Below are 72,089 nucleotides of genomic sequence, written 5' to 3'. Positions count from 1 at the left end.
TGTGTGTGCTCTATCATTGTGTGTGTGACACCGAGCCAATACATGACTTTTCTTGCACCCTAGTTCCAATCCTTGGATGCCTTTATATTTGTTACTAGAGTGGCATTCTCTTTAGATAACTCTAGAGGCTTATCATTATCTCCTTTGACATAGTCCCAAAATCTTTTATCCATAAGGAAATTGGTTATTATGAACTTCCAACTATGGAAGTTGTTATTGTCTAGCTTCTCACTGCTGATAATTTGATTATTAACCCATTTCTAAGGTTAATAAGAGCTACTGCCATTATCTTACATCAAGGACTCAAGGTAGACACACCAAAAGGTCATCCATTCAAGATATAAAGCAATGGTGTCCAAATCTACAACTTAGAGGGGCGCCATAATGGTCCGATGGAATACTTATGGCGATTTCTACTTCAAGAGTGTGTGGTAGCAAGTTAGAATAAAGTCCCAAGTGATGTACTTCATGGATATATTATGAGAGCAGTTATTGTAATAGCATTAGGCCTCTTATGAGCCTAAAGTGCTCGGTCGGCCACATTTTAAGTGAGTGTGAACACTTATGGCCGTGTATATAAGTGAATATCTCTCATAATGCAAAGAACTCTCCCATTGTGCAATAGAGTCTTGCTCTTACTAATCCTCTTGCTAATCTCTCTCTAATCCATGCTAGTGAGTGTGTGTGAGTGAAGTGTGGTGAGAGGAGGGACGAGTACATATAGAGTGCACTGTGCGGCAGTGTGACAACACTCATGGGAGGCACGGTGGAATTGCTTCTCAAGGAGTTTTGGAGCTTGGAGACCTCAAGGGTTATCAACTCGGCCAATGGAAACATCTCCACGATAGTTATGGTTCGCCAGGTAATCTTCTTGTTGGATGTGTTTCGGTGAGCCATAACATTTTTGGCGCCATTTGTCGAGGAGCCATACCTTGGCTTTTTTTTATGTTTACTCTCTAATCTACACAAACCCATTACCCATTGTCTTAATTAACAATTTACTTTTAAAAAAAAGTGGTTAGTATGGAGATTTGTGTGGGATTTTGCTCTCTTTATTATCTTTTAATGGAAAGAATGATTTTTTCACTTAAATGTGTTGTTTTATTAGTTTTAATGTAGTTTTTAGTGTTTGTTAAGTGTGCTCATAGAGTGTGTGAGGTTTAGTTTGCATCCATTACATCAAACAATGCAATTTGTGATTTTTAGCTCTCTTTAGAGTTAAACATAGAGCTAGAATCATTAATTTTTGCTTGATTTGTGTGTTTTTTGTTTGATTTGTATACATTAGTGTTAACCTTTTGGGAGTCATTTATGAAGGGTGTAAGGTGTTATAAAAGTGTTGACTTTCTTAATCCCACTTACCTTTTTTGGAAAAATGTCCATATCTCCCCAATTTAAAATTCAAAAAATATTCCCTTCACACAAGGAAACTCGAAATTCCCTCTAGACTCAAAAAAACAATCCATGAAATATCCATTTCACGACATGAAACCGTGAACTTTCAGGTGAAAGTTCCCCATCGTGCACAAAAAAAAAATCCGTGAAATACCCATTTCACAGCGCTTTCACGTGAAAGCTCCCCACACGTTTTTAAAAAAATTCATAAAATATCCATTTCACAGCATGAGACCCTCTACTTTCACATCATAAAAGTTCCTTGTGCATTAAAAAAAATCTGTGAAATACCTATTCCATGGCGTGAGACCTTGCAATTTCATGTCATGAAAGCTCCCCGCACGCATATAAAAAAAGAGTTTGGAAAACAGTCCTGTTTAGAGGCCCATATCTCCTAAATGGCGGTGAGTCCGATGAACGTGTTCTAGCGCTCATCGAAAATCCTGCATTGAGCTCTTCAAATTTGGTATGAGCGCTCAAGGGCAAAATCCATTATTTTGGCCTTCAACCATTAGCCTCAAAATTCGACCCAAAAATTGAGGCAAAAAATGGGCCTAAGCACAAAATCCCCCAAAATAGCCTAAAAAAGACTGCACACCATATTCAAGCTACTTTTTGAGTGTCTAAATGACAAAATCATGAAAAGTCAAAGATAAAGTTGTAGTACTCCAAAAATACTACAACTCTCTCATACAGCTTTTTTCTAAATTCCTTTTGGAACACACTAAAAAACGGATTGCAAAATAGGAAAAATCTTTCTGGGAAAAATTTCATCTTGAGATAGTGATGGAAAATAGTTTTTGAGACCTCTTCCATCTAGGATACTACTAGTATGCACTTTTTTCGAAAAAGTTATCCTAAGAGGGCATTCACATGCGCTATTAAGACCTCGTCTTCCATCTAGGACACCAATGGCATGCACTTTTTTTCAAAAAAATATCTCTAAGAGGTCATTCACGTATGCTTAGCGCCTAAGTAAGTTAAGACAAACAAACCCTTCTTTGATCCAGAGAAGGGTGCACCAGGCTTGCTGAGGCTGTAAATGGGCTGTAACAAAACCTAAAAGCAAAAAAAAAAAAGCGCTTGCTCATTAAGGAGAAATTGGCAATGTAAAGATATAGTAACAATAGAGGGATTATGTGGGTCCACACTCAGACTGAACCCAATGGCTGAAATATTCGAGCCATTGAGATCCATGCCCCAAATGCACCTCCCAATACCATTTTCCATGCCAACAACAACAACAAGCGTGCCATTAGGTTTTACATCCCTTGTCACTCTTCAATCCCTCCATGATTTGGTCCCTCCGTGATTTTTCCCTTGCCTAGCACTACCATAAAGTCCTAAAGCTTTAGAAATTCTAGGTACCAACCCTTTGCAACCCCTAAATGCCCAAACCTTAGACATATTGACTAATCTAGGAAGGGGGGTTGCCTAAGGACTAAATGAGGTCCTAATCACATTAGCACCCACACACAGCCTCAGTAACTCATCCAAAAACACGACCGTATAGATTTCCAAAATCGTTGGTGAATTCGATGGAACGACTGATCCTATTCAATTCATGCAAATGTTTGAACAGAGATGTCAAACCTTTGGAAATCCAAATTATCCCACCAAAGTACATGCGTAAAACCTTTGCTTAGTAGGAAAGGCTAGTCAATGGTTCATCACATTGATGCTTGTGGTGGTTAAGGCAAATTTTAGGTTCTTGAAAATAGCCTTTATCCAACGGCTTTTCTAGACAAGGTGATCAGTGGAGTACAGCAAGAGAACTCTATTGGATTGAGCGAAAACAAAGCAAAACCATTAGAGATTTTATCCTTCGGATAAAAATCTTGGACTCATGATGTGATCCATGGGACAAACTAAACGATGCTCAATTGAAGAGATGTTTCATGAGATGGGCATAAAGAAAAATAGCTTACATAACTTGATCATTATATCCAATCCGAAAACATTCGATCAATGTTGTAAAGAAGCAATACATACAACATGATGGAGGATGATCACGATATGAGATGTTCCTCATCTAAACCCATTGAAGCAATGGCTAAAGAAAAATTCATCTTGGAATTGTCATTTCCTGAATTCTATACAGCCTTGCTTAAAAGCTTTGAACCAAATCTCCAAGAGAGGATAAGCTCCCTCAAAACCAAACATCCTTAATGCCTTTCAAAGTGATGGGCGAAATGCCTTGTGTTCATTGCCATCACTATGTCTATCCCAATCCCCACCAATGTGTGTACCCTAGGCCTATCTTTCTGTACTACATACATTGCAAAACCTTGGGTCATGATACAGCTCAATGTCCTAATTCACCTATAGTTACATCAATACTACAACAGTCCTTGCCCCAAATAAACATAGTCCAAAGGGTTGAAACTGCTAAAGAAACAATTCAACGAACACTGCAGTGCTTCTATTGTCAACGGACTGCATAGTTTAGAATACTTCCATGCCCACAGTCACTCACACTTTATAACCCATATGTGAACAATGTGGTATCAATCACATATTTTAAGATTGCCCAAAGTGGGTTGTTTCAATGCAACCTGTCTCATAGAATACAACTCTTAACATCTTGAGAGTGTAAAACGGGAAATTGTCCACGGTATCCTTGAATGTGCTTACACACTTGCAAGCTAAGGCACGAGAAACAATAAAGAAGAATGCAAAAGTACACACTTCAAAATGGGTAGAAGAGAATGTTTTAAAATAAAAACCAAAAGAGGGTGCAAAACCTTTTAAACCCAAGAAAAACAAGGGCTAACAGACTGTCGAAAGCAGGGTTGAACTAAAGGACATGGGAAAGGAGCCTATGGAGGAACTAACCCCAAAAGTGCCAAAAGCTACACATGATGCAACTGCATCCACCTCAAAGGCTACCCCTAAAGCCACAAAACCCACATGTGCAACACATGATACAAAAGCCCAAAAGAAAGTTTGTTCTCATTGCATGGGAAAACATAATGAAAACCTGACGATCCAAGAAAAGTCAGAAGATGAAACAAGCTCTGGTATGTCACTTAGTGAGGATGAAACAAGTTGTGACATGTCACTCAGTGCACCTCACAGTCCAATCAAGAAACTAGAAGTCGCCCAACCACCCCAAATTGAAAATCATGATCACATGACAAATGAGGAACACAAAAAGGAAGCTCAGGAGAGCATACTTTACATTGTTGAGTGTCATATAGCATCACCGATTGTGATTGAACCTCATAATCTCAAACCTAAAACAATAACTAGGATACAAAACTGGAGGAGTATCGCTTTCCCTTTCAAGGAAGACGTTCTCTTTATATAAATGAACTCATCAAGCCAAGAAGAGTTATCCAAGGAAGATTGCAAGAATGATGTAGTTGAAAAAGCACGTGGGGAATTCGATGAATCCCTTACGAAATTTAAGCAGTCTCTCAAATCCTCATTTGGAGGAGTGCTCTTCTGTTGTGGTGGTGAAGCTAGCATAGCTTCAGCCCTTGCACCTTTAAAGGCTAACCATGAATTATACCAAGATCTCCAGAGCTACATAGAACAAGACTGTAAGGATTCACAAATTTCCAAATAGACCTCAATTAAAGTGGTTAGTAGATCCACAACACCATTGTACACATTGGCCACTTTTGAAAAAGCTGAGAGTCAAGAAGAGGATGAAAGTGAATGGAAAAATAAAACCGAAATGGGAATTGAAATTGCATTAGATACGGAAACATCTATGGTTCATGGTTCCACTTGAAAATTGTATCATGGTATGGTTAGATTTCCCTGTGGGAAATAAGGTTAAGCGCAAATGCACATTGATTAGCCCTTAAGCTAGTCATAACATGATGACAATAGACACTTGGGTGTCATTAGGACAACCTAGAATCATCCCTAAAGATAACAATCTTACAAGAGGTGCCAATGGATAAAACTTTGAAGTTCTCGGTTTCTTTCGACACTTTACTCAAGCAATTGGTGGAAATGTGGAATTTAGATTCCATGTTATCCCAGATCCCCTTGAGTATGATATCATTCTTAGTGGAACTTGGGTGCATGACTCAAAGTATTCAATTGATGAATCCATGCAAACAGTCACCTTAACCACTCCTACAGGTATTTTTGCATTATTCTTTAGGAAGAAGAAACCTTGGAAGAGTTGGACCTCCCTATATATCTTACTCGGAATATCCCAAGAATTATGGTTGGATTTGAATTGTTCAATAAAATTACCACAATCCATCTCATGACCCTCGAGTTATGGGATTTTTTGGGTCAACCAACACTCCCGAAAAGAATTCCATTCACACAAGACATGAACATACCATGTTTGGGGTACTTTGAACAAACAATATATCTAGAATCGAAATCCCTCACGTGTAAGTTTTTTGTAGTTGAGTATGTGTTGGAAGCAGATTTGATCTTAGGGTGGTGTGAATGGACTATTGCTTCCCAAGCACCACTGTGCTTTGCTACTAGCGATAGGGTCATCATAATCGTCAATGACACAAGGTTGATGATACTATACTATAAGGAAGTGGATCCAACCCTAAGGTTGACGATACTATACTATAGGGTCATCATGATGGTCAATGACAAGGTTGATGATACTATACTATAAGGAAGTGGATCCAACCCTAAGGGATTTCTATGATGCTGAATGCAAAAAGCTACAAGCCTCTTCCTTGGAAGCCCCTCTACACAAAGACCTACCATCTGCATCAATGACCAACTCCCACAAAGCATCTACCTCTTCAACTCCATCCTCACCAACAAAGTCCAATGCCAAAACCTTGCAATCAATAGCTATTCTTGTACTACGTGTGCCAATCCAATTTGGATGCCTTGACAATCAAAGCCTCTCCCTCAACACAAAATTCAAAGGCCAAGAAGAATAAAAGTACTCCACAACATCGATGGTCCACAAAAGCCTATGCAAGTTCCTCAAAGAACTCTAGCCACTCAATAAGCGTAGGTACCAAAGAATTACTGTAAGCTCAAGGGTACTACTACCAAGGTAATACACACGCTTGGATTCCCAAGCACATCAAGAAGTTTCCCAAGCCTGCTCAAAGAAAGAAGCCTCAAAGGCATCAACCATTAACTCCTCGTGTTCATCAAAGATGGGTGCCTGTGCACGTGCTTTAAGAACAAGGATATTATGATGAAAATCCCATTATATGGTTGCCAAGATTGAACAAGAGAATAAAGCCTCACCACCAACTTCAATTCTAAAAAATTCACCTAAAGTTCAACAAGAATGGAGGCCCAAGCAACACCAAGCAAGCCACTCAACCCTCTCGTGCATACGACACATACATAAGACCTTGCATGTTCAGTCGACACCAATGGCAACCAACCAGAAGCTATACGTACCAGCTCGACAACACTTTAATCAATCCCCACATATGCAATGGTGGAGACTTATGAGCGCATCGAGGACAAACTCACAATGCTCTTTTTACCCCTCTTGATGAGAAGCATGAGTGAAGCTACACGACAGATATAAGAACCTATTCTCTCAAAAAGGAGGGTAGCCACAAGAACTTGTTGCTTGTAAGGTGGTAACCAAAAAAAAGACAAAAACACAAGGGAGTCACACAAATGGCCTGTTAAAAAATGGTAGAATATCACAACAAACTCCCAACGATCTTCAAATAGCCAATACATTTTTGTTAAGCTTATAGCTTACTATTCTTCTAGCTAAGTTAATATAGCAGCTATTCCATGAGTACATATCCATACTCATCACTGGAGGACATTTGCACCAGAGCCTCACCATCGACAACTTTCCAAGTACATCTCTAGATGGGGGGCCCATGGTAGGCAAAAGCCTGGTCAATGGTACAACCCATCGCCTAGAATTTTCCTTCAAATTGCAAACCTCTCTAAACAACAACTAGAGTCTTCACAACACATTGATCTCTAATCCTTAGTGAAGATGTCTATATTAGCCTCGTAAGTTAACGTAATTCTTTCATGCCTCGCCCAATAAGTGGCTACTTCAACAAGTAGCAACTTAATAAGAGTCTATTTGACTCATTTAATATACTTTATGTTTATCTTCTTCATAGAATACTCAATATACATAAAAGCATAAAATGCACATGTGCAAGAACACGTCCTACCTCAACAACATTTGACAAGAATCGTGCCACAAAAAAGGACATCATCAAAGACTAAATTCTTCAAGTGATGAATGTCACTTCAATGAATCAGATGAGGAACTGAGAATCATAATCTCGTTCTAATGATTTTGTCTACATTCCTCCAAATCTTTCCTTCTCTTCTCTCCCATTATTAACATCTCTTAATTTTTCCACTAACACTAATAACATGTAACTCTAATACACTAATCCTTTGATTGATGCCATTTTTGTTGGTCACCAAACATTGGAATGCAACATCAGAATGTGCCACATCCAATGGTCTTTAACTCACATTCCTATCATGCAAAAATGCATGACAAGAAATGTATGCTTAAGATTGTTTCACATACTTTGTGCATTTCATCCACTTTGAACTTTGGCAAACCTATAAACAATGCTTTAGGCTTGAATATTTTCCGCCCCGTTGAATATTGACATAACCAATATCCTAGTATGTCACCCATATCCGTACTAGTTAAGCTCATTATCTCAACACTAATCATGGTGTCATGCAGAGTATTTATATCAATGATGTGACAAATTTTATATTTAATTAATGTCATGTTTTGGCTTTGGTCAGGTGTTGTATTTGTAATGATATTTTAAATTCCATGGTTTAGCTATCTTAAATGTGTAAAAAATCACTTTATTCATTGTAAAGGTAGTACACAAGGAACGAAGGTTATTTTTGTAAAAGCAAAGACGCAACTTTGGATGTTCAAGCTATTGTTAGCTCCAAGAGTCAAATTTGGAAATACAATATTTAAATACCCACGTGAGGGAGATGGAAACACTCACTTTTTTTTGGGGGGGGGAGGAGGGGAGATTATACCCAATGCTCTTGTCTTGTTCTTTATTTTGTATTTTTTAAATAAATCTTTGGATTTGTATATTTTTATGAATAATAATAATTTCTTCCAACCATTTATTCGTTCAGTTAGATGATTCAATGAAATTGAGTAAGATTTGCTTCCAAAAACTATTTAAATTTTTTCGATGGTTTGTCGCCTATAGACCTCTTTCATGGTAGTTCACCTATATGTAAAATTCCTTAGAGGCTAAATAAGGTAGAGAAAGAAAAGGTGGAGAGATAATAGTATTAAGGAAAGGACAAATTTAGCATAACAATTGTTGTCCATAGGATTTGCCAATTTTAGTCTCAAAGAATAAGGATGATTCTATGCGTTTATGCATAGACTAGTGAGCTTTAAATAAGATCACAATAAAGAACAAGTATCCACCCCAATGCCTTGCAATGATGAGCTCTTTAATTAGCTTCATGGAGCTAGATCTAATATTTGGGTTTCATCAAGTACACGTCTAAGGAAGTTGTTTCAAAAGATCTTTTCATGCTCTCATATAAAACACAAACACCTGCCAAGTATTTTTTTGGGCTGACTAAGGAGAGAGGGACAGAGAATTCCAAGGATAAATCGGGGATAAAAATGGATAGGAAGTAGGGGACATAAAATAGACTGCCCTAAGATGGGTTGACTTCCTGGGTACCACTCTGAGCCTCAAGGAAGATACATAGAGAGGTTTCAAGCAAAATCCAAACTCCTTGAGTTACTTGGTCAACACAAGCATTCAAGTAGATAGAGCAGATGGTTGGATAGAGACATTGAGATAAATGAATGATGGGAGGCCCTTAGAAAATTAGGCAAGGAAGAATCTCCAAGATGGGATGGGCTATCATTTGGATTCTTCTTAGCATTTTGGGATTCTTTGAAAAACTGGGCATGCTTGATAATTACTTGAGAGAAGAATTAATTAAGTTAATCCCTAAACAACCTGCCTGTACCCACTTTAATCATTAAAGGCATATCACTCTTCACACTGTGATATACAAGATTTTGGCAAAGGTTATGGCTCTAAGAATTCCAAGAGCTGATCTCCACTAAACAATATGGGTTTATTAAAGGAGATTCATATATGACATTATTTTTGCAGCAATGCTGGGAATGGATATAGCTCAGAGAACTGGACAGGAATGTGTAATATTCCAATTGGATTTAGAGAAGGCATATGACAGAATTCACTGGTCATTTATAGCTAGAGTAATGGAGAAGATGAGCTTTGGCTACAAGATTGCTGCATGCATCTACACTTTAACAATTGGAGCTCATTCTATGCTTCTAGTAAATGGGAGGCTAGTTGGGGGATTTGAAATTAGAAGGTCTATAAGGCAAGGCTATCCCCTAGCTCCCTTATTGTTTGATGTGGCATCTCACCCTCTAATATAGCCTTAGAGAACTAGTGAAAAAGAATCAATCATTGGACTGAAGCTTAGGAATGGGGAACAATAAATCATTCAATGCTTTGCTGATGATTCTCTGTTATTTTTGAGAACTGACAATGAAAATGTGAGGAATGCTCTTCAGTTAATGCAAGTATTTGCATTGAACAATAAATCATTCAATGCTTTGCTGATGATTCTCTGTTATTTTTGAGAGCTGACAATGAAAATGTGAGGAATGCTCTTCAGTTAATGCAAGTATTTGCCAAAGCCTCAGGATCTAAATGTGATAACCATAAATCCAGAATTTTAAGCCTGACAAAAGAGGACATCTTTGACATGGAAAGATGGGGCTATGATGTCATCAAAAGAGGAAGGATCATTAGACATTTAGGGGTTCCCATGGGAGTGGGAGTGAGTAACAAGGACCTGACATATTGGGCTATTGAGAGATTCTGAATTAAACTCAAGAAATGGGAAGGGGTAAGGGTACCCTTTCATGAACAGAGTTGCTATAGTGAATATAGTACTCAATGCTTACATCCTATTTATTTGACCTATGATAAAGTTCAAGAAAGGACATTGGAAAAAAATTATTGCTCCTATCAGGGACTTTTTATGGGGGAATGGCTACAATGGAAAAAATTCCCTCTCTTGATTGGCTTAGGTTAAGGTTGCTCTCCCCAAAAATCAGGGAGCTTTGGCAATTCTTCATCTACCCTCCCATACTAAATCTAGAGTGTTGGTTAGCCTCCCTAAATTTCTTAGACAAGAAAGGATCTAGGCCTAGATGTTGAGAGAAGAGATAGAGGGGGCATAAGTATTGCTTAGGGGAAAATGGCTTGGTCTCAACTAGAAAGAGAAACTACTATCCTTTTCCCCTTTAAAAGTAAGAAGCTCTTCCTTCTGCAAGTTCCTTTGCTACAATTGGAAAGAATAAATGGGTCTGCTTAACTGGAATGGGTGCACCAGAATCTATCGTAATTCTTTATTGAACCTAGATATTTGGTGGACTTATAGGTTTAAGCCTCCTTTAGCCCTATTGGACACCAAGGCTTCCAGAAGATTGAATAATAAGGGAATTAGGAGATTAGAGGACATATGGGACTTCTCTCAAAGCAGGATGGAAAGAGCTCCAGTAGATTATGAGAGAGTTCACATTGCAACAAAGTGAGATTCAGGTTCTAAGCTCGGTCCTTGTGCTGAAGTGGAAAAAAGTTGGTATTCTACAGCATCATACAATGAAGACTCCTGGTTCTAGGACTAGAGCTGGTTTAATGGGGCTAAACTTGATAGAATCAATTCAAAGACTTTGTATGAAGAAATATGTAAAGGGGAAATGAATGTCAAATATTGCAATAAAGTATGAAGAATTAGCTAGGATATGAACATTTGGAAGAGAAGGTCAAACCTGATATGGGAAGCTTTGATCCCAGTGAAAGACCAAGTGTTCTTGTGGAGAGTATGCCTACTGGCTTTACCTCTTAGGTTTAAGCTCCAAAGGAACTTTAGTGCTGGGACATGCTCGAGATGTAAACAACTATTGAGGAAGGGAAGCATGCTTTCTGCCTGCTGGCAGTGCCCTGCTTTAAAGGGGTTTTGGGGGAAAATAGGTAGATGGGTAGAAGACAATTTAGGACTGAGAGATCCTTGTTGGGATTGATTACTATGAAGATTATACAAGATGACTGATGAGATGATCTGATCTTCTACATCATTAGATATCACTGTTTGTGGGTGATTTGGGTCTTTAGAAATGAGCTAATATTTTGCAAGGGGGACAAACAAGGAATAGAGGCCACTGAAGTTATGTTTAGATGTGTGCATTTTTTCTGGTCTCTATACTATATTAATAGGATGAATAATAATATATATACAATATGGGATTAGGTAATATAGATCAGGGAAGGTGAAATGCTAATGCACACTAGGTTATCCTAATGTGTTTGAATATTGACAAGTGTATACATGGGATGATGTTAGAGCTAAGTTTCCCAAATTTAAACCAAGATCCAGAAGGGGGTATCTCAAAGATAAGCAGCCAAGAGAGATCTTCATGGCCTTGGTGGAAAACCCCTTGGGAAGGAGGCCAACAATGAAAACATGGATTAAAGGAGAGGAGTTTGAACAACAGTCTCCTAAGGGATACGCCTCTGATGTGCTTCTAATTGCCTGTATGCAGTTGGGATTCCAATTCTCACGGGGAAACTCTTCCTTTGTTTGGGAGGATGAAATGTGGGACCTATTATGTAATCTGTTGAATAGAAAATGGGGATAAGTCTTTGATGTAAATTTGATATGCACAATAGGTGTCTCTGTTAAGTCTTTGATGTAGAAGGACTTTTTATAAAGGGCTGTTAATATTAATATATATAATTATTGTTCCCAAAAAAATAAAAATAAAACACTTGCATTTTGTTCATGATGTTAATTTGGTTGAATGCAAGATAAACACCATAAAGCAAGTGTTGTTTTTGCTTAGCCTTACTTTGTCCTTTACCACCAAAAATATAGCACCTTGAGATTGGTGGCTTTACATGTATCATATGAATTAAAAAAAGTTGTAACTAGGTAGCTTGGGGGGTTCAAATATATCACATGGATTGGATATTTTTTTAAATGGCATCTTGGTCGCAAAAAGAAAGCTTCCCATGTACACCCACTAGTGTAAGGTCTTGCACACAAGTAGCATGAAACTTGCACATGTACCCACTCAATGGTTCCATTTGTATGAGGCAGTTAGAGGCCGCGTCCGGGCTCCGGGAGGGATGTCAAAGGAGATCACCAGCACTATTGGGGTGAAGCAGGGTTGCCCACTATCACCCACACTCTTCGGGCTATACATTGATGAGATATATGACTACATTGACAGATTAGGAGGACCTAGAGCTGGCTTGGGAGGAGTCTTGATCCCTCTATTGCTCTATGCCGATGACATTGTACTTATCTAAGATACACCAGAGGGGCTGCAGAGACACCTGGATGCATTATAGATCTTCTGCCTAGGATAGGGACCTTACAGTGAACCTTGGAAAGACCAAGGTAATGGTGTTTAACACCTCTCAACAGTGGGCCGACTGGTTACCACTTGAGTTCACCTATGGTGAGGAGACAGTACAGAGAGTCAGGAGATATGTCTACCTGGGGGTCACTTTTGTTGGACCATGCTTTACCATGAGGAGGGCAACGAAGGACAGATTGACTAGAGGATATGTTACACTCGGAGCCCTGGAGAGTCAGTGTGCACACATCCAGTTTCATGAGCCTCGAAAAAAGCTCTGGTTATTTGACACACTGGTTACACTAGCACTTTTATACGTTGCTCCCATCTGTGGGGACCGAGTCTCTATCATAGGTAGAGGAATGGATCCACAGTAGAGCAGCTAGCCTCGAGTGGAGGGGAGTTTTATGGATGATGGGTGGGAGCAGATGGAGAGACCACTAGTGATGATGATCTCCTGCATGATTAGGAGTAAATCATCACATGATGGGTGGGAGCAGGTGATGATGATCTCCTGCATGATTAGGAGTAAATCATCAGTACCACTAGTTTTATGATGGGTGGGAGCAGATGGAGAGACCACTAGTGATGATGATCTCCTGCATGATTAGGAGTAAATCATCAGTACCACATGAGATAGTCCGAGCAGAGATGAGAGCCCCACCGATCGTAGCCGAGGCCCTCTTCCAAACGATCACTTTCATACATAGGCTATGGAGCCTCTCCAGGCATAGATACTCTAGACTCGCACTAGAGTCATCCAGACAGCTCGCAGGGCGACACATAGTGCTGGTATGCCCAGACTAGCACATGGTTACAAGTACATGGTATGCATATGGACCGCCTTCCACCTTTACAGTACAGCTTGGAGCCCTCCTTCCTGGAGTTGAGCTAGAGTGAGCTCAACAAGATCATTAGGATGGATATCGTTCAGCTACACATAGAACGCACATGGATCACACCGGCCGTGCCATTAGGGACGAAGATGGCTTTCTATCGAGAGCATCTTCTCCACTTATCCCCTAATGGTTTTGTTGTCCACCTGAGGTACATGGACATTCACCTCTCTCATGGAGTCAGACGTGCTGTTGGCCAAATTCGCACATCTTCACATCAGCTGAGGATAGAGACTTGTCTATATGGACCCGTCTCCCTTCCCCCCTGAGGATCGGATTTGCTAGCTCTGTCAGTTGGAGCTGAGGATAGAGACTTGTCTATATGGACCCGTCTCCCTTCCCCCCTGAGGATCGGATTTGCTAGCTCTGTCAGTTGGAGCTAGAGACTGAGGAGAACTACATATGAGGAGAACTACATTTGTCGGTGCCCAGTGTACTATGAGATCCGAGGGTGTTTTCATTGGCTCTTCCGAGATGGATTTGGGCCATTGTCTAGAGTCATGGACTACTTAGACTAGTGTTGCCTTGGGCCTTTTCTCCTCGAGCTACGCAAACACCGAGACCACATCCTACGCTCCAGACAGGGGGACATGTCCAAGACACAGGCTAGCGCACCCTTACCGACTTCTTCACCGACTTCTTCAAAGCAGTAGTGACCCCACACACCATTGCCATGAGTCGATTGGGCCCACACAACCACCTCGAGGAGTCACCCTGGACAGAGTTGGAGAGCTATGTAGAGCGTGGCGTCCACGGCCCGCTCTAGGCGATGCGGCCCCAGCGCCGAGACATTATTAGAGGATACAAGTGATATTGGCACGACATCGTGCGACACGACCTCAGCGCTTCAGCTTGTCTATGCTGGATCGACCTATGCGAGACATTATGGGATGAGTCTATCTCAGTTGCTTCCCATAACCTACCATTTTTCCAGTTCCACACTTTTATCGAATATGCCTTTTTCTGGCAGTTGTATCAGGCCACTAGTTCCTCTTTGGCCACATGTAGCTAATTGTTTTTCAGTTTATGCTTTTCATTTTCTACTTAGGACATTTAGTTTCCTTGAGTTTTAGATGCATTGGTACTTTAGTCTCATAGGCCACTTTGGCCTCTTGTAGACGTTAATATATCTTTCTTTCTTTTCTTTCTCTCTCTCTCTCTCTTTCACACACACACACACACACACACACACACACCCCACCTCCCCTAAAATTATTTATTTTCACTCATCTAACCCTTGGGCATCTCTTCTTTCTAATTATTTATTTTCACCTATTTAAGCTATTTATTTTCACCTATTTAAGCTAACCGAGGGGAAGGGCTGTAAGGAGGTGATGGTTAGGATACTGGATGAGAATGGGCAAGAGATTGAGGGCATAGGTTTGATTGCTGAGAAGTGGGTGAAATTCTTGGGAGCTACTCTTAGTTTAAAAGAGGATTGGTCAGCCAAAAGGTATCAAGCTGAGAATAAGTTGCTTGAATTAGTTAGCAATAGAATAGATCCTGATAAGGCTAAATGGCTAGAAAGGGACATAGAGGTGGATGAATGTTGGGATGCCCTTCATAAATTGGGAAGGGAAAAATCACCAGGGTGGGATGGTTTATCTGTAGAAGTTTTTATAGCCTTTTGGCCTTCTCTAAAGGATGTAGTTTGGAAAATACGCAAAGAAGCTTTCAAGACAGGAAACTTGGATAAAGACCTAAAAAAGGGGCTGGTAAAGCTTATCCCTAACCAAGTTGCTTGTGAAAGGTTCAACTGAAGGCCCATTACATTGCTGACTACCATCTACAAAGTTCTGGCCAAAGTTATTGCTATTAGGATTACTCCTGTTTTGCAGGGGGTTATCTCCAAGAGATAATATGGTTTTATTAAGGATGGCACTATTGCTCCCTAAGTGTCTTCATCAGGAGGAGGTCTAGACAAAGATGTTGAGAGAATTGGTTGAAGGTGCCCCCCTTAAGGTTACATGGTCATCTCTTGCCAGAATGCTGTGTAGTAATTGGAAAGAGGCTTTGGGGCTGATGTTATGGGAGGGTTGCTCTAGAGTCTTAGGGAACTCTTTACTGTGTTTGGGAATTTGGTGGTCACATAAATTTAATCTCCCCTCGGCTCTTGAGGACCCCAAAATTGCTAAAAATTTGAATAATAAAGGTTTTAAGAAACTAGCTGACTGTTGGGACAGGGATTTGGTGGGGTGAAAAGATCATGAACAACTTGATGAGGACTTCAATCTGAACTTTAGGGAGGGGAAACTGGCTAGGGTTGTGTTGGAGGAGGTGCAAAAAGGTTGATTTTCTACTGTATATGATGAATCCTGTTGGGTAAAAGATTGGGTTTGGTATAATGGGGCCAAATTGGATAGAGGGACCACTAAAGATTTGTACAGGGAATTAAGAAGGACTGAGGAGAATTGCAACAGGCTTTGGAGGACTAGTTGGGGGTCCAATAGTTGGAGGAAGAGATGGAAGACCATCTGGAAACTGGAAATCCCTACCAAGTCTCACGTCTTTCTTTGGAAAGTATGTATGGGTGCTCTTCCTTTAGGGAGCAAATTGGTATAGAGGAAATTTACTAATGGGTGTTGCCCCAGATGTAGAACAGCTCTAGAAGATGGGAAACATGCTTTTTGGGATTGCCCAGTTATCAGAAACACTTGGACCAGAATTAGCAGATGGATATATAGTTATACTAGTGTGCAGAGACATTGGGAGGACTGGTTGCTAGGGAAATGGACAACTAGTGTGAGGAGAATGCTGACTCTATTTTCAACATAATTAGATTTGGAACATTAGATTTTGTTGTCTTTGGGAAATTTGGAACACCAGAAACTGTATTTTATTCCAAAAATCAGTTGATATAGGGCTGGATGCTACAAGATTGATGTATAAATGTGTGCATATGTGTTGGTCTATACATTTGGTTAATAAATTGAATAAACATGGGATGATGTAGATGATTCTGATGATTCTGGCATTGTAGGAAGCCATCTCTTGACTTTTGCTTTGGAAGGGGATACTTTTAGGCATACTAGGTTGAGCCTAACTAACTTTCTGTTGTGTATTCAGGTATTATTAGAGCTTAAGCCAAGGAGCAGACTTGTAACGTTTGGTCCAAGGACCAAAAGATGGTATAAAAAAGTTAAGCAAGTGGATCATACTTTTGTGGCCTTTATTGAGAACCCAGTTGGCACTAGACCAGTGTGGTTAAAGTGTGGTAAAAAAAGGGGGATGTCTTGGAACAGCAGTCACCTAAAGGGTGCATATCTAAGGTCTTGATTGAAGCTTATCATTATTTGAAGACGAGAGATGGACTTTGATATGTAACTTGTTGAATGGGGTTTGATAACTTTGATGGATGTTAAGCTAGGGTTTGGGATGTAATTGCTTTTTGGTACATAAATATATATTTATTTTCACAATATGCCCCTCCCTCTTCCTCGGATCAGTCACTTGAAGACGCAGACACGATTAGGCAGTAAGGATCTCGTGGGCGATACTTGGACCTCTATACGCAGAGAAATCTTTGCTTGTGCTGGCGATGGCAGACCAGGGACATGTGATCAATTTAATTTGTTGACACGTGAAATTGGGCACTCAAAAGTCAGTACCAGAGATGGCAGAAGCTTCCAGAGGCGATGCTGCTTCTTCTTCTTTATACATGTCCTCTGACAATGTCAAAGGGCTCATCCTGGCCCTCTCTTCAAGCCTCTTCATTGGCGCCAGTTTCATTGTCAAGAAGAAGGGACTCAAGAAAGCTGGCTCCTCAAATCTCAGGGCAGGTGAGTCTTTAAAAGCCTAACCTTCACATAATCTACAATTTGCTCACTTTCCCTGTGTAAAGCTTTGATCTTGATTACGATCTTGGCCTCAATAATTATATAATCAGTAGAAAGATTGGGCTTGTTGATTACCTAGCTAAAACTCAAATAAGCTTAAACAAAGCGTTTAGTGTCACACCTACCATCTGCGAGGTTAGAATACAGATTCACACGCACGGTTCACGAGAGGGTGACTGTGTCCGTAAACTAAACACACAGAGCTTGCATGCAATAAAACATTTCATGCGAAAACAATTCCACGCATGCAAGTATGCCATGCATAAGAATGTATTGGACAATCTCCCTTTCATTAGCTTGCAACAAGTAGTCATTCTGGGCATAGACATTTCGTCCCCAAGCTAACCAGAATACCATATCGAGGCTCTTGAGAGTGTTGTTGTGAGCATTGCCTAGGTCGGTGAAGTACCCAAATGGAATTGTCACCTAGCCTTGAGCTACTGATAACTACTTTTCTACCCATCTTTTAATACTATGAAGATATCTTGACATTGAAGATATACCTTCTTTTGTGGAACTGAAGGTTTGGTACCTTTCTTGGCATTTACTTGTAATGGTATAGTGACAATTGTTGGTTTTGGCACCATCGATGATGAGGCTTGGATCTTCATGAGAGGGGCTGCCAATAGCAAGGTCACTTGGATGGATTTACCTTTGTCAATTGTAGTGATGGCAATTCACTTGGATGGATTTATCTTTGTCAATTGTAGTGATGACCTTTGGTGTCATCCTCATTGATGATTTAGGATTCTTTTCAAGAGGGCCATTGATGATGAGGTTTTTGTGATAGAAGTCTTTGACTCCTTTGGCGAGGTTGATCGAAGAGGGGATCTTGGAGTAGAAGCTTCATCATGAGGTACTATTGATGTAGAGGGTAGGTCCTTCTTAGCATTGGAGAGGCTATTTTCTTAGACAAAGGGTATATTGATGTTGAAAGTTGTAGATTATTATCCTTGTTGCTAGAGTAAGATTCAATCTACATTGTTGGTATGGACAGGGTGTAAGAAGGGACAAATTCGAGAGTGCCAGGTTGTGAAGCTACAGGTAGAAGCCTATTCTTTTGATGGTGAGGATGGAGTTGAAGGGATAGAAGCCCCTTGAAGAAGGTAAGTTTTCAAGTTGAGGAGGCTAGGAGTAACCTTGTAGCCTTTTGTGCTTAGCATCATATGGATCCTTTAGTGTCTGATCCTCTCTATCATAAAAAAGGGTATCACCATCTCTGTGTTGTGGACCTTCAAGGTGATGCTAATGAAGCATGGTTTAGCATTGGTAGCAATAATCTATTCCCATCCTAGAACTAAGTCTATTTCCGACACAAACTCAATCACAAAGGGCTTGCAATGAAGGGGTTTAATTTGCATGCAGATCATATGTTCAAAGTGCCCAAAACATGGCATATTCATGTCTTGCGTGAAAGAAATCCACTCCAGAATAGGCTTTAGAGCCTTATCTTTTGACACACTCCACTCATGGGGCAATGACACATGGCTAAACTGATGACATCATTGCTTAGTAAAACGTGGCTTAAAGCCCTTGTAGCCATGCACATAACACAAAACACATTGGTGGCTATAAGCCCTTGTTCTCTCTCTCTCTCTCTCACACACACACACACACACACACACACACACACACACACATTAACCTTTAAGAGGTGTTCACACACATGGATGACGATTCCCCAACAAGCCAGCGGGGCATCCCGTTATAAATAATGAGACCATGTGCAGCTCCAAGCTCAAGGGGGGTTCTTGAAATGCTGTCACCTTCTTGTCTTGTGATGATCTCATGAGGTCCAACTCTTGTAGTCAGATGGAGTCATCCGAATCAAATAGAGGAATGTGGCAGCTCTTGGTCTTGGTGTTGAAGTCTCCCAATAGGAGGATGTTACATGCACTGAGGTTGATCGTGGTAACGCACAACAGGGCCTTCTTTATACCTTTATGTGGTGATATCTTTAGCATCCAATTCACAGAGTCGAAATGAAATGATATATTAACATCTCTAAGAGGCCATAATGGCCTATGAAACCAAAACTGAGAGTACATCTGAAGTTGGTGTCTCATCAAAGAGAACGACCAAATGAAACTGAAAAGTACAATAAACTGACTGCCTTATAGTTATAAGAACTGTATAGATGATACTGAGTAGAAAATACTAGAAAATGTATATCAAGTAGATCCATGTATGCTGATCAATTGAAGTGCTGTCCTCTCCTCAGATCAAATATCTTCGCCATGGGGTTGTCTAGAATGGAGAGGTTGTAGAAGCGAGGTAGGCACCTCCGATGCCGAGCAATAATGGCTTTGATCTGGCGATGCTGGGGATGCCGTGGTCAGAATCCTGGTGGGTGTGGCCGACGAGCACGACAGAAGACGACTGCTCTATCAGTGGTGACTCCTTGGGAGTGTGGCTGGTGCCCTGATGGCCCGATGGAGGAGGTATCAGGAGGGGTGTGGGCTGCTGGTGTTGAAGAAATCTGTCAGGATCCTTGTGTAGGTACATCATGGCTCGGTCTCCTATCTGCCAAGAGGGTCTCTCTGTGTCTCCTGAGCTGAAGTAGAAACAATCCCAGGCATCTTTGATCCTCAAATTCCATGACCATGTAACGGCCCAAAACCCTCTCGGAAAAGGCAGTGATATCTGTCAGAATATGCAGCGGAAATGATAACCAAACTTGGGTAGACAAGAGCAAGTAGACTGCAAAAAATAAACAGCACAAGAAACACAGAGAGAGAGGTGTGTAAACTCTCCTCGATACACAAGATCCCGAGAAAACTGAATGAGGAAGTGGTGGGGTCAAGGGGCCTATATATACATCCCTGGGAGGGCAGTCGGCCAGCAGATAAAGTGCCCACGACTGCTGAAAAAGGTCCCACGATTGCATAAATGCAGTCAGCCAGCAGATGAATGCCCACGACTGAGGAAATCCAGTCGGCCAGCAGTCCAGTAGCCCACGACTGATAAACATGCAGTCGGCCACTAGGAAAAATGGGAAAAATACGGGGAGAGTGGAAAAATGATAAAACACCTTATACAGGGCGGGCACACCCACAACAGAGGCCCTGGTGTATGAATATAGACAGGAGATGACTTCTAACACCCCCTCTCAGCTCTTGGCTGTGAAACCAACCCAAGGGAGCTGGAGTGCCGCCTGAGCATAGCCTGAGGTAGAGACTTCGTGAAGAGGTCCGCCGCATTGTCCTCTGTCGAACAATAAAGTAGCAAGATGTCACCAACCAAGATCTTCTCACGTACAAAGTGATACTGTATCTCTATATGCTTGGTCCGGGCATGGAAAACCGGGTTCCGAGCAATAGCTATACAACTCTGGTTATCGCACTGGATGACTGTGGGCTCCCTCTGTGGAAACCCAATCTCGCCTAGCAGCCTCCACGGCCATACAACCTCACAGGCAGCACCACAAGCAGCCCGATACTCTGCCTCTGTCGAAGAAAGGGCAATAGTTGGCTGCCTCTTGCTGCTCCAAGAAACTGCTCCTGAGCCGAGGGTAAAACTGTATCCTGAAGTAGATCTCCTCGTGTTTGGATCTCCTCCCCAATCTGAGTCACTCCAACCTTGGAGCTTGACTCCATTCCCTCCTGTGTAAAAGAGTCCCAGATCCTTCGTACTCTGCAGATACCGCAAGATCCGCAATCCTGCGTCCCAATGAGTCTTCAATGGCGTCTGCTTAAAGGAGCTCAACAGCCCCACGGAGAAGCTCAAGTCCAATCTGGTGTTCAGCAACCAAATCAATGAACCAACCAACTTCCGGTATTGTGAGGCATCAACTGGCTCACAAGGATCTGTAATGGTTAACTTTGTGTTCGGGTCCATCGGCGAAGTAATAGGCTTGCAGTTCTCCATCCCAAAGGCCTCAAGCAACTCATGAACATACCGCTGCTGAGAGACGAAAACCCCCCTCTGGGTCTGCCAGATCTCCAATCCCAAAAAGAAGTGGAGTAAGCCTAAGTCGGTCATCTCAAACTCTTTTGACAAGGCAGCCTTCGTCACTCCAATGTGCTCCACATGACCGCCGGTGAGAATGAGATCATCCACATAAAGGATGATAAGCGTGACCATGCCGCGTTCTCGAAAGAGATACAGGTTCGGATCTGCAACCGATCTCTGAAATCCAGTCCGAATAAAGAAGGAATCAATCTTCCTGTTTAAGACCATACAAGGCCTTACGTAACCTGTAAACCATCCCTTCCGATCCTGGAACAATAAAGCCTGGAGGCTGCACAACATACACCTCCTCCTGCAGGTCACCATTAAGGAACACAGATTTTACATCCATCTGATACACGGGCCAACTCTGAGAAGAAGCAAGGGCAAGAACAGTCTGAATCGTGGTCATCCGCGTTGTCGGTGCAAAGGTATCCTCGTAGTCGATGCCTGGCCGCTGAGCATAACCTTTAGCCACAAGCCTGGCTTTGTGTTTGTCCACCGACCCATCAGACGCGTATTTGGTCTTAAAGACCCATTTGACACCAATGACTGACCGCTTCGACGGCCTTGAAACCAACTCCCAAGTATTGTTCTTCTCGATGGCATCAAGCTCCACCTGCATGGCTTTCCTCCAAGTATCCTGTGAAAGGGCTTCCTTTACGGAAGTGGGCTCTTTGTTCCGCATGATACGAGACATCAAGGCATAGTTCACCTGAAGAAGCTCCGCCGTGTTGCTTTTATCTCGAACTCGATGTGATCTTCGAGGGCCGTCCTCTGTGGTCCACTTGGAGGGTAGCTCCGTGACACCTGACTCCCGAAGGGTGTCTAACAACCACCTAGGTACTCGAAGAGATCGTGGAGCCTCTTGTGGTCGCGGGGGCTCAACTCCAGCTGCGGGCTCAATCTCTTGTGATGACTGAGGTGGATCAACTGGAATAAAAGACTGGGAATCATCATCAGACTCCTCTGGATCTCCAAGAAGTGGCGGCTCCTCGGCAGTGGATGCTGGAACATGCTCGTCAAAGACCACACGACAATCTCGTTCCTCTCTGGATCATACAACCTGTATCCCTTGGAAAGAGAGTTATACCCCACAAATACCAGCTTGCGGGACTTGGAGTAAAGCTTCCCCCTCTGCTTCTTCGGAATATGTACATACACGTCACTCCCAAAGACACGGAAGTGCGAGACATCGGGTTTCCTGCCAAAATATGCCTCAAATGAAGTCATATGGGGTACAGAAGTCGTCGGAGAGCGGTTAATGGTATGGACAGCCGTTGCCACAGCCTCACCCCAAAGTGGACGAGGAAGATCACGATGCTCCAGCATGGTCCTCGCCATCTCCACCACAGTCCTGCTCTTTCGTTCAACAACTCCATTCTCCGAAGGCGAACCGGTATTGGCCAATTCCCTTTTGATGCCATGATCTGCACAAAACCTGAAAAATACAGTCGAGGAGAATTCACCTCCTTTGTCAGCCTTGAGAGTCTTGACCTGAAATCCATACTCTTTCTCCACCATCACGTGCCAATCCTTGAACCAAGCAAAAGCCTGGTCCTTCTAGGAAAGAAAGTAGACCCACGTGAATTTGGTACAATCATCAACAAGCAGCATGAAGTAGAGAGATCCTCCCAAGGATGGTATCTGCTGTGGTCCACACAAGTCAGTGTGAATCAACTCCAATGGTTTCGAAGCCCGCCTGGAAGCCTGCTTCGGAAAGGATTCCCTGTGCTGCTTACCATGTATGCAAGAACTGCAACGTCCTTGCCTACTACCAACATCTGGCAAGCCAACCACCATCTGGTCTCGGAAGGCGCGCCTCAAACATCCATATTTAAGTGGCCAAAACGAAAGTGCCACAAATCTCCGACCTGAGAACCTGTCAGTGAGGAGAGTGCAGAGAGCTTGTAGATGCCATTCTCCACATCGCCTTTCCAAACAACTTTGCCAGTCTCACGGCCCCTTAGAGCAACTGAATGCTCCTCAAATTGCACCCGAAAGCCAGTCTTCCATACCTCATGCACTGACATAAGATGAAAACCCAGAGCAAGGACATAAAGAACATGGGAAGCATGCTTGCTCCCCTTGCCGTCGGGAATAATCTCCATCCGGCCCTCACTATGTATCGGAATAGTGGAGTTATCGCCAATATAGATACGACCTGACTGCCGTTTCAGATCCAGAAAGAAGTCACGGGATGGAGTCATGTGCCTGGAAGCACCACTGTCGAGAATCCATTCCCGAGTACCCTTCGCGGTGAAGCCAACTGCCTCCTCGCTCGAAGATGATGAAGCATCGGAGTCCACTATCTCTAAGTGCACAAATGCCGGAGTCTTCGCAGCTGAGGCTGAGGAATCAGCACTCTTCCCTGTCCGCTTAGGGCACTTTCTCCAGTAGTGGCCTTTCTCGCCACAATCATTACAAGATCTTTCGGCCTTCAGCTTCTCTCGTTCTGGATCAGGCTTCTCCTCAGAAGACTTCTCCAGTGAAGCCTTCCCTTTGCCCTTGTTGGTATTCGGCCTTTCGACCGTTGGCCAGTTAAGGCCTCCGAACCTCCGCCGTGATGAGGGTTCGTGAGACCATTGGCACAAGTTCCTCCCAAGTAATGGTGCTGAGCCTGCCACTCGTGATCAACGAGGAATAGAAAGCAGAATACTGACCAGGCAAGTGGGAAAGCAAAGTGATGGCCATATCTTGAGATGATATCTCTTTCCCAGCTTGTAGGACTTCCTGCTGAAGGGCCTGCAGCTTGTTAATGTGTTCCCGCATTGTCGAAGACTTTGCAGGGTTCATAACCCGCATCTGCACTTCCAAGGAGATCCGTTTCATGGGTGACACCCTGTTATACAAAGAAGCCAAGTGCTCCCATATGTCTCTCGCCAACGTCATGTGCTTCACATGATTGATCACTTGTGGTGTGCAATTGAGGAAAATAAACGACCGGACCCTGGCGTTGACACGATCCCACATGTGTGCCTGTGCCTCTCGGTCCTTCCTCGTCGATAATAACTCCCCTTCCTCAGCTTCCGGCCGTGGCACCCCGATGATAATAAAATCAGCAAGGTCATATGACTCCAGAACCGACTCCATCATGACCTTCCAGATGCCGTAATTGGACGCGTCCAACTGACGATCCACTGGGAACGTGGGGAGAGTCGGAATCTTCACGTGCTTCTCAGCCATCTCTAGTAAATCTGCCATCGCGGAGAGTAACCTGAAAAGGGTGCGTGGGTGGGGAAAAAAAATCTGAAAACCTGCAAGTGGCTGTCCAGCACCTTTGCCCGCCTTCCTCTTGCACCTTCTCTTCCCGTTCAGCCCAAAACAGTCCACCAATCAGCAGCCTTACGCGCCCCCTCTTGCTCAAAAAAAGGCCCAAAATCTGTCTAGAGCCTAGGGCTCTGATACCATGTCAGAATATGCAGCGGAAATGATAACCAAACTTGGGTAGACAAGAGCAAGTAGACTGCAAAAAATAAACAGCACAAGAAACACAGAGAGATAGGTGTGTAAACTCTTCTCTATACACAAGATCCCAAGAAAATTGAATGAGGAAGTGGTGGGGGCAAGGGGCCTATATATACATCCCTGGGAGGGCAGTCGGCCAGCAGATAAAGTGCCCACGACTGCTGAAAAAGGTCCCACGACTGCATAAATGCAGTCGGCCAGCAGATGAATGCCCACGACTGAGGAAATCCAGTCGTCCAGCAGCCCAGTAGCCCACGATTGATAAACATGCAGTCGGCCACTAGGAAAAATGGGAAAAAATAGGGAAAAATACGCGGAGTGTGGAAAAATGATAAAACACCTTATACAGGGCGGGCACACCCACAACAGAGGCCCTGGTGTATGAATATAGACTAGAGATGACTTCTAACAATATCTCCCTCGGATCTCATAATAGGTGTAATATGCGGAAGCTTCGGAGAAGGATCGGTACTTCAAAACTCAGAAATCAGCACTCTTTTGGCGACGGAATTAACGCACAAACTGAAAGGAGATGTGCAGAAAAAAAGAGAGAGAAAGGGGAGATGGAGAGGACACAGTATTGGGTCCCAATTACCCTCTGTAGGGCCCCCACCACGGATGGTGTATTTGCTTTATTAGAATGATGTAAATCTGAAAACAAATACAGAAACTTGACCTTTTCTTGGCTGGAAAACCTGCCCTTGACCTTCAGTCCTTCACCCCTTTGCGTTAGCAACCTCTTGGCTGTCCTGGCCCTTGTTTGCTTGATGCACTTGGTGAATTGTGAGATGAATGATGGGATTATGGCCTCCCCTATTTATACTCCTCCTCAGGAGCAGTCGGCCAGCTGAAAAACAGTCCATGTCCCACGACTGAGTAAATTCAGCATTAAATGCTCAAATAAATCCTAATAAATTCTGCATAAATTTCCTAGCAAGCTGGGGAGGTAGGCGCTTGCTTCTAGAAGGCTGGGCATAGCCTTTGCCCACAATCTATGGGCTGGGCAGCCTGTATGGGCTGCCCCATACTTGCCCTACAGCCCTATGAAGGCTGTAACCTCCTGAAAATAGCCTTATTCTTGCCTTAGGTCTGTACTACAGCCCTTCCATGGCTGGTGGGTCCAGCCTGAGCCTTATTGGCCCACATGGGGATGGTTTCACACCATTCCCATGCCCACACTCAGATCCGGGGTAGCCCTATGGGCTGGCCCCTTGTCCTAAACCTAATCTACTCAGTGATCTGGCATCCGGTACCAAACCAGATACACAGAACCACTGACATCATTCTAGAGGGAGACACACAGCTCGGACTGGCATTGTTTCATGTGCAGGACAGTGCACACCTGACCTTGGACTCATGTGCAGGACAATGCACACCTGACCTTGGACGACTGAGATGGATCTGTCATGGCCCTGTGAAAATGGAACAGTACAAGTGTGGGCATGGTGGTTGCAGAGGCAGAATATTTTATGATTCACATGGGGGGTGCCTGGAGAGAGTTTAAGATGTGTGGACATCCCTAGGTGTGAAGGGGGGAACTAGAAACATTAAACTTTAATGTTTATTAGTGGCCCTAGGGACTTATTAAAGTTTGGGGCCCTAGGGATTATTTTGGGGAAGAGGACCACTTTTGGAGTGTTTCTCTCTCTCCTCTCTCTCTCTCTTCCCTTTTGGGAGTCGTGGAGCAAAAGTGAGAGTTCTAGCGTGGAAAAGCAGAGGAAACTGAGGCGGCTGCTGTATCTGTGCTGTAGCTGTTGTTTTCTGCAAGCTGTGAGCTGTAACAGGCCGTACAACCCTGTACGACTGCAGGTGCTGCTGAGGACAGAGAAGCGCAGGGCTGTGGGACTGATACAGGCGCCTGCAACTGCTGAATACAGGCTGTACAGTGCTGTACGACTGCAAGTACAGCTCTGTACCTTCTGCAGGTACACTGTACGGCCAGTTCTAGGGCAGGTACAAGAGCTGGGCAACACTGTTGCAGTCAGCGCAAGTGACCAGCAGCAAAATCCAGCAGGCGGCTACTTCAGGTTCACTACAGAAAAAGCCCGTACCGTCAAGTACAAGCAAGTACCGTCAAGTATAGGCAAGTACAATCAAGTACAGTGCTGTTTTTCAGATCTGTACTCTCAAGGACAGCATAAGAGTGAACATCAGCAGGAGGGTACAGGCAAGTACAAGCACATGTGTGAAGCAGGGTTGTGGATACAAGTGTCTGCAAGTACAGATTGGTGCTGTTGCTTCCTCCAGTGCTGTTTCACGAGCTGAATTTGGTAAGCTCCGTTTCTGTTCATCTATCTCTCTTTCTACTGCTTGATGTCTGTTGTTGCAGATATGAGTTATCTGGCCCCTTGTGAGAGGACGGGTATGGCAGATTGACAAGGGTTGAGATAGAGTTTGGACAGCACATGTATGTTTGAGCTGAGATGATGTATCATGCACTTGAGTTATGCCAGATGTATGTCCATGGTTGGCCTGCTTAGTGATCTTGGTTGATCAGAGGGAGGCACATTGTGTTATTTGGAGACACAGATCTGTGTGCATAGATCCTCTGTGCTAAGAAGGATTTGTGGGCCATCAGATTGGATATACAGGTGTAAACTCTTGGCTGATCTTTGTGTTGTACTCAGCAATGCCGGATAGTCTTCGAAAAATTTTGTGTCGAGCCATACCGCTTCATGAGTTCCTTGGTCTTGAAACTTCATGAGAAACTGTCGTAGTCTTCGGCCTGAGCCATGCTTGAAACGGTGCAGAAGGATCTGTTCTGGAACCATTACTTCTGCAGCCTGCTTCATCAATAATGTCTGGTTCCGCTTCGTCTTCGACCTCTGAAGGGGGTGGACCTGCATATGGCTTTAACCAACTGACATGAAATACATCGTGCATAGTCCAACTCGGAGGTAGCTTTAACTGCATAGACATCTCAATAATCTTTTTCCGGATGGGAAATGGTCCGAAGCTCCTGAAAGACAACTTTGGGCATCGCTTGCCCACCTGCTTCAATCTTTGCTTCATAATCCGAAGATACACCCAATCCCCTTCCAAAAACTTCATGTCCCTTCGGTCTTTATTGGCTTGTCGAGTGTAGGTCTCTTGCGCTTTAGCCAATCTGTCTTTAACGGACTCTAGGATCTCCTGGTAAGAGTCCGTCACTCTGTTCGCCTCCGGTACTGAAGACGAAGTCCTGGTTAACGACGACTGGAAAGGCCTTCCAAACGCTGCTTCATATGGAGTCTTGCCAATAGCTGAAGAAAAAGAGTCATTCAAAACAGCTTGAACTAAAGGCAAAAACGATTCCCACTTACCTTGCTGATCGTGGACATAACACTTCAGCACATCAAAGGCCAACTGGTTGTATATTTCTGTCTGGTCATCTGTCTGTGGGTGGAATGCACTGGAAAAATTCAACTTAGTACCAAAATTTTCAAACAATGCCCTCCAAAAATGATTGGTAAACTTGGCATCTCGGTCTGACACTATGGTCCTAGAAATCCCGCCAATCGGGTACCAATGCCGAATGAATAGCTGGGCAACATCCTCGGCGGTCACATTGGCCCTGCAAGGGATAAGCATAACAAATTTGCTGAACCTATCAACAATAGTTAAACACTGCGTATTACGCTTACTCGGACTGGGAGGCAGATTTGTGACAAAGTCCATCGAAATGTCCTGGAAAGGACCCTCTGGAATTGGCAAGGGCTGTAACAACCCTATCTTCTTTCCACGAGGAGCTTTCACCTTTTGACAAATGTCACAGCGTTGTACATATGTAAACACATCACGCCTCATCTTTGGCCAATAGTATTGCCGTTCTAATTTCTCCAGAGTCGAATTCATGCCCCTATGACCACCTGTAATGGCGTCATGGGCATCATGGAGAAGAGCTACCCGGAATGACTTCATGACACATAGTCGGCCTTTGTAGAAAAGCCAACCATCGCGTATCAGAAAATGGCATGGTCCTGTGGCATCCAATGCCTGTTCCCACTGTGTACCGAATTCCTCGGAATCCGCGTACATGTGCTTCATGTCTTCTAGTCCTGTACCAACAAGGTCAAGTCTAGTGGGCTGAATCGCAGATACTTGTCCCTTCCTGCTCAAAGCATCGGCCACTGGATTGGCCTTTCCTGGAAGGTACTCAATCATACCACCGAACTGCTGGAATATCTGACTCCAGCGGTGTTGTCGATCACTCCACTGTGCACTTGGCATCGTCTGAATCCAGCGCAATGCCTGATGGTCAGTGCGAACCTCGAAGTCACGGCCATACAGGAAATGTTTCCAATGTTTCAAGGCTTGTATAAATGCTAGGAGTTCACGATCATAGACTGAGTAGTTCTTTTCGGCGGGCAGTAACTTACGAGACATGTAAGCTACCGGATGACCATTTTGTTGCAATACACCTCCAATTGCGATGTTACTCGCATCGGTGATCACTTGAAATGGTTCGTCCCACGAGGCAAGGGCTAAACAAGGCGCTTCTGATAAAGCCACCTTGAGGTTCTTGAGGAGTCCAATTGTTTTCACGCAATTTGATCCATATCTCAGAAAAATCTGGATCTGCTTCATAAGTTTCTTTCTTGCCATCATAATTCTGAAATGAAAAAGCTTTACGACTGATTTTAGAATCTTTCCGTGAATTTTGTGCTTGAAGTGTAGCATTGACAGCTCTTTGGATGATGTCGTCTTCGTCATCATAAGATGGCAAAGAGTCACGCTTACGTCTTCGACTCATGAGCTGTCGCTCCAATTCTATTCGCATCTCTCTCTCTTCTACAATTTGTTGTTGTAGAGATTGGAGTTGCTCTTGAATTGAAGGTAAAATAGGAAAATTTACCATAGTGCTCATGTAAACAATGTAAATAAGTAAAATTGATATTATTTGATGTATGTAAATAAAGCAAATGATTGTACTTATCTCAATTCTCCTACAATTTGATTGTACTTATCTCAATTTTCCTACAATTCGATTTGTGTTGAAACTGAACAAAGACTTTGGTTCAATGGTTGGGTCGAATTCTCTTCGTTTCGCACAAGTCCCGAGCAATTCCGAGTGATTTAGGAGACTTGGGCTAGTCGAAATGCTGAAGAAATAATTTTCTGCACCTTGAACACTACTCAAACAATTCTGAAAACTTGACCAAACCTCTGTAATAATTTCTGAGAATTTTTAGAATTTTTTCAGAAATTATTTTGGAATTTTTTGGCATTTATTTGGCCTTTTTAAGCCTCTTTGAGCCTTGAAAAATCAATTTTCTGCACCCAAAAATTTAAAAATTGCAATTCTTTAGAATTTCCCTTGAAATAGGAAAATAGGTAGTGTGAAAGCTCCAAAAGTTGATGTGACATGCATTGGACTTGGGAAAAGTAGAATTGGGTTAAGTTAAGGATTTGGCTTAATTGAGATTAAGTAATTAGTAGCTTAATTGATTTTTGTGGTCTTCTTCTCACGTTTCTTCGCCCGTGAGGTTGCAAATCGGTGCCTCAAATTTGCTTGATTTTATTTATTTTTCATAGCCAAAAACCTCATGTGATTTGCTAAGTTTTTGCAAAGGTTCAAGGTAGAAGCAACCTATAATGGACGGACTGCATGCTGCTATGGAGAATCCATCTATATGGTTGGATTTGAAATTCATGAAGCTTTGAGCAATACCACTTTTTGATGAAGAAGAATGGTTTTGGGAAGAGGTAAGTGGGTTTGAGAAGTAGAGCTAGTTTGAGAATTTGAATTTTTTTGGTTAAAGACCACAAACCCTTATTTTGCCCACCGGTTAAAAGCTTGCAACTTTCTTGAGAGTTGTGTTGATGAAGACCTTTCCCGCCTTTCCACAAATCTCCTAGCCCAAGCTCTGATACCACTGAAAACAGAATCGTTCTCTCGGATAGCTTGTGGAACAGTTGAGAAATTCAACACATAAATTCAACCATGAAAACACATGCTTTGCAGGTTTCAACAAAATCAAATAAATTGAACAAAAGCATAGCAAACATAATACTTAGCTCCAAGACAAACATGCTGGGTGCAATCTCTTCCTCCCCCCCTTGTGTGTGGCCTTCCCCACACAAGAGTATTTTTATTAGCTTTCCACCAAAAATAGGCCATAGCTCCCAAAAATATACAAAGTGTGCTTTTAGAGAGCACGACACTCTTCCACAACAAAAATAGAGTGTCCCAAAAATTGGGGCTAGGGTAAAGCCTTTAGGCTTTAATAAATTCAACATTATAAATGTATTTTTTTCAATGTATCAAAATGGAAAAATCAACTACTAAGGTTACAAGCTACGCTTGTAAAAATAAATATGATGCGCATAAGAAACATTCTCCTCGACATTATTCATCAATCCTCGTAATCTTCATCACCTGAAAATATAAGCCCAATTAATAATTAAATTAATCCCACAAATATTAAACAGGCACAAATTATCACCAACTCATGACTACCAGGCGTAAGTACCCCAGGAATCACCCTGCGATACAAACCTAACTGAAATAATCATAGACGGCCCCAAGCATACGTCATATACCGCACGTATTAATATTTATAGTGGTGTCACCCACGATATTAACGTAGCCGGCATGACGCAAGAGTAACCTAGGCGTCCCCAAATTACTCAAGAGAAGAAAATAATATTCTTAAAGAGGACTTAAAATATATTCTCATGACAGCGCTTGTCTCAGGAGATGATCCATTCCAGGTAATCATCGATGGAGTAACATCGCCATTGGAGGTGTTTTACACTAGAATTGTCATCTAGTTGCTTACATGTCTTGTAAGTTGATCCATGCACGAGAAGAAATACTCGGTATATGATCGAGAACTTCTTGCTGTGATCTAGGCTGTGAAACATCCTAAATGGGTGTGACTTTGGGATTCACACTGATTATCAGGCATTGCGGTGGCTTCAGACGATGCCAGGTTCGCAATGGAGTGATCGGCGGTAGCATTCCTAGAGCCAGATTTTCCAACAATTTGTTGGCATGATTGAGCACCTTCCAGGAAAGGCCAATTGAGTGGTTGTTGATGCATTGAGCAGGAAAGGGACCGTTTTCTACATCCAACCCACACGGATGGATCTTGTTGGTATAGGACTAGATGAGATGAAGCATAAGTACATGGATTCTGATGAATTCCAGCAAGTTTGTTATGCTTATTCCTTGCAGGGCTAATGTTACTGCCGAAGATGGTGCAAAGCAGTTTATCCGGCATTTGGTATCCAATTGGTGGCATATCTAGGACCATTATATTAGATCGCGATGCCAAGTTTACCCCTCATTTTTGGAGGGCATTGTTTGATAATTTTGGTACTAAGTTGAATTTTTCATCTATTCATAGACGAATGGCCAAACAGAGATTCACAATCAATTGGCATTCGATGTGCTGAAGTGTTATGTCTATGATCAACAAGGTAAGTGGGAACAATATTTGTCTTTGGTTTAACCTATACTGAATGACTTCTCTTCCTTAGCTATTGGCAAGACTTCTTATGAGGTGGCATTTGGAAGGCCATTCCAATCATAATTGTACAGGTTTAGTGCTTGACGCTAGTCGATTGATGGAGTCTTACCAATCTGTGAAGGACAAGTTGGCCATAGCATAGGAGGCCTATTCGTTGCAGGCCAACAAGGACAGAAGGGATGTGAAATTCTTCTAAGGGGATTGACTATATCTCAAGATTATGAAACAAAGGTTGAAGTAGGTGGGCAAGCGATGCCCAAAGTAGTTGTTTCAAAGTTTTGGACCTTTTCCTAGTTTGAAGAAGTTCAACGAGGTGTCCATGAAGTTGAAGTTACCTTCTGGCTGGTTTCATGCCGTTTGGTTGAAGCACTATGCTCTGGACCTCCTCCCACAGATGTCCAAGATGAACCGGAACCTGATATCGTTGACGAAGCTGAAGTGAAGGTTCTAGAATAGATCCTTTTGCACTGTTTTAAGCATGGCTCTGCCTGTAAAGAGCGAGAGTTCCTCACGAAGGTGTGGTGCTGAGGGATGCATGAAGCAGTTTGGCATGACAAGAACTTCTTTGAAGATTATCCGGCATGATTGATGGACTATTTGGAGGCTGTGTAGTTTCCGTCAAGTTAAGCAAAGGGGGATGTCATGTGCTGTCACGTGCACACGTCAATCCGGTGCCATGTAGACATGACTATTCCTTACAGTCGCCTTAAGGGCAAAGTTAGAGGTCATATATGGGCAGTTTGGAGCCAATTTGGTGGCCCTATAGGTGCCCGGAGGTGCCCAGGACATGTACCAATGGTTGGGACATATTATGGACACAATATGAAGACATTTTATGACAGTTTTGATGACTTTTTATGGCCTGAAAAGTGAAAACCGACCTGATTACGACTTGCTATCACTTTCCTATATAAAGGCAATATAAAGGCAAGTCATGGATCATTCATAATCATTTAGAGACAGAGACTGCAGAGCCAAGACCAAGGACATGCAGTCTAGCAGTTTGGATCAGCCAAGTACATCTCCAAATCAGCGTTTTCCATTAATGCACAGTGGAGAACTGTAAGCATAAGTTCATTCATAGCATTCAGAGTCTAGATCTACATTGGATCTATGACAATCATTGTAATTACTCATTCATTCAGTAATATATAGTAGGAGTAGGTTAGGTAAAGAGTCTCTCTCTTCTCCTTCTCTTTACTCTATGTCATGAGCGTTAATCTTTATTGCTTTGCGTTAATCATCATTTAAGCACGCTTCTGCATAGTAGTCATGTTACATGTGCATCCCGCACTTAGATGCCACGTGGACATGTGTACATTAGGTGCAGGTCTTAGAGTGGTAACTGGCCCTTTGTAAGTCCTTATCTAGGACAGGTCAGCTACTACAGATCCTCTACAGAGGGTCATGGTGAGGTGTGCATGTCCCACACACGAGGTCAGTGCATGTCCTGCACATCTGTGTAACCCTTTGGAATGAAGTAGAGGTGACCGGACAGTTATTAGGCTACCAGATGCATGGGCACCAGTCTAGGTTTAGGAGATAGGCTTTGAATAGTCTGTTTGATGGACAACCATGTAGGGCTTGTCCAAGAGCCACCAAAGAGCCCATGGCTATTGGGGCTAGCTATAGGCCAAGCCCGAGGCCATAGGACAGCTTTATAAAGAACATTGGGACCTTGTTGACCAGCAGCAAAGGCTGCCCAAGTTCACACGTGTGAATCGAAATCATTAAATGCTGTTGTTCCCTAGTATTGAGCAGGCATGCAACAACACAAAAAACCGACTAGCATATGAGGTGCCTATGTATGGGATGATTAGTCTTTCGCATCATTCATCTCATATTCTCTACAAGAGCCATAGTCCAAGGGCCGAGACAGCCAAGGAGGAGCTAAAGGCAAAGTGGAAAGTGTAGATCAAGGGGTCGTCTTCAGGCGGTAAGCAATCTCAGCCAAGTGAAGGTAACCAAGTGCTCTCTCTCTTGCTCTCTCTCTCTCTCTCTCTCTCCCCCTCTATTTCTGCCTGTATTGTTCTCTCTCTCTCTCTCTCTCTCTCTCTCTCTCTCTCTCTCACACACACACACACACACACACACACACACATATAATTACCTCTCTCTCTCTCTCTTCTCCTTGCAGCCATGGAGCAGCACGATCCACCATAGCCCTTATTACACAATTGGTATCAGAGCAAGGTGAGGCTGCCGCCTACTTCAAACGCCCTCGAACTCCATCATCACCTTAGCTCCACCTTAGCGAGCGGTTACTCCCCAGCTGGCTTATAAGTTCACCAATTGCTAACCGCACTGCTCAAGAACCTGACCACAATGCCTCTGCTGCCCGTCAGTTGTCCTCCTGCTTTTCCTTGCACTGACTGTTGGTTAGCGCCGCCTCTTGAGTGGTCGCACCGTTTTTCACCTGCTATCTCTCGTTACCTGGTGTGTCAAAGCTATTACGGCTTTGATGAGCCTAAGCCTTATAGTAAGGCTTAAAAAAACTTTATTAAAAGGCTTTGCAGCCTTCGAACACAGCTGCCATCCGCCTCTCTTGTACGTTCGCCCAGCATCATCATCACCATCAACATCCCGGCCATGTCAGCAGGCACCAACGCCGTGTCCGAGGTGAATCTTCTCCTTTTGCTGCCCAACTATCACAAATTTGGGGTTTTCATGAAATTCAGTGCATGTACTGCAAGAGAATGGGGCATAAGGAGGCCAACTGCTTCAAAAAGCTGGAGAAAGAGCAAGAGAAACACCTCGCAAATCTTGCTACTAAAGATGAAGAGGAACCTGTTGAAGAGGAGAACATATTTGCATCAACGGCCCAAGTCTCTGTCGATGAGGTAGACGATGAGTGGGCATTCTAGCTGCCTTTATGTATATGTGTGTCAATGAGGGTTCTTTGCCTTGGGTAGTCCCCCTAAAATCTGATTGTGTTGGGGAGCATGATCCACGATAGCCTTGATTACACAAGTTGGGGAATTTGGAGGAAGCAAAGTTGAGGAGTTTCTCAGGGGGTTGAATATCAACTTCAGGTTTACTGTATGGAATTTCGAGCCTCAATCTTATGATCGGGCTTTGACTTTAGCTCAGAGTCAGGAGATGATGCTGAATAGAGGCAAGCCCAGACATTAACCCTAACTTGGGTTAGTCCACGTCCCTAGCCCTAAACCTACGTGTGTTGGGACGTAAAAATCCCCCCTGCCCCGTTCTCCTCCTTTACCCCTCGTGGAGTGTTTACTTTACTGATAAGAGAATGGAGTTAAAGCGGATGAAAATTACTGTTTATCTTACGTTTCCGTGGTGCATTTTACAAATCATGAACCCTTTCAGATTTCTATTGCCTCCATCCAGTTCCGTGACACTTTTGTTTGTTTACGTCCGCTGTGAAGGGGTGGCAAACTGTTGATAACCAGCATCTGCCTTGTCGCTATTGCTGAAGGCACCAAATGCGAGGAGAAGATTTTAAAGAAACTTTGTCACAAAAATGGGGTATGAAGCATAGCTTGAAAGGTGGTAGGATCAACTTCCACCAACAATAATATTTTCCTTAGTTGATTGCTGGAGACAACCCCCCTTTGAATTATAAGCATGCTACTGTGGTGCTTTCTGAGTAGGGAATGTAAGATTCTCTCGAAGAACCAGATTTGCTTTGATTGATTGATTCTATGCCTTGTGGTCTGGTTGACGTGGTATTTTTGCAGTGTCTTTGTGTGATACAATTGACGCATTGAGAAATGAAAGGCACCCAGCCCATGCACTTCTGGTCCCTAGTGTGAAATGCACTGTGCTTGCATGGCATTTAAAAGCACCATTTGCGTTTCCATTAAAGGATTTGTTTTTTTGCACATGAACTATGTATGAATTCTAGTAAATAATTAGATTTTGTGAGGCATTACAATCTTCAAGGTTTTCCAACCCTATCATGTGGGGTCCTACTCTTGTATTGTCATTAGGTCCCAAAATGTGGTGCTTGTATGAGAGATTCAAAATTCACTTTCTTTGAATCAGATGAATAGTAATGTGCAAGGGTGATACAATCGTGCTTTGAGCACTACACCTATTAGATCATTTGATTTTCAAGATAGGATGAAGTTCTAACAGGTTCCTCGTGCACTTATTATGCTGGCTAATTTTTAATACTGGTCATTCAATTGTGCGTCAATTAAAAGAAGAATTTTATTGCAAGAGGTCCCTGTTTTGTAGTGGTGTAAGGGTTTTGTCTAGTGCATGCTCTATCTATAAGTCTAGCTTGCTTACACACGTCTTTGTGACAGGACTTGGAGGGTACTCTTACCTGTACGAACCACTTTGGTGGGCGGGCATGACAACCAGTATGCATTTAGACCTTCTCGTGTTGTCCAGAGTGGACTCTTGTGTTCTGCCAAGTTGGTATTAGGTCTATAATTACTTACTGAAGGGTTTTGATGTCGCAGTGATTGTTGGAGAGATTGCAAACTTTGTTGCATATGCATTTTCTCCAGCTATTCTTGTCACCCCTCTTGGCGCTTTGAGCATTATTGTGAGGTACAATGCAGGCATTGGATCAACTGCTTAATGTATGTGTTATCATAAACTTTGGATTAATATGGAATGATGGATGTTGGACTTGCACTTTTGCAGTGCAGTGCTTGCACATATAATGCTGAAGGAGAGATTGCATATATTGGGGATACTAGGTTGCATTCTCTGTGTGGTTGGCTCAACCTCCATTGTCCTACATGCACCTCCAGAGCGTGAGATACTGTCTGTAAAGGAAGTGTGGACACTTGCAACTGAACCTGGTGTGCTTCATGTAGATATTTATCACATGCACATTGCAAACACATGCACGCACATCACCCTCCCAAGCACGCACGCATGCTTGCTAGTTTTGCTTTGTCAAAGTGTAGGATTCTCTAAACTTTTTACTCTGGATCTGCTTGAAAGCTTTTATAACTTCGTGGTTTCCAAATATTGGCAGCATTTTTGATGTATTCAGTTGCCGTGGTGGCATTGGCTTTAGTCTTAGTTTTTCACTATGTACCTCTCTACGGCAACACGCATGTGATGGTATACATTGGCATCTGCTCCTCAATGGGTTCTCTCTCGGTACTGATGCTTCTCCTCTTGTACTTTGTTTTTAGTTCAACTTTTTCCCTCCATTTCTCACTTGAATTGGAGACGCCTACTCGAGAGATTTTAAATTTTATTTGTACTGTTGGTGACCATGGTCTGGTTTATAGCTTGTAGCATAAGCATTAGTGCACACTATTCCACCTTCAGGTCTATCTAGTCTCCTCAAAAAATCCAATCCACATGATTACATGCCTTTTGAAAGTCAAGCAAATGCCAAGGGTGGATTGCTTTTCCTCGCTTATCCGATTGGTACTTTTAGAGTATGCTGCAGCCTGCTATCCTGCATGAACACCATGTGAGTGTCATTGAGGTTAACAAATCTTCACCTTGACGAACCTTGGAGGTTCCTTAGTCATGCTTCTACCATATTGAGTTGCCACTATTGTTACTGGAAATGGCTGAAATGGCACCATCAAACTGCAAACATACAATAACTGCTATTTTTTGGTCAAAAGATGATTATGTATATTGGAATCTCATATTTAAACTTCGGATCTGATTGTGCATGATGTGCAATTGCGTACAAAAGGTTACTGAGGCTGGTTCTGCTTTTCTTCACATGAGCATGCACTAACACTCATGAGAACTGGCTTCTGAAGATGGCTGATGCTTAGATTTGCTGCTTGGGGATCTGGCTCAGGCACCACTTGTCCTCATCTGGTCCTTTGCTATGAATGACCCTCAACCTGCCCTTATTTGGTGGCTAGAGGACTAGTCGACCACTTGCCAGCTAGGCCAACTGACCATGACCACAAAAAGATGTGCCAAAACTATCCACACCTGTCCTGACCATGGGTGCCTGGCTGCCCACAACATTTTCTTTTTGGTCTCAACACGCCTTCGGTACTTGCCCAGCAGGCGGCTGGAAGTGAAAAGCATGTCCGTGTGCAACTCTGCTTGGGCATGCAACCATATGTAACATGTGGAAGCTTATGGATCTACTTGTTAGTCTGCAAATAGTAGAACACTTCTTCACTTCAATGTAAGAGACAGAGTTAGAGAAGATCCTGCACAGTACACAAGATAGGGTCACAATAACCCACTGGAGGGCCCCCACCACGGTTGGTGTATTTGCTTTATTGCTGCATTTTCTGCAATAAGTACAATTGGGCTGAATCTGCCCTTGAACTGGACTGGACTGATCTGTGCGTTTTCTTCTGTAGGAGCACGCCACTTAACCTCACACCGGCTGCCTGTAAGGTTTCTGAATGTGGCCACCTTCTATGAATGCGTGCATTTGTCTCCACTTGATGCCCTTTGAGTGCTAGGAGGCTAGGCTAAAGCAAGAGTATGAGCTGGAGTTAGATGGCGGTGCCCCTCCTTATATATGGGCTTGGAGGGCTGGTCTTCTGGCTGATCTGCCCCTTGGACCAGTCGTGGCCCAAAAAAACCCTAAACAGATTCATATATGGGCACCCTCCCTCGGACACTTGCTGGGCACTTGGGTGCTTGTTTAGGCTGCTGATACGGCTGTCCACAGCCCTTCTTGTGGCCTTCATAGCCTATTGGCTGTTGCTAGTACCCAGGGTGAAGGAATTCACACACAGCTCAAACTTGTCCTAGACTTTAGATACTGATTGGGGGAAGTTCTAACACCTTGTACTTTATTGCATTGCAACTTTCTAGGAGTGTCGGATGTCCTTGTCAGCACATACAGAGATGATGGGATTTTGAGAGCTACCGGGACCACCTTGAATGATGATCGCCCTCAGAACATAAATCACCTGACACCCAAATCACGTGTGCACCACTCAGTGGTGTGACTATGAAATCATGCGTAAATTCCACCTGTGGGAATACCAATCTAGCCCTATGTGCAGCTGACTTAATCTTAAGACTCATACCTGCAGGAATACCAATCTAGCACTATGTGTAGCTGACTTAATCTGAAGACTCATACCTGTGCCAAAATTGGCGGTTGTCTTATCTTTTCTAAACGGACTTGCCGGCAACTTGCTTAGAAAAATGACATCCTTTGTACTTTTGTAGTCAAATGAGACTACAACTGGATGGCCTTGGAGGTTATGACACTTGAATAACTCACCTTCTCTTATTGAAGCCCCCTCCTGCATAGCTTCTGGCTCCTTGGAATCGCCTCCTGCTTAACTTCCAACACCCTACTAAGGATGGTGTTGATGACTGGGTTTGGTGATGGAGAATCAACTGGGGTTGGCTGAGCAAAAACTAGGTTGTGGAAGCTGTGGAGCTACAGTTTGGTGGCTGTAACTTGGGGCATGCTTGCTTGCTATATCCAACTTCAGGGAAAAAAACATCGGTTCTCGAGAGGTACTTCTGTAGTTCATTTTTGGACAAACTGCTCCATGCCATACCTTCCTTTGCAAGCTCAAATGCATCCTGGAAGGTTCTAGGCTGGAAACACCTGGCATTCCATTGAATTTGAGAGTCCAACTCATACAGGAAGGTCCCACACTTTTCAGCATCTGATTTGGGTAGGTGCAAGGCCATCTGGATGACCTTTTTGGAAAACTGGAGCATTGGTTTCCAGTTCTTCCCAACTCGTGGAAGTCCTTCTTGACTGGATCAAGATACTGTGGTGGTAGGAACGGTCGTACCAATCGGGTGGATTTTAGAATTAGGAGGATCAGAACTAGCATGATGAATATCCATCTAAAGCAATATTGGAATGTTTATCATAAATAGCAATTCTAAACTAGCCTAGGGGGAGGCCTGGAGAGAAAAGAGGAGATTTATTAGCCAGGCTTTGATGCCAGTTGTTGGAAATCAGTTATGAGAGTATGCACAAAAGACTACATTGTGAATAAATTGTGCAAGATGTAATAAAACAAAATAAACTTTTTAATTCTTATCAAGGAATGCTGCTTAAGAAGCTTACAAGATGGAATGCTTCCTTGATTCTCTTCACCTACTTATGTCGCGATGGCATGGTTTGCTTGCTTATGTGTCTGCCTGCCTAACTTGAACTTGCAGACAATTCAGAAAAGCATTGTGACATATTATGTTTCCACTTATGCAGAGATAAGATGTATTGGGTGCAAAAAGCACAGAATTTATCAAGGATATATTTCTTATGAACATTTTGCATAAGAAGAGAATGGAGACATGGAACTATCACATGTGGGTATTTGAGAGATCTTTTTTAAAAAGATCCTTCTATTAGTTAATAAAAAACAGCTACGAAGGGCTAGATACAACCTCACCTCCATGCACGGGGCAGAGAGGTGGAGAAAGATGCACTTCTCCTGCGGCTGGCCGCTCTATGAGGTGAAGGCTATCTCATACAGGGCGGGAGGGGGGGCGCGGGGGGGGGGGGGGGGGGGGAGAGATTAACCACACAGGGTGTCTGTAATGCCAAATGGGATCACCATCTCTGGCAGTGAGAAAAGGTCTAGGACGCTAGAGCCTCAAGAAAGATTCCCACCGCTTCCGCGTGTGGTCAAAACCTCCATGCAACTTCCCTCACTGACCACAGAGGGTATGTATGATGTCGAGCCAAATGCTCCTGATGGACTTCGTAGGCGGAGTGTGGGTATCCTTGATGGCTTCGCTGCATCTAGCTCTCCATATGTGCCAGGCTGCAATGCTACTGCAAATCTCCCATCTCTGACATGAGCCTGGTCTCCAGTGGCCACTAGATGGGGTTGTGATTGGTATTGCCGAAATGCGGAGGTGAGAGATCTGAAGGGCTAGCCCCCCACCATCCTCCTCAAAAGCCTTAACAACCTCAGCCTCTGTGGCCCAAGCGATAGTGCCCCACGTAATGATACAGGTCGAGGGCCCGTCCACCATTGTGAAGATGCGGAGAATCCGTTGCCAAACCTGCTGAGCCTTCGTGCAATCCCAAAGACAGTGTCGCTGAGACTCTTGAAGGTGGCCACACCTCGAGCAAGTTGCTGGTAGACCTCCAATGGCCAACCACATGCCTACCGCCAAGCTCCTGTGCCATTAGCCAAAGAAAGAGAGTGATCTTTCGAGGCCAAAAACTGTCCCAGAGCCTCTTCCAAAAATCCGAGAGAAAACACTGGGAGAGGCCTTGTGATTGCCAATGTACTACTGCTGTCGGAGTGCCATCAATCTCTGGCATCTGAATCTTGTTGTCGGAGTGCCATCAATCTCTCGCATCTGAATCTTGCGGCCTAGCCACGCTGTGTATGCAAAAAAGGGGGCATCCAGAGTCTCAGAGAAAACACTGGGAGAGGCCCTGTGATTGCCAATGTACTACAACTGTCGGAGTGCCATCAATCTCTGGCATCTGAATCTTGCGGCCTAGCCATGCTGTGCATGCAAAAAAAGGGGACATCCAGAGTCTCCTCCCAATCAGCAGGATCATGCCAAGTCCACTCTCCCGGGTCCCACTAGAGGCGTGTGAGAGGTCGGCTCTCTTAAATCCCCGCCAGAGTCTCTCCCTGGCCACCTTGGCCGGCGCGGGGTCTCTGTGCCACACACGTGCTTGGAATCCAATTACCCTCACCCTCTGTAAGGTGCAACCATTGAACTCCTCCAAGGGAGGCTCGGATCTCTCTAATCTGCCATGGGGACCAATAGAAAAAGTGAGCAAACCACAACCTCATCCGCTCCATGGACTGCCAATAGAATATCATGCCTAGTAAACACACCCAGCCACTGTGGGGGGGCCCTGGTCTGGGATAGATGTCAGCCATTTCTAAGGAAGAGCAGAGTCGATGTTGAGGCTGAGCCTGTCTCTACCCCAGATCCCTGCCAGGCCTCTCTCCTAAACCTCTGGGGGCAGCTGCCTGTGAGCAAGCCAATCTCCAAGGGACCTGGCAAGTCCTATGCTCAATGCGCCCCATGATATACGAGGTCTCGTATTTGAGAGATCTTACTGTGGCGAGTTGTATATATGTTTTCCAAAGTACACTTTCTCCGTGCATGGATATATAGATGTTCAATCGAAAATTTGGGCATGCTCTTGGTTCCATTATCTAGTAAACTCTAATATACAATTTCCAGGCAGCAAAGAGATTCATGGAAGCTGCTACCAGATGCCCATGGTGGCAACGGTCCTGTCTTCTAGAAGCTTTGCAGCAATGCCTGTATGGGTGTGGTCCTCTACTCAGCCTGCATGGCAGTGAATCCTGTTTGGGTGGTCTGCACGCTCACCTGCAGCCTGCTGGCCATGATGCATCTTCAACAGTAGTGTGCTACGTGCATCAGTTTTAATGGATGGTGTTTCTTAGTAGCCCAGCTGGTGGCCCGGTAGAGAAGGGATTTCACCATCAGATGGATTTGAGGCATGTAGGTGTCAAGCTAGCGCTCTCTGAGCAACAGCTGCAGTGGGGTTCAAACAACTTCAAAATTCATGCCATAGAGTTTGGGGCATTTATTGACAGAATTCAACCCTGAAGTGTGTATTGCAACTATTTGTTGTGCTGTTTTCCTATTTGTAATGCATCACAGTTGCTAGGCTTTTCTATGAAGTAAGCACCCATAACATGAATGGAGAGTGATTAATCCTTTGTTTGAAAGGGGTCTCTCTACAATTTCTTCGACCTCCTATTATGATCGGTGCAAGTTCACATTTCTGCTAATTTTATGGCTCAAAATGATGAACCTGAATTTTGATGCAGGAGAATCTTGATGTTTTTTGTATGCTTTCACAGGTGATGAGTGTCAAAGCTCTGGGCATTGCTCTTAAACTGACCTTTGAGGGAACGAATCAGCTTGTTTATCCCGAAACATGGGTTTTCGCCATAGTAGTGACCTCATGTATTCTGATGCAAATGAACTATCTAAACAAGGTATGCTCTCCTAACAAAAATGCATTCATGGCATCTGACTTATTCTTTCTTTTTCTCAGGGTATAACCACCATTGCTTGGTATTGAAGATATGATCTTTTGCATGTTACAGGCTCTTGATACCTTCAACACTGCAGTGGTGTCACCAATTTATTATGTCATGTTCACGTCCTTGACAATAGTAGCTAGTATCATCATGTTTAAGGTGCATTTGTCATTTTATTCTTATAGCTGCCTTTCTTTTCGTTTTTTTGCTAGTGTTCATGAAACCATGGGTTTTTCACCCAGGATTGGGACCGGCAAAATCCATCACAGATTATAACGGAGATTTGCGGGTTTATCACCATCCTATCAGGCACCTTTTTACTGCATACAACAAAGGATATGGGTGATAACATGACTTCGGGATTGAGTCAGTGTCATCATTCTCTTCATGCCATCCCTAATCATTTTCTTCTAGTTCCCCCTTCCTCTTCAGAATTACATCTTCAATATACTAAAAGCCATTGTTTTTTTCTCTTTCAGATGGCTATACGGGATTGCCCTCACCACATTCCGCCCGGTTTATCATGACCAAACGACCGGAAAGTGATTTGCAAGAAGGGATCCCACTTCGTCGAGTTGAGTCATCCCGGGCACCCTAAGCTGAAATTTTGGTCTTGGGTCATGAAAGCTTGCAACAGTTTCATCAAGTTTTACAATGAAAGTCGAGTTTGCTAACCTCAAAATCCTTAGCAACGGAATGCATGACCAGGTCGCACACATGACAGGTTCCTATGTGCAGAGATTGCATGCATGGTATTGTCTAGTATGATGGATTCGGCTCATATTTTATATTCATAGGAGATGGCAAAGTTTGTGTCTGAATTGAACATGCATCTCCTCAAAGCACAACGGTTTCCTCTTATCACATGTAATCTTATTTACAGCCCCATAGGAAAGTTCAAGGTGTGATCTATTATTTGGAGTCTTACTAGTCAGCTGATGCGTATTGAATTCAAAGTGTGTGCTCGCATGCGTGTGCGCGTGTGAGAAAACATATCAATTTGGATAGGCTTTTCCATTGAAACACTAAGACAAGTTCTTGTGGAAAAGTAACCAAGAGACACCTTTTGAAGAAATAAAGGCTGGCTTCAACAAAGCTTGTAAAGTTTGTGAAAGGGATTTGAAATCTTGTTCCTAATAGTAGGCTAAACTTGCGGGCTGACAAACAGTTGGTTCAATTGTTGGGATTTGATTTGTAGGAGAATGGCCTCCGGCATATTATTGAGAATATGAGTAGTGTATGACACACGACACTAGTTATACGCATGGATGAAGAAATTTAATTAGTACAAAGAATGAACCCAGAAAGGGTTGATCTCTCTCTCTCTCTCGCTCTCCGCATGATGACATATGCCATGGACATTATTTTATCACTTTGGTCTCATAGGCCCATTGGGTCTTTAGTAGACGCTTAATATATCTTTCTTTCTTTCTTTCTTTCTCTCTTTGTCTTAGAGCTGCATGAAGTGTAGCTTAGTTCTTTGTTATAATCTCTCTCAGTTGGGCATACCCTTGCCCATCTAAGGGATTAGTATCAGCTGTGCGTTAGTGAGTCTAGATGCATCTTAGCTCCAACCTCCATCTCATCTAAGGCTTGTAACTCAACCTTGCTTCATTCGAGCGTACATTTACGTGGCGTGTAACTTTGCTCGTTTTAGCCCAACTCCTCTTGCTCAATTAATGCTCCAACAGGTCCATTAGAACTCTCAACTTCCATCAAAGCTTAATCATTTTGTTGCCATAACTTCAATTGATGACCAGCTTGAGATCCAATAGTAACTTCAACCACATGTAAGAAAAGATTCTTTACCTACGTTTGTTAAAAGTAGGTTCACACATTTTTTTAAAAACATGCCAAAGTTACTCTTTGTGGGCCCTTTGGCGTCACCAAGGGGCCTCTACTTGCTCAAGCAACTTGACAAATTATGAGAAGAAAATGTTGCACTCGTGGTGTGGCTTTATGAAGGAGAAGAACTACTCAATTCTAGAAAACCATTGAAGCTTTAGCAATCGAGACCCCACGTAAAGAGAAAATTGTTGTAAAGGTGAAAGAAGAGACGAAGACTCGTGTGGGATTGTCAATAGCATCAAGATGGTGGTCAAAAAAGATTTGAAAGAACACATCAAATCAGAAGCACAACTAAAGTCCAGGAAAATGAATTGAGGCAATTGAAGGCCCTTTAGGTTTGGGTGGGCAATTCACCCAAAGGTTGGTACAGGATTGGTTTGCCAAGGTGAGATCTTGCTATATAGTCAACCATAGGCTTCTTTTCATGCTTTACCTACAATGAATGAGGAGGGTGCAACAATGCGGAAAGGTGTTGTGTGCAGAGTTAGCCTAAGTCAGAGTAGCTCAGAAAGAGAGCAAATGGGCTATCGTGAGGGGAAATCTCTTGTTGAAGGTTATTGCAAGTTCAAATTAAAACCCTTGATATAGAAACCACACCCATCGGAGATGTAATAGTTTATTAGTAGGATGTGTTTTCCTTTTTGTTATTCATTTTGGCCTTTCATAGACGTTAATGTAATTTTTCTTTTTTTCCACCTCTCTCTCTCTCTCTCTCTCTCTCTCTACACACACACAAGCACACTTTGAGGAACATAATATCAAGGGATGGCTTTTTGACAGCGTAGTAACCCAAGTAGTGATGTATGTGATCTATTATAGGGGGCTAGAACTTGTTGAGGATTAGAGAAGGAATAAGAGTCTTCAGGTCATACGGTTTCTCGTACATGCATTGCCTTCACACCTTGGACAACCATAAGTAATTGAGGCTTAATTGGGAGTCCTTCCGACTAGAAAGTAGAGGCATGATTTCCCAAATCCTTAGTAGTTTCTTTGAACAAATATGGTCTCTAAATAATCTCTTTAATAACAAAAAAATCCAAGCATTTACTTGTAGCAAGTGATAATTTGGCAATTCAAACTCTTACCGTTTGAAACCTCATGAGGTAGGCTTAGACTTTATATGAAAACGAGGTTTTCAGTAGAAATGCAAAAGATCTACATGGTTTTGTGACTTCTCAAGGCTTGAGTGTGATAGGTCCAATACTTCAAACAATTTGTCGAACATCAAGTTTAGCTAGTGTGTGGTTATACAGTTGGGAACCAAATATTTTTTTTTGTTGAGTATGAAGGGAGGAAAAGAAGGGGCGTGCACAGAGAAGTGTTAACTATCTGAGGTAAGCTTGGAGAGAACTGAGGATTTTCCATGCAAAACATGACTGGCACATTGGTCACATCCGTCTACCTTATTTTTTCATATAAGTTATTGGCACTTACTATTTAAAAAATCGACACTATGAGCACTTTGAAAAAGTTATCCATGTTGACTTTAGCAACAAACACCTATTTCTTTAAAACATTGGATTGCTCTAGTACTCTCATAAGTATAAAATAATAATATTATTTCTCAATTACAACTCTTAAGTAACTTTCATTTTGCGCTTGTCGATGTTTTCACTTTTTATCGGCTCTCTCTAATGGTACCAACTTTCCATTGTTTTGAACATGTTTATCACGTGTTCAAGCACCACGCTGTTTTATCCTTGTAATCTAGTGTTTCTTCTCATCCTTGTCTTTCTTTGTAATATAAGCAAGGGAACTCAGCTGATGTTAAATTTGAAACACCAAATATACATTTCCATGTTTTCAAATCACCAGAGTGAGACACCATTCTACCTTGTAGTTAGCAAATCCTTTGACATGCAAAACTTTCCATTGTTTTGTTGTCATACAATATATGACATCTCTATTAAATAAAAAAATCTTATATACTTCATGGTCCTCCTTTGGCACCTCAAATTCAGCAAGCCACCATATTTTATTCTCCAATTGCATATTCAATATTTTGGATGTTGTGAATTGATGTTGGAATCCACTATATTTTAATCTCCGATTGCACATTGAAATATTTTGGATGTTTTGAATTAATGTTGGGATCCAATGCCCTATTCATTAGTAGCAAGCTAACAGGTTCGAGCTTTTGGTCCTTAACCACTTCACTCTTGTCAAGCTTCAAAACAAATTCAACCTTACCTTTGCAATCTTCGATAGTAGGCATGTTGTAAAACTTTACCATTACCGCTTGTAGGTTATGTATATCCAATATGAAGTTATTGTTTGCATGAAATTTGAAGGGCACGTCCTTCGATCTAGACTTAAGCATCTGTGTATGTTCCAAATGCATTGGCTCACCAATTGTGTCTTAGACTTTTACATTAAGATCTTTCCGTGCCTCGTTTTTCACATGGAACGTTTTAGGGATGGGCACCACCCCTCTTGTTAAGCACAGCCTTGAACCCTGCATCTAATTGCTTATATATCAAAGCACAGAATTCAGAGCGAATCCCTATCTTATCACATATGCCTTGAGCATCTATAGCTCTGAAGGTATTGCTTACCTTCTTCAAGCGTACTCTTGTGGTATCATCACCATTGGTGGTTTTGAACTTGGGATTTTTCAATGTAGACTTCACCATACCTCCGCTTAGGACCTTTGCAATTGCATCATCAACCTCTTCACTTGGGTTAAAAACATATTCTTCATGTTTACACATTGTGCATAGACATGCCGATTATATTGCCCACTCCCTTTGGTAAACTAATATAGTGGTTTGAGTAGTCTCACGTACTCATGTGCTTCTTTGGTTTTCGTTTGAGGGTCCAGCAACAATAGTCTTTGAAAGCATTACTGTCTTCTTTTTGTTCTCCTTCTCCAAACCTTGTATTTTGTAATGTAGTTTTGCATTGTCTACCTCAACAACATACATCACATTTTTTCCCATAACATGCATCTCATCTTGTAGATACATACACTCTCTCTCCTTTTCGCTTAGTGATTTTGTGAGCCACTTAATCCTTGTATCCATGCCCATCATGGTGCGCTGTGAATGGATATGTTAACACTATGAGCTTGCAAGCCTTCAGTGTATCCCAATAACCCTGTATTGTCTTTACACATACATAATGAAAGATGTAAGCCCCTAAATTGTGGTCTTTAGGTAATTTGATTGAGTGAATAAATACACTTCTGAACCTAAAGATCGACATGTTTTTTCCTTGACTTCTTTCTTGTTGCATCATTATCTCTAGTTACCTTTCACTTCTTGCCGTTCTCTTGTATAACAATGCATACTAAAAAGTGAATATCTCTCTTCCTATTCTAGCTTGTATCCTAAAATCAATGTCAGCATCCTATCATCATTAAACACAACTATCAACCCAAAAATAGCTTTTATATATTTGCATAGCTCAAAAAATGAACAAATAACATAACTTTAACTAGAAATAACATTATTAAACGTAATTGTAAACTTTAATATAACCCATAACTAAATCATAAATTTTAATCTAAAAATTATCTTTTACAAACTTGTTTCACTCAGAAAATCACTAATGAACAACCCAAATAACACATAAATAATATCATTAATCTTAACTATTGACTTCAATTTCACATGTGAATAAATCACATTTAGAACAATAAGATAGTCAAAATAGAAAAATAAACATCAAATTAACTTTTATACATTTGTATAACTAAAACATTTAACAAATAACTCAACTTGATCATAACTATTATCAACATTTATCTTTCACACACTTGTTTCATCTCAAAAAATCATTATAATGAACAACCTAAATAATACATCAATAACATTATTAAACTCAACTATTAACTTCAATTTCACATGACTAAATCAAGAACAATAAGGTGGTCAATATAGAAAAGTAAACATAATAACTGAAACTGAAATTAAACCATCACAAAACAACATAACACATACTTCCATTTCTCTCTTGTTCTTTGATTTTTTTTGCACAGATTAACGAACATAAAGACGATTGAAGGGAAAGATTAATACGTGGTTCCAACCAAACAACATCAAATAATCAACATACCCTTTGCTTTCTCTATTACAAAAGAGAAAAAACCATAAGGTTGAGAAGATCTAGAGTCTTCCATCTATCTCTCCTTGCTTGTTGTATCTATATGTGTGTGTTGTTACATTGATCTCTAGTCCAACAATTAGTATCAAAGTAGGTTCTCTTTGCCCTCCTCCCCAATTTCTCTTTTAATTGTCTCGAATTAAGCTATCCTCTTAGTGGAGAAGGTATACCCTATAGTTTGGGGTCTCCTAAGCTCTAAGCTAATGTTAACTATGTTAATAATATTTTTGCATGTTTTAGTGCATTACGAGTATGATTCAGGCCTCATTTACATGCTTTAAGGTTTAAAGACATCCTAGTAGTTCAAACTGTTCTTGTTTGATTTTGGGTATTCTTCATGGTAGAAGTAGCATTTGGTGTGCAGACATGGCTATCACATCAACTTTAACAACACATCTTCAAGCTTATCTTCAATATAGCTTCAAGAATGTTATCAATATTATTATCAATTTTTGCATTCCTGCTACGTATCATTTCCACACTGTACACTATAATTTTTCATACACTTTATCAGTTTTACCATCATCATTATAGTAATCTACTACACCATATTGGTCGAATTCAGTGGGCATTGAAAGGTAGTTGGAATATTTACATTCTATCAGAGATTAGTTATTTGTAGGCTGAATAGTAGAAGGTAGTGATGTATTTGGTATAGATTAGTTATTTGTAGGCTGAATAGTAGAAGGTAGTGATGTGTCATTTAGATCAAACTACCCACTCTGTGCCTGTATGTAGTGGGGTCTTCCAAAAGCTCACCTATATCTACAGAAAGCATTGTGTTTTGCTCTCCAATGGCACTGAAATAGGCTTATAGCCTATCATATCATACTTGGACAACATGTCCAAGCCATACTGTCTCTGCAATGGCAAAATGCCATGAGGTGATCTCACCACCTCTATGCCCAAGAAATACCGCAACTCACCCAAATCCTTCATCTCAAACTTCTGCTCCAAAAGCATCCTGACATCATGTATGTCTGCATTACTATCACCAGTGATAATCAAGTCATCCACGTAGATGACTAATAGCATGATCTCTATATTTGTCTTTTTCACATATAGTGAAAAATGTGCATTCGATATTTGAAATCCAATGGTAACAAGATACTCCCCGATCTTGTTTGACCATGCTCTGGGTGCCTGCTTCAAGCCATAAAAGGCTTTGACACACAAAATCAAGATGTGCATCACTCTCATAAACTGGTGGCTGCATCATGTACACTTCTTCTTGCAAATCACCATGCAAGAAAGCATTCTTTACATTCATTTGAAAAAAAAAATCAACCCTTCACTGCAGCCATATTAATGACAGCTTTCATGGTTGCCATTCTTGCAATCGGGCTGAATGTCTCCTCATCATAGTCTATGCCATAAGTCTATGCATAGCCCTTGGCAACCAATCTTGCCTTGTACCTGCTCACTGAACCATCAACATTGTGCTTGACTTTATACACCCACTTACATCCAATTGCCTTCTTTTCCTTAGGCAAAGGCACTAACTCCCATGTTGCATTTGTATCCAATGCTTCCATCTCCTCATCCATGGCATCTTCCCATTTCTTATTTCCAATTGCCTGCTCAAAGCAAGTGGGCTCAACCTCCTATATTGCTTTTACCATATAAGCATAATGATGGGCTATATATCCATCATATCTCTCAACCTATCAACAACAGGGTATCTAACCCTCATAGACCTGCATACACCTGGATCACTACCAGGTGTCCTCAAAATAGCCCTGGTTCTCCTTACACCACCAAGAGTAACCACAGATAGGATGCCAAGCTCCTCATCAAGGCTCTGCTCAGAGCCACTAGAGTCACCATCCACATAGGAGTGACCTGCTGACAGATCATGCACAAAAGGTTGATCTACCTTTTCCTTCCCTTTTCGTGATACACGTGTACTTGCATCATTCCTCAACCTGCCTGACCATGGGCTAAGATTGGATCCACTGCTCGAGGACTCCCCAGGTCCACTCAGCACCTGTGATTGTTGCTTTACATGTGGTGCAACATCAACACTTCTTACATCTACATCTTCTGTTGCCTTCACTATTGGAACACACCAGCTACTCATCTCATCGAATACAACATCTCTGCTTACTCTCATCTCACGAGTGGTAGGGTTATAGCATCTGCATTTCTCTGCCTTTGGATCCAACTTTGTTCTCACTTCATCAGGAACATGTACATATGCAATACACCCAAACACTTTCAAGTGAGACACATATGGTCTTATGCCTATAAACTTCTGTTCAAGAGATACCAGGGACAACTGCAGTGTGTGTCCTGTTCATAATGTACATAGCAGTTTGCTATGTACATTATGAAGTTGCTATTGCTTCTGCCTAAAAGTAATGTGGCATATTCTTTTCAGCCACATCAATGCACATGCCACTTCTGCAATGTGCTTGTGTTTCCTTTCTGCAACACCATTCTATCGGAGTGTACCTACACGTAAACTGCCTCTTGATTCCTTGCTTTCTCAGGAAATCGCTAGAGGTGTTACACCATGACACATATCTTGTTCCCTCTAGTGAAGTATCATGTGCTTTGACTAGCACACCCATTATGTCTCTAGATTATCTTGCACCATTGGGGTTGATATGCATTAGTCCTCATCATCAAACGATAGCAACTTCAGATCATTTGGAGCCAGTGTCCATGGACAATATGCAACAAATTTCCTCGAGAATGATTATTTCCCATGCTTTGACTTAATCTTTTTAAAAGGAGAACTTCTCCCCACTTCATGATACATTCATGGAGGAGAGGCCTCTTGGTACACATTGTGATTCCATGCCTTGTCTAGAGTCATTATCTCCACATACATCATCAATAGGCCTTATGGTTCATGGAACTTATACATCTATGGCCTTTGCTATAGCACCATCTCTAGCCGCTTTCATTTGGCGTCCGAAGTTACCTATCTTGATTTGGGATCCTGGTGGTGGATGGGATACACATTAGAGGTGAGGAAGAACATCTCTCTTCTCTCTTCATTGACATATGTTTCACATTAGAGGTAGGGGAATTTCCTATACCTCGTTCTTTGATGTGGGCTTCATTGACACATTTTGATCTTCTTTGGCCTATTATGCTTCATCATTTTCTCTCTTTTTTGTACTTCCACCTTATAATCCTTTCCCATATTTGATGGGACCGGTAGAGGTGTTAAACCATAGGGTTACAATTAGGCTGACATTGACCTTCATTGACCACTCTAGGTGTACATGCACATTGCGCACATTGTATTATTTATTTGATGCACATATCTTAAGGTATTTGCCTTAGGTAATGGTGGGGATGAACGGCTTGTACACACCTCCTTGGTTGTATTTTGTGTGACTCTTCTATGTAGCCTTGTTTTTGCTATATAGTAAGAGCATGGGTGAGGGAGAGTTCATTCCCCTCTACCCTAGAGTTGGAATCAGAGTGTGTGTTGAAAGGGTGAAATATCTCTTGTCCCTTGTTCTTAAGGTGTGAGGTTGTGTTGCAAGAGAGAGGTTTGTGTGCTTGAGGGTTTACATCTTTCTTGGAGGAAGATGGGGAGAGTCTAACCATCCTTTTAGGTTGCTAAAGCACACAATGATACAAAGCTACATCTAGGCCTAATATACAATCTAAATAATGCATGTATACACACATGTACAACTATTTTGATGCCCGACATCATCTTGACCTTGAATGGTGATATTTTATACTTGAGATGATCCTTTTTTTCCTTCTTACATTTGCATCATTGTTATAGAACCTTGTTTAACACTTCCACATGTATATTGAGGCTTGAAATTTCATTGGTGTTATGCATGATTTTTAGGACCAAAATTGTCACCGTCTAGTCAAATATGACACTTCAGTGGTTCTAGACCACTCAACCCTGGCATCTTCTATCCGTGCTATCTGACTATGCCCAATGTAATAAGGTGGTGGGGAGGATTGGCACCACAAGAATCTATAGGAGTCGTCTCACTCAACTTCTTGATGTCTAGACTAGAGTCCATATAGTATCCAGGCTATTGACCAACTAACTGAGATGAGAGATAGAAGTGGTAAACAACCATTAATATACTATGAATCTTAGATCACAAAGAGAGAGAGAGTCCATACGCATAAATATCATAAAACATGCCCAAGAGGCTCAATGCAAGAAACAACATAGCAAACTACTTACTTCATCTTGCTTGTATTCTGCTAGGCTTCTCTCATTTCTTTCTTGCTCTTGGCAAGACTTGTTGGTTCCATCTTGCTCCATGATTGGTGTGGCAGTTCTCTTTATCTCTTGTTGGTTTTGTTCCAGCATATCCGGTTTAATGGGTTTATTTCCTATTTTTCTTTGAGTTACTTTGGGCTATTTCTAGCACTCTAACACCTCTCCTCCTCGATTATGAGGTTTCCATGAAACAGGGCTCTTTCTAGCGCTCTAGCACCTCTCCTCTACTACTGTGAGTTGTCCTTGCATGGAAATGACATAGGTAATGATGCAACCCCCTTATTATATACCACAACCTAACATGACCACCACATTTTAGTATCTAAATTGGGGTGGACCTCCATGTCCCAACACTAAGCAGCAAGATCATGTAACTTCAAGTAGTGCTAGTGCCCCACATGGAACATGAGTGATGTAGATGGCCATTTCATTGGTTTAATAAAAAAAACATTGACATTTTCCATGGATTTTGTTTTCCACAAAATTTTGTTTTCAAATTATTGATATTTTTTTATGGATATTGTATTCCAATTGTTGATGGATTTTGTATTTAAAGTGACTTTTATCAATGTCTCAGGTATGGAAGTGACTTTTATCAATATCTCATGTGTGTTTGCAATATCTTGGTGTGTGCATGTGTCAGTAACCTGAGAGAGAGAGAGAGAGAGAGAGAGAGAGAGAGAGAGAGAGAGAGAGAGAGAGAGAGAGAGAGAGATGTGGAAAGATGAGAGTTCGTTAGAAACTGTATTTATGACCTGTTTTTGAATGACTATTTTATGGCAAGAATGCTGGAGAAGCCTTTTGACCTTCTTATGAATGAGGTCGTGGTGGAGACCTAAGTGATAAAGTTGCAACAGCTAACGGAGAGTCAACAGAGGATGTCTCACGTAGCACAATCAGCTGAGATCTTGACCATCCTCGGTTCGATTTAAATAGTGAGCTTGCAGTACAGTGGATGAGGGACCAAGGAAGCAGCCTATGAGTGAAGCGCTAGGTGACCTGCGAGACGACCGAGCGAAAGGATCCTAGAGGGTGCTGACCATACGGTGCTCGAGCTCTGGGTCGCTGAAGATACCCACGCGTGCGTCGAGGAAGAAAATAGAACAAGGTGTTAGAGTTGTTTTTTGAATTTGGGCATGGATCTGGTTGATTGTCCTTTTACTGGTCCTCAACAAATGAGTCCATGGCTCTTTTATATGGATCTGTTGGTTGATCTTACTGTGCGAAGAGTCCGTCTAGATTTTTATAAGTGAATATATTTCCAGGTACTATGAGCTAGGAACTATTGAAAAGGCCCTTGAGTGAACAAGTGGTGAGTGTTCTAGTTTTGCCAATGATGCCATAGGTATACCGATAAAAGAATGATTGGAAATTAGAATTCAACCTGGATATTTTGGAGGATTATGATCAGTGATACTATGGTTTCATTAAAAGATTGTTTAAAGACAGCTGAATCTGTGAAACATGCAATTTCATATTGGGTGTATAAGTGGTGTGACTATCTTGAAGTTTGCTTGAAGCGCCAGCTAGGGGGCCTGGGAACTCTTTTCCTTGGTACCTGGGGAAAAACATAACCAAATTTCTAAATGGATCCTATCACTACAGTGGTTGGACGGTTGGCTAACCCATGGGACTGGATGGGGTTAGGCTGGACTGATGGATCCCTAAAATGAGACTCAATTCTGTTATGTTACGATAGATGAAGTAAATCCCGGATAGTCTTTGTTCTATGGAAAAGAATCAACGGCTGTGCCTTTTGATGAGGAAAAAAGCATTGGTCTCTATGATCCAAGTGCAAGTCTCTTCCTTGATCTGACCATGTGACTTATGGGTTCGGTCGGATTAGTTTGGTGTTAAAACCCTAAGATCTCTCTAGATAATTGTTATGCATAAAACATGCATAAATCAGGCATAAACTCAACCACCCAACCACCCCCGAGCCCAAGGGATGCACACATGAATAATGAATGAAATACATCATACCTCTACCTTGATGTCCCATACAATCAAGAGGTATAACTACAATCCAATAGCATGTAGCTATAGTGTGAAATGGTAGATGAGTAGATATGGATCTCTACACAAGAGACCATAGCATAGCCCAAGCTCCCAAAGCCCAGACCAAACACATAGAGGTCCATTATCACTTTGTCGGAGAGAAGGTGCTGGATGGTACAGTTGATCTACAGAGTTGATCTACAGTATGTGAAGACTGACGAGAGCAGGTGGCAGACATCTTTACAAAGCCACTTAGCAGGGAACTGCTTTCACTATGCGTTTTGATGGAGCCTTTAGCCCTTCCAGAGGCAATGTGTGGCTGGGGGGGGATAGTTTTATTTGATCCAGAAGGAAAAGAGGTATGGGCCAAGGGTAGGGAATTTCCAAAGGCTATATCAAATAATGTGGTTGAGTACAATGCATTAATTTGGGGATTAGAAGATTGCATAAAAGATGGAATTAAAGAGGTAGAGGTTAAAGGGGATTCGCAATTGGTCATCCGACAAATGAAAGGAGAATATAAGGCAAGGAGTCCTAATCTCCAAGAATTGTATAAAAGGGAAATGGAGTTAAAAGAAGCTTTTGAGTTTTGTAAATTTGTGCATGTTAACAGGAAGGATAATCAAAAGGCTGATGAATTGGCTACTAAAACTTTGGCTTCTTTCAAAGTAGCTATTCTTGCATTAATGGATATAGGTTGGCCTGAGCTCCAAGATGTTCAGCACTATTTAGATACAGGATACTTCCCTCTTGGATTGAGTCCTCAACAGAAGCAAAGGCTTACAAGGAAAGCTCATCCTTACACAATTCTAGGGGATGTTCTTTATACAAGAAAGGTAAGGATAAGATTCTTAGGAGGGTAGGAGCCTGGAAGAATCTAAAAGGATTATGGAATTATGTCATGAATGTTCAGGTCACTTTGCCTCAGCAGCCCCAGCAGCCAGCACAACTCGGAGGATCCTTAACACAAGTTATTATTGGCCTCAACTCAGCAAAGATGTCTATGAGTGGTGCAGAAGCTGTGAAGTATGCCATGCATATGGGCATAAGCAATTGGTTCCCAAACCCTTAAACCCTATCCCAGCATATGGTCCATTTGAAAGGTGGGGATTAGATTTTGTGGCCCCACTTCCTCGTTCCTCACATGGGAAGTATTACATATTGGTGGCCACAGATTATGCAACAAGGTGGGCAGAAGCAAAGGCCATGGTCAATAATAAAGCAGTGGTGTGGCATCCTTTCTCATGGAATACATATGTGCCCGATTTGGGTGTCCATTAGAAATCCTTACGGATGGGGGGAGGTCTTTCAAGAATGACTTGATTGAAGCTTTGGTGCAGAAATTAAAAATAAAGCATGCTATGTCAACTCCCTATTATCCCCAATGTAATGGTTTAGTAGAAAAAACTAATGGACTGCTTTGTGGATCTTTGTCTAAGCTAGTGGATACTATGAAGAGAAAGTGGGATGTGCATTTTCCAGAGGTCCTATGGGCCTATAGGACAACTTACAAACTCTCTCTGGGTTTCACACCTTTTCAGTTAGTTTGGAATGGAGGCTATTTTGCCAATAGAATTGGAAATCACAAGCCTTCACACATCTTTTGCACGCTTGAACAAGGAAGAAGAAACACATGCCCAACGCCTAGTACAACTGGAGACCTTGGATGAGAGGCCACTTTAGGCACTTCAAAATTTGGAGGCTGCATAACAACGGCACAAGGCAAGGCATGACACTCTCACGAAGAAGAAGAAGAAGCCAGAACTCAAGCAAGGAAGCTTAGTCATCATGAGGTATGATGGCCATGTGGAGAAATGGCTAGATAAGAAGCTTCTTCGACGCTGGGAAGGCCCCTTCATGATAAAGCAAAAGTTTAAAAACAACACCTATCTTCTAGAGGATGCAAGTGGCTAGGAGGTTCCCGGACATGCTAATGAGTACCGGCTAAAGATATTTTACCCTCAAGCACCATGGCCAACAGACCCCCAAGACAAGTATGGAGGATCTGCTGGGGGGAAAGACGTGACATGAAAAATTGATATCTTTCATTTTCAATTTTGTACATATTTTGATGGTTTCTCAATGGTAATAAGGTGGAAGCTTGTCCAAGAAGATGGCGGCACCCACAATGGAATAACGACGTGGTGATGCGACGGCTTGGCGGCTACCCTGATAATAGTATTCTATCTTCAAGTATAATGGTTTTACTTGATTTAGGGTGCACACATTGTAAATGCCACAAGTATACTTGATAAATACTTTGGTATGGTAGATATGCTAGTGATGTGGAAAATAAAAGTGGGCCTTCATGCTCACATGGATTTTAATTGTATTATTAATATAGTATTCACCATAAGGCTACAAGTTGGGGAGTGTGGAAGGCATGTGGAGGAGTGTGAAAGGCATGTGGAGGAGTGTGTGTAGGTGCATAATTGGGAAAGATTCTTCTAGAATGCCTACATGGAAGAGGAGAATTCCACCATGTGTAAGTGGGATCTCCACCTACATGCCACTTAGACTTGGCTATTATCTCATCACACTTTCAAAGTCAAAAAGTCTTCAATTTAATAATCAATAGAAGACTTAGCCTAAGAGGACAATCGATGGTGATATCTACCCTTATGTCACTAAAGGGTTGAAGATTTTTATATTATAGTTTGTAACAATGGAAGAGAGGGTGATTCTCCACCTATAAGAGGAGCCCTTCTCTCCCTTTTAAATCAATGAATGAAGCCTCCTCAATTGAGCATTTTGTGTCATTGCCATTCTCTTATCTTCAAACCCTTATTCAAACACTCTCTTTACATGTGAATGTCTCATTTAGCATTAGCTCCTCACGCTTAACCCAATTTTGGACCTCTTTGATGATTCATGATAAGTGGGATAAGGAGTTATTATCTTGGTGGGCTTGTGACTTCTCAAGGTAGCCCTTGCCTTATTGCCGCCCTCCTTTGGAGGTACCAATGGTTTTAGCGGTAATGAGCATGTGAAAAGACTTTGGGTACCATAGGTAAATCTTTACGATTGTCTGCTGAGCAATGTTAACCCTTACCCTCTAGCTTGAATCATGAAGGAGATGAAAGGCAAGAGGCTATATGAAAATTGAGGTTTCATGCAAAGAGAGGGAAGTGCAGTTTTTGTGGTCTAATACCCAAATTTCAACCGGTAATTATCACTCGGGTATTGGTTTCTAAAATTGATCATATGGCTAGGAAGCTCTTTATATACTCTTTCCACTCATGTAACTAATTTCTTAATCCTTTAATTCATTGATGATCAGAATTTCTCCTAAAGTTGCTAACTTTTAGGTGAATTTTGGTAGTTTTATAGTCTTGTAGTAAAATGCTCATAACTTTTCGCTCGATTGCCCATTTTTGAAAGTTTTTATATAGGCGCGAATCTCTCTTCAAGCTCTACGTACTTATGTAATATTCTTTTGTACAGTCTATATGGATTTAGAACTGTAATTCTCTGTGTATCTCTATTTTTATAGACTTTTGGCCATTATTTCTCTTAATAATGATTAATTCCTCTTAATCTCTTATCAACAAAAAGCAAATCCCATATATCTTATCCTCTTGTAAGTGATTGCTATATTCTTTTACTTTAAGATGTTCTATCCAAATCGCCCAATTTGAATGGATGAACCTTACCAACATTCCCCGTATGTTTCCGTTTCACATAATCCTGAGTCGGAAGATTTTCTTCCAACAAAGAATTGCCCTCTTGTTTTTGGAGTTGCAAGACTGGCTGAAATTCTTGCTTCTCCTGAGTCTTTCATCTTTCCTTCCATGAATTATGATCTCACCTTTGATGTGTTTATCTTTATCTTAACCTAGGGAGAGAAAGGGAGGTGAGGAGGCTATGAGGTTTTATACAAGTGTGTTTTATACAAGTGTGTTTTGATTCTCAGAAGTGACCGAAGCCAAAACCCCAACTTTGTGTCACAATATTACAATAGAAATCTAGAGGCATAATCTCGTTGATTGTTGATCATCTAAGAACACTAATTAAGCATGTTTAAAATGGCCATTTATCATCATACACATAGTAAACATCATACATTTCATCACTTATGAAGATGGATTAGGAAAAGTTATAGAGAAAGGTAGGTAACCTTGGTCTAACCATTAGAGTTAGGGATGTTTTCAACATCATTGTCAAGCCAGGTTTCTCTGAAATATCCAATGTTGAAACTAGAAGCATCCAATCAAAGCCATGTAGTAAGATAGCCAACATGAGCTGCATGTGAAGCAAGCTTAGGGATCGCCCAGGGCATCCTCTTCTTCCTGATCCAAAGGGTGACAATTGAAAGTGGTGGCCATGCACATGAACAGTGTTTAAGAACCTTTCTGGTAAAAACTCTAGAGGTCTCTCCCATGAGTCCTCAACTCGGCCTATCACCCTTACATTCACAAATGGACGAGCCCTCGCACAGATTGCGTAACCAGCTATGCTACATGGCCGGACTGACTCATGTGGAGCTAGCAATGGTCCAACTGGGTGCGATCTTAGGGTCTCCTTTACCACCACTTGGAAGTAATGTAGGTGAGGTAAGTCAAATTCTTCAATCAAGCGTGCAACTCCTACCACATTTTCCAATTCATCTTGCACTTTCTTCATAAATGCTCGGTCTTTTACAAGCTCTACTAAAGCCCACTCTATCGCAATTGAAGACGTGTCTATACCGCAGACAAACATATCCTCAGGCTCATAAAAACATCGATTAGAGAAGCATATAATCTTATTCCTTGTTTTGGACTACTACGCTCATCACGCTTATGAACAGTGAACTCGTATAAAGAAGAACCACATGATGATATAGTGACCTTTGGGCTTTCACTAATTGCACGTCCTTTCAAGCTCTACAAGAGAAAAACCACATACCTATATAGTAACCTTTCACCAAGTGCACGTCCTTTCAAGATATGCAAAAGAGAAAAACCACATGATGATATAGTGACCTTAAGAGAAAAACCATGTAAGATTCCTCCCCAGCCCCTCAAGATGTCCAGTTTCTCCCCCTGTAATCAATCCACTTTTCATAATAATAACAGATCTTGTTTTAGAGAGAGAAAATATTCTAGAGAGAGATAATTCAATTTTTAGATATCTTTGGATGGAAAAATATCCCTTATTATAAAAATAAATTCTCCCAAAATAGAAGTTTAAAAAGAAATTCCTAAGGTGCATTAGAAATAAATTATAATGTGCACAAAAGACCTTAGTGGGTCCAAATTTTTTGTAAAAATTCTGGATTAAGGTTCCTATGGACCAATAAGATTAATCTAAATGTAGGGAGGAGATAAATTGAAGAATAAAAGAAACCCCCCCTCCCTCCCTCCCAAAAAAGAGTAAATGCTCACATAAGATGAAGAGTGGACTAAGGACCAAAGAAAGTAATTAAAAAATTAATTTTTGACACCTCAGTGTGGGGATCTCCCCTCATGAAGGAGGTGCCTTTTTTCTCATCATTACTCCCCAATTTTAAATCAATAAAATGAGATATTTCATCTCTCCTCTCTCCTTTTTTAAAACTAGATCCACCAAAAAGTAAGCTAAACTGACCCAATAATGGTCAAAAATTGACCAAATTGATTTGAAAAATTCTAGAATCAATTTGCTTGGTTAGAGGCTCACTTTTTCCTATAAATATAAGCCTCCCTCCTTTGTATAAGCTTAATGGTGTTTATGCACCGTTACTCTACTCTCCTGTCCTAAGCCATCTACATTGAATTTCTTAATAATTCAATTGTTTTTGGTCTAATCCTCTCCAAAGTGAATTGGTGGCCACTCTTGCTTCAAACAAGACTAGAACCCTCAATCCCTCAAGCCAAAGGAGAGCTTACAAGCTTCATGTAAGCTAATTTTCTTACTTATTTACAATTTTAAATCTATGGTTTTCTTGATTTTTATGTTTTACAGTTGATTGAATTAAATTCAAATGCTATGCCTTGATGAAAAGGCCACCCCCTTCTCTTCTTTACATTCCAGCCTTTCTTAATCCTAGAAAGATTAACTAAGGGATTGATTAAACTCTTCTTGTTGTTTACTCTCTTGAATTTTAGAAATTATATAGATTAGAGTTCTATGAATCTAATTTGGATTAATTTAAGTTAAAATAGAATGATAAAAAGGTGAAATGGTCAGCCATACGAAGGAGGTTATGGTAAAATTTTTTAAAATTTTGTAGAAAAGAAAGTTTGTTTTTATGTTATTCCAAAAGAATAATTCCCACCATTTTTGCATCTAAAAGAAATATTCTAATTACTCCATGTACATATTCACCTATGAATATGCATGGATATCACTGATATCAATTATTAAACTTGATTTTTATGCATAGAAAGATGCATAAAGGAATTTTTTTATTATAAAAGTGTTATTCTCATTAAAATTGATTTTTATGTATAGAAAGATGCATAAAAGATTTATTTTTATTTCAAAAGTGTTATTCTCATTAAAATTGATTTTTATGCATAGAAAGATGCATAAATGATTTTTTTAATTTCAAAAGTGTTATTCGCATTAAATTTGATTTTTATGCATAGAAAGATGCATAAAGGAATTATTTTTATTTCAAAAGTATTATTCTCATTAAAATTGATTTTTATGCATAGAGAGATGCATAAAGGAATTATTTTTATTTCAAAAGTGTTATTCTCATTAAAATTAATTTTTATGTATAGAAAGATGCATAAAGGAATTATTTTTATTTCAAAAGTATTATTCTCATTAAAATTGATTTTTATGCATAGAAAGATGCATAGGTAGGATGTAAGATTCCTCCCCAGTCCCTCAAGATGTCCAGTTTCTGCCCCTGTAATCAATCCCCTTTTCAGAATAATAATAGATCTTGTTTCTATCTGTTTTGACCTAGAGAGAGAAAATATTCTAGAGAGAGATAATTCAGTTTTTAGATATCCGTTCTTATTAAAATAAATTCTCCCGAAACAAAAGTTCAAAAAGAAATTCCTAAGGTGCATTAGAAATAAATTATAATGTGCACAAAATACCTTAGCCTAAGGGTCTAGATTTTTTGAAAATTTTGGATTAAGGTTCTTATGGACCAATAAGATTAATCCAAATGTAGGGAGGAGATTAATTGAAGAATAAAAGAAACCCCCCCCCAAAAAAAATGAGTAAATGCTCACATAAGATGAAGAGTGGACTCAGGACCAAAGAAAGCAATTAAAAAATTAAATTTTTTGACACCTCAGTGTGGGGATCTCCCCTCATGAAGGAGGCACCTTTTTTCTCATGATTACCCTCAATTTTAAATCAATAAAATGAGATATTTCATCTCTCCTCTCTCCTTTTTCAAAACTAGATCCAAAAAGTAAGATGAACTAACCCAATAATGGTAAAAAATTGACCAAGCTGATCTGAAAAATTCTAGAATCAATTTGCTTGGTTAGAGACTCACTTTTTCCTATAAATAGAAGCCTCCCCCCTTTGTATAAGCTTAATGGTGTTTATGCAACGTTACTCTACTCCTGTCCTGAGCCATCTACATTGAATTTCTTAATAATTCAATTGTTTTTGGTCTAATCCTCTCCAAAGTGAATTGGTGGCCACTCTTACTTCAAACAAGAGTAGAACCCTCAATCCCTCAATCCCTCAAGTCAAAGGAGAGATTACAAGCTCCATGTAAGCTGATTTTCTTACTTATTTACAATTTTTAAATCTATGGTTTTCTTGATTTTTATGTTTTACGTTGATTTAATTAAACTCAAATGCTATGCCTTGATGAAAAGGCCACCCCCTTCTCTTCTTTACATTCTGGCCTTTCTTAATCCTAGAAAGATTAACTAAGGGATTTTAAATTAAACTCTTTTTATTGTTTACTCTCTTGAATTTTAGAAATTGTGTAGATTAGGGTTCTATAAATCTAATTTGGATTAATTTAAGTTAAAATAGAATGATAAAAATGAGAAATGGTCAGCCATACAAAGGAGGTTATGGTAAAATTTTTCAGAATTTTATGGAAAAGAAAGTTTGTTTTTATGTTATTCCAAAAGAATAATTTCCACCATTTTTGCATCTAAAAGAAATATTCTAATTACTCCATGTACATATTCACCCATGGATATCACTGATATTAATTATTAAATTTGATTTTTATGCATAGAAAGATGCATAAAGGAATTTTTTTATTACAAAAGTATTACTCTCATTAAAATTGATTTTTATGCATAGAAAGATGCATAAAGGATTTATTTTTATACCAGTGTTCCTAAAGAAGGAGACATGGTGCTAGAGTTTGAGCCCCTCTCATCCACAAGGTACAAGTGTTGAGATATCGAGCTCGTCTAGTGAGGCAGTGAACACTGATGATCCGCCTGGGGTTAGGCCCCACACTTACACCACTGGCATGGTTGGTGAGATCTTGGGTGATATGCGGCCAGTGGGATGACAAGCTATGTGATAGCCATTCTAGAGACTGGCAAAGTTATAGCGCCAGCTCATTTAGTTGGGTTCACACTATAGAGAATCCTTATATGTATTTGGTTGAGTACCTTTCATATTGTGTGTACTCTTATCTTGTATATGGTGTGTTGAGTGTTGAGTGAAGAAGAAGAAGATTTTCAGCCTCTCACCTTGTGTGTTCTCTATTAGGGTTTTGTGAGTGTGTGTGTGCTTGTTGTTGCAAGAGCTCAAGCTCTCTTCTCCCTAGCATCTTTTCATGGTATCAGAGCCTGGTTCGTGCTAAGGACTGAGCTGCAAGCAAGAGAACCACAGGAAGCGGTACGAGGATAAGAGCTTCAACTACTCTTCCCTATTTGTGTTGGTGATTACACCCTTGTCGGGAGCTCTACGCGAGGCATCGACAAACGATCTCTGATTGAGGAGCTTTCTTCGCGGGAGTAAAGCTATAGGGCAACTATACTATCCTATGGACTATATTTTTTGGGCCAAAAACACGTTTCGGGTGCGTTTGGACCTCTATTGTTCAGAAAGCAGGCGATTTCGAGCACTGTGAGACAGGTAAGTCATCGATTCTCTGCAAAACTCTGTTTTAAGAACTGCAGGAAGACATATTGGCTGTGCAGACACTGTGGGTGCTACAAAGAGGTCAACAGTTGCCATTGGGTGTATGTATGTATATTGAAGTCACTGGTTGTGACATTTGAGAGTACTACAGTACCGCTGCAGAAAATACAGCAGTTTGTGCAGGACAAACCAGAGTGTTGTTTCTGGTAAAATTGTGTGTCTGGCAAGATGTCAAATGATGGCATAACCCAAATTGTGGCTGAGAAGCTTGATAAGAACAACTTCCATGCTTGGAGGTTCAGGTTGACAAATTTCCTGATGGAAAAGGGCTATTGGGACTACATAATAGAAGGTGAGCATGAAGAGGCATTGGAGATACCGGACATAAATCCGACTGCTACAGATGTGAAAGAGTTTAAAGACTAGAACCAAGGAGCCAGGAAAGTTATGTATTGGCTCTCCATTAGTATACAGGACACCATGATTGGGCACATTCAGGATGCCAAATCCCCCAAGGAAGCATGGGACACCTTGGTAAAACTCTATGAAACAAATACCAAGGCACGTAAGATACAGTTGAAGAATGAACTTCATACTATGGAGAAAAAGAGCATGTCTGTGAATGACTATGCATTGAAGATAAAGGGTATTGTGGAATCCCTTGTATCTATTGGTGTGTCAGTAGATGATGATGATAAGGTGGAAGTCTGTCTACGTGGTCTCGGGCTACAATACAAGGCGTTCAAGACGTCTATTCAGACTCGGAAAAACATTCCCAACTTTATAGATTTGGTGTCTATGCTGATTATAGAAGAGAAGAGCTTGGGTGTGAAGATCAACAGTCTTCACAAAACAAAAACAGTTCAGAGCAACATGCCTTCTACACAAGTTCAAGTAGAGGACGAGGTAGAGGAGGCCGTGGACGCGGTCAAGGAGGTGGCCGAATAGGTAATCAGAATTATGGCCAGCAGCAGCAGCAACAACAGTCCCAAAATACACAACAACAATATCAACAACACACAGGTCGAAGAGGAAAATTCAGAGGCAGGGGGAGTCAAAGAGGACGTGGAAATTGGCAAAGGCAATATAATGATGCACGTGAGTGCTTTTATTGTGGTAAGCCTAGACATGTGCAGGTAGAATGTTATAAGAAGCAGGCTGACATGCAAAATGGGAAAGTGCAGCAGAACAACTATGCATTCTCAAGCAGAAACAATGAGGATAATGAAAGGTTGTTTGTTATGCAGCATGTTGTGAATACCATGTCTAAAAATGTTGAAGCAACACAAAATTATGATGTATGGTATGTGGATTCAGGTGCTTCGAACCACATGACAAGTCATGGGGAGTGGTTCAAGGAGATGAGAAACCTTGAATGACCAAGTTTTGTGGACACAGGGGATGACACTGCTCATCCAATTGCCCATGTTGGAGATGTGCCATTGTCTTTGCAAGATGGCAAAGTGAAGTAACTTGCAGATGTACTTCACGTTCCGAACATAACAAAGAATCTAGTTTCAGTTGTCCAGATGATTGAGCAGGGTTTGCAGGTTCGGTTTAACCCTGATAGTTATTATGTTGAAGACTTTAAAGACAAGTGCAGGTTGGTTGCAAAAGGCAACCGAGTGGGCAAAATGTTTACGTTGAATGTAGACATGCCTGAAATGAGTGCTGCGATGTTTGCAAATGGTTTAGGAATTGTTGCAGACATAGACATTTGGCATAAAAGAATTGGACATGTGAATGTGCAGAGAATGAAGTCTATACAGACTAAAGGAATTGTGACAGGGCTACCAAAGTTTAAAGTGGAAGGTATGCAGAGAATATGTGAATCATGCCAATTTGGAAAGCAAACCAAGCATGTATTTCCACGTAACAAATATGTGAGCAGAAATGCACTAGATGTTGTGCATTCAGATGTATGGGGTCCTACGAAGACCATGTCTATGGGGTCCTACGAAGACCATGTCTATGGGAGGCTGCAGGTATTTTGTGACATTAATGACCACACAAGGAAAGTGTGGGTATATTTCATGAAGGAGAAGAGTGAGGTGTTCACTCACTTTCAGAATTTCAAAGTTTTGGTTGAAAAGCAAACAGGAAAATATGTAAAGTGCCTAAGGTCAGATGGAGGGGGAGAGTACTTCTCCAATGAGTTCTCTAAATTTTTTAAGAAGAATGGTATTCGGAGATAGTTTACATGTAGATACACTCTGCAGTAAAATGGAGTTGCTGAGCAAAAAAACAGGCACATTGCTGAGATTGCGCGAGCATTGATGGAAGCAAAGAATATGCCGCATAGCTATTGGCCTGAGGCTGTTTCTACAGCATTATACATCATGAACAGGACTCCAACTGCAGCCATACATGATGTAACTCTAGAGGAGAGGTTTACAGGCAAAAAACCTGATTTGTCTCATCTGAAAGTCTTTGGTTGCATTGCATATGTGTATGTGCCAGATGAGCTGAGAACTAAGCTGGATCCAAAGGCTGAAAAATGTGTGTTTATTGGATATTCCCTTGAGCAAAAGGGATACAGGTGTTATAACCCTACTACACGTGAGTTGAGGGTAAGCAGGGATGTTGTCTTTGATGAGATGAGCAGCTGGTATGCTGCTGAAAAAGAAGCTGTTGGGGCTGATGTGAGTGGAAGTGTGGTTGCACAGAATGCAGGTCAGCAATCATAGTCTTTGAGTGGACCAGGAGAGTCCTCATCTAGTGGGTATATTGATAGACCATGGAGTGGCAGGCTGCATCATAATACCAGTCTTGCAAATGTGATTAGTACATCACGTAAAGGAAAAGAGAAAGTGGTTGAGCCCCTTGGTATGCCTGACATTTCTGTAGGGCATTCTCATGTTGATGGAGAGTCTAGTGGCTCAGATATGAGCCTTGATGAGGAGCTTGGGATCCCAGCTACTATGAGAACACCTGGTGTAAAGAAGGCTATGAAAGCCATGAATGAAAAGCTGTGAAGATCTGGGAGAGTGAAAAACCCTGTGCAAAGGTTTACCTATGATGGTTATGTGGCACATCATTATGCATATATGGCAAAGGTTGTGCAGGTTGTAGAGCCCACATGCATTGATGAAGCTATTGGAAATGTGTGTTGGGAGAAAGCTATGGATGAGGAGATGGATGCACTATATGGAAATGAGACTTGGGATTTAGTGCAATTGCCTAAAGGCAAGAAAGCCATTGGATGCAAGTGGGTGTACAAAGTAAAACATAACAGTGATGGAAGCATAAACAAGTACAAGGCTAGATTGGTAGTAGCCAAAGGATATGCGCAGACATATGGCATTGATTATGTGGAAACTTTTAGCCCAGTTGCCAAGATGGCAACAGTGAGAGTTGTGATAGCAGTGGCTGCGTCAAAGCAATGGTCTTTACATCAAATGGATGTAAAGAATGCATTCTTGCATGGGGATTTGCAGGAAGAGGTGTATATGTTGCTGCCACTTGGTTATGAGGATGTTAGTCACCCCGAGCATGTTTGCAGGTTGAAGAAAGCCTTGTATGGCTTAAAACAAGAACCAAGAGCATGGTCTGGCAAGATTTCAGAATATCTTGTCTCACTATTGGCTTTCATGTAGCCAATGCAGATTTCTCGCTGTATGTGAGACATGGTGATAGAGGGGTTGTGCTTGTTGTTATCTATGTAGATGACTTGATCATTACGGGGGACCATGATGCAGAGATCTTTGATGTAAAGATCTTGCTTAGACAGAAGTTCGAGATGAAGGATCTGGGGGAGCTCAGATATTTCTTGGGCATTGAGGTGATTAAGTCACCACATGGTCTTGGATTACTGCAGAGACAGTATGGCTTGGACATGTTGTCCAAGTATGGTATGACAGGCTGTAAGCCTATTTCCGTGCCATTGGATCAGAAAGGCAAGTTGAGTGCAAATTCAAGAGAGATCTTGGAGGATCCTACTATGTACAGGCGCATAGTAGGAAGCTTGATCTACATGACGATCACCAGACCAGATTTGAGCTATGCTGTTGGGTTGGTGAGTTAGTTTATGCAGGTTCCACGAAAACTGCATTTGGATGCATTGAGACGCATACTGAGGTATGTGAGGTCTACTTTGCATTGTGGACTATTTTATGAGACTGGGACAGAGATATGTGTACATGGGTACACAGATGCTGATTGGGCTGGTAGTATCTCAAATAGAAGATCTACTAGTGGCTTCATGTTTTCTTTGGGGAGTGCTGCTGTGACTTGGAGCAGCAAGAAGTAGCCTACGGTTGCTCTATCCAGTACAGAGGCCGAGTACAAAGGAGCTGCTATGGTAGCATGTGAGGTAGCTTGGTTGAGAAAGCTGCTTGCAGATTTGGGTCTATTAGTGGATAGACAAGTTGTCATTTTTTGTGACAACATTAGCAGTATACAGTTGGCCAGAAACCCAGTTTTTCATGCTCGCATGAAGCATATAGAGGTCCACTACCATTTTGTCAGAGAGAAGGTCTTGGCAGGAGACCTTGACCTTGTTTATGTCAGCACACAGGATCAGGTAGCTGACATCTTCACCAAAGCATTTGGTACAGAGAAGCTCCGCATATTCAAAGCTTCACTTGGTGTACATGAGATGGAGTTGAGCTCGAGGGGGAGTGTTGAGATATCGAGCTCGTCTAGTGAGGCGGTGGACACTGATGACCCGCCTGGGGGATAGGCCCCACACTTACACCACTGGCATGGTTGGTGAGATCTTGGGTGATATGCGGCCAGTGGGATGACAGGCTGTATGACAGCCATTCTAGAGACTGGCATAGTTATAGCGCCAGCTCATTTAGTTGGGTTCACACTATAGAGAACCCTTGTATGTATTTGGTTGAGTACCTTTCATATTGTGTGTACTCTTATCTTGTATATGGTGTGTTGAGTGTTGGGTGAAGAAGAAGAAGATTTTCAGCCTCTCACCTTGTGTGTTCTCTATTAGGGTTTTGTGAGTGTGTGTGTGCTTTGCAAGAGCTCAAGCTCTCTTCTTCCCTGGCATCTTTTCAACAAGGAGGTGGAAAAACATGTACGATAACTGTAAAATATGGGGCTCAAAGAGTTTGCAGAGCTACCATGGGAGGAGATCCAGCAGAACTACAAAGTAGTGGAGCAACTACAGCAGCTGTAGAAGATAGATATAATTATACTCTCGTCAGGGGAGAAGAGGGTCTTCGATCCCCTCTACGTGGCCAAGGTGTTCAAGCTAGTAGAAGGCAAGGGTGGGATCAAGGTAGCAAACGATGATGATCTTGTGAAGGACTTTGGTCCTCTGGAAGGAAAAGCAAAAGAATTCAAAAATCATAGGGACGACCGATGAGGACAGACAAAATCGTATGCGCTTTGTGGTAGAGATAATCAATCTCACCCATAAGCCATATTGCATGTCAAGAAAAGCATATGGACTGGTGAAGGCTACAGAAGCAGGAGCTAAAGTTGTGTGGGTGGAGGTTCTATATAACAACATAAGGATCCAAGAAGGTCAACCGCCCCCGAACACAAAGACTAAGATTGGGCCTTATATAACTGCATTGTTCAAAATACAGACAGGAGATGGGCAAGAGGAAAAGGTGAAGAAGGAAAGAGCAGGTCACAAAAAGAGCTTGGAGCAAGAGGAGGAAGTTGCTGCAAAGCCCCAGGAAGAGGGGAGCTCAGAACATACGATGTCCAAAAGGAAGAGGGCATTCGAATTTGGTGAAAAGAAGAAGGGGAAGAAAGGAAAGCTGAGAGCAGAGGAAAAGAGCAACAGAGAGCTCAAGGAGGAATTTTTCTGGACATGAATATCCAGCTAGGGGGCTTGGGAACTCTTTTCCCTGGTACTCGAGACAAAACCTAACCAAATTCCTAATTGGATCCCATCACTACAGTGGTTGGGCGGTTGGCTAGCCCATGGGAGACTGGACATCATGCTGGATCCCTAAAATGAGACTAAATTTCTGTTATAGTACGATAGATGAAGTAAATCCCGGATAAAAATTGTTCTATGGAAAAGAATCAACGGCTGTGCCTCAATCAAGAAAAAAGCGTTGGTCTCTATGATCCAAGTGAAATCTTTTCCTTGGACTAAGGGACTTAGGGGTTCAGTCAAATCAGTTCCATTAGTTAAGGCTTTTGATTACGTTAGAGTAAAAATATCCTGGAGGTGGAGGAATCGCCGGCGCTTTTTGGGCGAGGGAAGTTTTTTTCGGGTTCGATTTTGGAAGAACCGAGGAATTAGTCTCTTGTCCGAATATCCATGGACGAGGCCCCGAGTGAGGGATCTTGCCTCGCATAAGAAGTGCTACTTCCGCTGCTGCTAGCACCCCTGAATCCGTTGCGCGGAGGGGGCAGGGATCTTTCAGTTGGTATCAGAGCGAATTGGCTAAAGTGGATCAACTGAGAAGCCAAAAATTTCATAAATTTATGAAGTAGCAGTAAAAGGTTGGAATTGTGTGATAAAATTCATACAAATTGATATCCTAAATGAAATTCATAAATTGTTAATTGAGTCTTCAGATGGAAGTATCACAATTGTATGGAATCCCTGACTTGCTTTGAGGCCTAGACATGATAGTATTTACCTTATAGTTCCAAGGACCGTGACTACCCGTATATACACCGAGAGGGTATAACTGTAGCTCTTTAGTGGTAGTATATACGAGTAAATCTAAGATCTTGAAATTATAAGCAAAAAAAAAATGCTATCCAGATGATGAATTCGAATGTGGGTGATATGATTTTAAAAATCTGGTTGAAAACTGATGGGTTGATTTGGATTCTGATTGAAAAATGATGATTCCTGAATTTTGGATTGAAAAACGATTAGCTGAGCAAAACCATAATGAGAATGAATGGGACGAATCCCTGTGATGATGTTCGTTATAAACTGGAATGACGATAATGACTTCAGCGAATAAACTATGAGATTAGTGGATTGTGCTGACAGATTGCTATTGTTAACACTTGACCTAGTGGATCAAGTTAAGGGATGACAAATTAAAAATCTGTAGTTCCATATCATCTGGATGTGGACGAGTTTACACTTGGTCTCCACACCCACATCTCTCAGAAGGCACAACATTTTCTTTTCAAGTTCAAAAGGCCTCATTCCAACGAGATTTCATTGTCTCTCCTCTTTTGGGATGTGACATGATCTTAGGAATTCAGTGGTTCCATCGTGCTTCTATTCCCAATTGGGGGCAGGACACTTTTACTATTTGTAAAGGTTTTCCTGAGCCTGTCATGATTCGTGGGGATAGAAGCACTCTTGGCATCCCATTGATTTCTCGCCTAGAGCTTCCCCAAGAAGACCATGTAGTGGTGTGGCCACCTTTGCTGGGGCCATAATGTTTTCTCTTGGGAGACGTGGACCTTTTTAGGCCACCCACCCCTCACACCTTCCACTATGACCGTTATTATTGTGTAAATAATTCCCAAACCATGATCGTTAATTATTTTGAAGCAGAGTTTCTTAGATCTAAACATGCATCGTGTAATTTTTATGTGACCCTCATAGGTACATTAAAAGAGAGCATCATCCTCTGGATCATGATTGCATCGTCAATTCGGCAAAGGACCGTGATGCTCATGATCCCCTTTGGAATGGGTGTACTGTACCCTTCTTATGAACGAGGTCACCCCTTCGAAATGGTTACCATACCCTTGTTATGGTGAACAAGGTCAC

The 72,089-nt window shown here is 41.7% G+C and overlaps 1 protein-coding gene across 2 annotated transcripts; it reads left to right on the top strand.

The window, feature by feature from the left end:
* The first annotated feature begins 17,009 nt into the window (after positions 1 to 17,009).
* On the top strand, positions 17,010 to 44,400 carry LOC147617838 (putative magnesium transporter NIPA4). 2 transcript variants are annotated; one of them, XM_086776097.1, is made up of 9 exons: positions 17,010 to 17,438; positions 36,640 to 36,696; positions 36,799 to 36,889; positions 36,986 to 37,146; positions 37,326 to 37,453; positions 43,081 to 43,218; positions 43,330 to 43,422; positions 43,506 to 43,629; positions 43,743 to 44,400. In XM_086776097.1, exons 1-9 carry the CDS (start codon positions 17,273 to 17,275, stop codon positions 43,859 to 43,861), a joined length of 1,077 nt encoding a protein of 358 aa, XP_086632223.1. In that variant the 5' UTR covers positions 17,010 to 17,272; the 3' UTR covers positions 43,862 to 44,400. The 2 variants fall into 2 exon arrangements, with proteins under 2 accessions (XP_086632223.1, XP_086632224.1); XM_086776098.1 differs by having other exon boundaries at positions 37,368 to 37,453; positions 43,743 to 44,355.
* The last annotated feature ends 27,689 nt before the right edge of the window (positions 44,401 to 72,089 follow it).

The sequence above is a fragment of the Cibotium barometz genome, chromosome 36 (genome assembly GCF_041138505.1).
Source record: "Cibotium barometz isolate CiBa-2024 chromosome 36, ASM4113850v1, whole genome shotgun sequence".
NCBI classification, from domain to species: domain Eukaryota; kingdom Viridiplantae; phylum Streptophyta; class Polypodiopsida; order Cyatheales; family Cibotiaceae; genus Cibotium; species Cibotium barometz.
The sequence above is the reverse complement of the archived record's forward strand: the minus strand, read 5'-3'. Positions and strand labels throughout refer to the sequence as shown.

Coding starts and splice junctions, on each gene's coding strand:
- LOC147617838 (XM_086776097.1), top strand. CDS start 17,273: ATGGCAGAAGCTTCCAGAGGCGATGCTGCTTCTTCTTCTTTATACATG. Junction 17,439..36,639: donor CTCCTCAAATCTCAGGGCAG/GTGAGTCTTTAA, acceptor TCTTTGTGACAG/GACTTGGAGGGTACTCTTAC. Junction 37,454..43,080: donor CCTCAATGGGTTCTCTCTCG/GTACTGATGCTT, acceptor ATGCTTTCACAG/GTGATGAGTGTCAAAGCTCT.